The sequence below is a fragment of the Lygodium microphyllum genome, chromosome 2, assembly GCF_053477565.2.
Source record: "Lygodium microphyllum isolate KBCC chromosome 2, Lygodium_microphyllum_v1.1.10, whole genome shotgun sequence".
Classification (NCBI taxonomy): domain Eukaryota; kingdom Viridiplantae; phylum Streptophyta; class Polypodiopsida; order Schizaeales; family Lygodiaceae; genus Lygodium; species Lygodium microphyllum.
Window position 1 is genome coordinate 149,103,394 of NC_141136.1, and position 72,089 is coordinate 149,175,482.

The following is a 72,089-nucleotide window of genomic DNA, read 5'->3' on the forward strand; positions in this document are numbered from 1 at the left end:
TGATTGAATAATGCAACCTAAATGGTGGTTAGTTAGCATAGATTTTTTCCTGATACTCCTCCCTTTTCAATGAAGTCGATTTACGTTTTTAAGAGCTTCCATCAAGGTAGGATTTATGGGACGCACCTAGTTACCAAGCATCATGGTTCCTTAATCGGTAGCTCTATTGATTGAAGCAGGCTTCATGCTTGATTGGACCTTAGTTTGCTTGGGAGGCATCGTATAACTCAACTTTTTCTTTGTAGCTATGCACCTAGGTTACAAAAGAGATGACTCCTTGTTGAAGGAATTCGTCTGTGAGAACCCTCTCAAGGAGGGGAAAAAGAAAGGGGAAGTTTGGAAGCCTTCAAGGGGAATCTCTCACACACACACACACACACACACACACACTCTCTCTCTCTCTCTCTCTCTCTCTCTCTCTCTCTCTCTCTCTCTCTCTCTCTTTTCTCTTACTCTCTCCCCCTCTCTTTTCTCTCTCACACACACTCTCTCCCTTTTCTCTTACTCTCTCACCAGTTGGACAGCAAGGAAGAGTAGCGATCTTCCTACTCCTCCTTCTTACGCCTAAGGGCCCTTTTATAGTGTATTGGGGGGGGATCGGTATGATATGGAGCCCCCCCTTATTCCCATTAGGGCGGCCAAGTGGATGGCTGCCGCCATGCATAGTATGAGGGAGGGGAAGTGGAGTAATCGTTACCTCCTTGCCCACATGATCCTATCCTCCACCAGTTGGAGCTCCTCCCCATGCCTGCTCATCATCAGATAGTCCCCAAGCAATGATGCGTAGAGCCCTGTTGTTCATTTTTTTCCACTCCTTTGTCTTGAGCTCGCATCTTCTTCAACAAACCCGTCTTTATCATCTTCCTTCTTGCTATCTCTGCATCATCCTCAAATAGGTCCCACAAGTCCTTCCACATAAGGTGATGCATGGTCTTCTCCTTCCATGCATGAAAGCCTTCTCCATTGAACTTGGCTATTTACTCAAGCTTTGCCATGTTGATAAGCTTCAAATAGTTGAGACAATATCGAAAGGTAAGTTGCCCAAGAACACAAGTAGATTAGTGCCAAATAACACTAGTTGAGTATCACTAGATACTATGCTTGAAGATTTGAAGATCTTTATGTTGGTGATTTCCCCCCTTCTTTTTAATTTGATGGGAAAGAACTTGCTGAAAACTAAGTGAATCACCAAATCAGAGTTGTAGAAACTTCCTTGATCTAAGATGAAGTGAAAAGAAGGCTTGAGGTGAAATGGGTATGGAGTCTTGATCTTCTCTTGAATATTTGTGGATGAATTCTAAGCTTACTTGGGCACTTCCAAATCTGGAGTGAGCTCTAGAGAGTATAGCTCAATTATTAAAATCACTGTTGATAGCTTTAGTGAGAAGAAACAACGAAAAATATAAAGCTTTGAAGCTTTGGCTATGGCTGCCCTTTAGGGCTTGCAAACAGGGGCTTGTTTTTTTTCTAATTGTAGCTCGTAGAGGTGATCATTTGGGGAACCCTTTGAGTGGGAGAAATATTAGGTATGGCTCTTTGAAATCCCTATAGTTTTGTGGGGAAAATTGCCTGTGCAAGAGGCAAATCATTGTATGGATTGAAATCGACACAGTTCTAAACATCAAGCTTAAATTTTGACAATGCTGGGCTCTGACTGGGGCAATGTTGGTGTTTGATGTGCCATAGAGAAGATTTAGAAGTCAGGAAACACTTTCCCAAAAGGAAGCACTGGAAGATATGGCCTATAGAGAGAGAGAGAGAGAGATCTAGCTACTCAAAGCAGGGTAGGTACTGTTTTGGCTATGGCAGAAACAAGGTGAAGATAAAGGTGAAGTTGAAAATGGAGTCATGAATTGTGACCTAGAAAGAGATGACTAGAGGTGAAGAGAGACTAGAGAGGCAGTGTATGGAGCTGTGACATGCTCAACTCTGATACCATGTTAAAATGCATGGATCTAGAGCATGGCTATGGTGGATGGAACACAAAGACAATGTTCATGATGACATGGATTAGACAAACCAACTATTACTCAAGTGAATTAGGTTCCAAGATGGAATCTTGGACTCATAAACACAATCTTGATATGACAATGACTATTATTGAACAGACAAAGTACAGTTGTATTTCATCATTGAATGATAAGAAGGTACATCACTTTATAGGCTCATGATGGTTCCCTTTTTCTACACAATGCATATAGGATTTAGAACATCTCTTCCTAGAGCATATATCATTTATCATTTCTCAACAATAAAGGTATAATCTATTGGAAAGAAGCTCATGAGCATATCACATCATTAGAGGTTTCACTGAAATGTGTTTAGTCTATTCGATTACAAGATTCTCAATAGTTGTGTAAGACCTTTTGCGAAATGGATGCAAGTTTATCTAGCATTTTCTATTGCACTTAGCACTCATATTAATTCTCATGTCTATTATGTGACAACACACCATGTGCGATGGTCAACTCACTACTATTGAAGTTGGCCGTGATGGCATCAAAGATCTTTGTGGCAACTCTTTGTCTATTTCTTTTGAAGAATTGTTGAATGATATCATTGGGCCATTGTGGCTGGGCATGCACATGATGGATTAGATCACCAACTATTGGTTTGTGGTAAGAAATAGTGTGAGTTGGAGCTATGTGATGTGGAGCATAACAAGGTCGAGGTGGGTATACATACATTAATGCAAAATTCCTCTTAGGGACCTCTTTTTGGATAATAGGAGGTTAATGATACTTTTAGATTATCTTTTCAATGTGTGTACACTTCCAATTTCCACTTTAAAGGAATTTCCTAGGCTTTTAATGATATAGATATCTATGTTTACATCTTCACTTGTGTTTATTGTGCAACCATGAATTGAGGGGGTCCAAGCACATGCTTTTTTAACATTGAAACATATGGTAATTGTAAAAGCATAATTTATTGCCTCATGAGATTGGTGGAGTTTTACACAACATTATCTAGGAATGTACAATTTGTCATGTGCGAAGTGGGCTTGTGTTTTCTTTTGTGAGCAAAGTAAAGAAATCATTTGCCATTACTTACCTTTTCTCACAAAAATGTGAAGTGAGTGAGGTATAGCCTCACAAGCTTCGCAAGTTCACTAACCGCACAATCCATGGTTAATAGGCTCCAACTAGTTGTTCTATGTCAATATTACTATTCTATTAAATCTAGGGGTAGTGCTAGCCTAATAAAACAAAATAACAATTTTCATTTTTTAAATTAAAACTTAATTAAGTTTGGATTCACCTTACCCCTCTTTATTCCTCTCTGGTTGAATGTAGGGGCAGTGACAACCATCCCAATTTTGAAACAAAATAATAATTTTTAACTTTTCACAATAGAGATAGAAAAACCATAACTAGGTTTGGAGTCACCCTATGATTGCCATGTAGGATAGAATGTAGGTTTGGTATTTCTTTTAATGCTAAAGTAGTATAGATATTGATAGTATTCAAAGAGTCTATGCCCTATAAATTTATGTTTTCAAACATACCACATCGCAATTTCTATGTTTTCAGAGTACCAAATCACAATTTCTATGACAAGAAACATTAATAAACTTGTATAATCTTGTCAATAGGCTTTATTAATAGTTAATCATTGGATAAAGTTAATCACATGCATAATATTTCTCTCTCATAATTGCCTTATAAGGAGTAATGCATGATGCAATCAAGAAGATAAGGAGGGTATATAATTCAAGTGCATGATCACTTTTAAGATAGATAATAGTTAGTGATAACAACTAGGATGCACTTTTAAGATAGATAATAGTTAGTGATAACAAGTAGGGTGCATTCATTGTTTAGTTTCTTCAATAGAATACTAGTATTGACCTATGACAATAATATTCAAAGAGTGTGGTGCTTCAAATATAGGCAATCTCAAGACTCACATTCATGTGAATGACGATAATGGAAGTGCTAATTTAGACTCAAATACTAATTCATTAGTACAATAATAATGAAGTAATTCAAGTAGCATGTATATCACCATAGAGGATTACATGACAATGGAGGGTGGGCATATATAAAGATGAGTCTATTGGACAACAAAGGGTGGGGGTACGCAACAACAAAAGGTAAGGGTATATAAAAGATGGGTCTATTGGGCAAGCCCTTGATAGAAGCTTAGATGGATTGTCAAAATTTGATTACTCGAATGGTGTGATATAATGGAACCACTAATCATATGAGAGAGAGAAAGAGAGAGAGGAGGGGGGAACTTGAAGAAATAACTCTTCTTCTTCTTCTTTTTCTTCTTCTTTATGTAGCTATTAATATGCATACATCACATTTGTTGCATCTTCAATATTAATGGCCTCTCTGTCTCAAACATGTTTCGAACAATATTGACACCACTTGAACAATGATTTTCCCACTATTGTAAGCTAACACTCACAATAGCTCCTCAATATGCCATTTAAGTTAATACATTGTATTAAGCAGTAGTACATTGATGTCTTAGTGGCCCTTAGGGTAAAGACATCAATAAAGTGTTATCTAATGGTTTTTATAGTAGAATTGTATACATCATATGGCACTCAAATAAAAAATTTGTGGCATTTGGATATTCTTATCAACTAGGCCCAATTATAAATAAAGTCTTCATAAAAGAGTAACAATGAGGAGCCAATAAGAATAACACTCAATGATGCAATATGTTAAAGTTTTACAAAATAAAAAATATAACAAGATTTTTAAGGCTTAATTGTTTGCTCACATTATGCTTATATGTCACATATTAAAAACTTGTATCAAAGCTTCAAGTGGACAAAAGGGATGCATATGTTGTACAAGATTGTCAAAAAATTGGGTGAGGTGAATTTGCTTTTCGGGGCATCACTTTAATGGTGATAGGACCTAAAATGGGCCGGCATTGGCTATGGCACTAGCTGGACCTCATGCATATGACAGACAACCCCACCACATGGCCTCGCAGGCCAGGAGCGTCTAAAACTCACATTGCACTAAATGCTTATGACAATTTTGCATTTGTATCCAATATGTAGTCCAAGTTTACATTCCCTTCTCCTCAAAGGGAGATCCCATAACATATAGGCATAATGCCTCGTAATACAGACATAGGGAAGCACCTCTCGGTTGATTGCCATGGCTCCATTGCGACTCTCCTACACCTCGAGGATTAGCCCCAAGATGCATCACTAACACATATAACATTCACACAAACTCCACTCTTTCATAATTCAGCATTCCATGAGATTTTAATTTGCCTCACAAAACTTTCCCCAACGGAAGAACCCATCTAGACCTACAGCTTAGGTTTTCTGTCCTCTCGGCGTTAGTCAAAGTTTATCAATCAATTGCAATGCATTCCAGGAGATACCACATGGCATGCTTGATGCAAGGTGTATGACAATTTTGCACAACCATTTTATGATTAAAAAACTAGTCACATGAGGTACGGAAAAGATCTCTTTCATGAATTTTAAGTAAGCGTTACGTGCTGCGCTGCTTTAGGGACTAGCACCGGAACTTCCGTGCTACTAGTCGCCTATATGTAATTATGAAACGAAGCCTAAATGCTATGCAAAAAGAGGGAAATCAGAATTTGCATCTTTTCGGCAATTAGATCATTGCACAAACTTCATTCCCCCCCTCACCGTTTAGGTGTTGCTGCTGTGCATAGGTGTAAATGGTTGTTTTGTATCATTTTTGTATGTAAAAAGCAATAAACATATACTATAACACAAAGGACACAGCGAAACTGAGGCTTAACCTCATGCTTTAACCTCGCCAAACATTCACGCACATAAATCTTATTTTTTCATATTTTTTGAGTGCGAAAATCTCAATTTCTTTTAATTTTTATATTTTTTATTTATTATTCATGGAAAATAGATATTTTATGATTGATTTGTATTGACTTATTATTTTACTGAAACTTAACATTTTCTCTGATTTTATCCCATTTTCACCTCTTTTCTCCAACTCAAAATTAAAAAAAACACTAATTTTCATTAAAAATGACATTTTGTGGGTTTTAAAGAATTAATAACGGCTCTAAATCATTATGGGTTCTACATTTTTGTAGTTAGAGCCCTCAAACATGATGCAAACAAGGTTCAAACAAAAATTCATCACATATGAACAACATTTGGACCATGAAATAACAAAAAAAGCAAATTTCTTTATAAAATTGGAGCATATCGTGTGTCTTGTGTGTTGTGGGTTTTTTAATAATTATTCTGAGCAGCCCATAGACAGACCAGCAACCATTCTCAATGCTTAACCTCTTTCCTCAGCCTCCTCTTCATCAATTCGATCACAGCCGAACAAGCATTCTTTAGCCCCTCTTCTTCTTGATTTCTTGCACATGAATAGCCTCTAATAGGAGAGAGAGGGAGGAGAGAGAAAGACTGGTTTTTGATCTCCACAACTAGGTAGCCAATTGAGGAGCGGTTTGGAGCGATGGAGAGCGAAGATTGAATGTACATCAAGCATGTAATTAGTTGGGGGGTTGTTCACAGGCCGCATCTTCCATCTCTCCTTCATTTCGTGGATATGGTGCCCTCTTTATTAACACGCAAAAAAAATGCAACCCCCCCCCTCCCCCCCCCCCCCCCCCCCATGTTTTTCCAATTTTTGGGCTCTCGAAGGGAGCCCCAAAGGGTCACACCCTTTGGGCTCTCCTAAAGTCCATTTCCACCCTTGGCATTTTGAGCTTGGCCTCCCGAGCACTCCCTTTTTCACGTCCAGTGTACGATTCTTGGTCTGAAAATCCTGGGTGTCCGTCTGGAAGTCTTCCATTGTTGGGCATCTCCCAATGTTTTGTCTCACATGTCAAAAAGTTATGAAAATTCACCGACCACCGTCTAGTGAGTCTTTAAAGCATTTCTGGGGCATTGCCGCTTAAAATTGTACTGATTGCCACGGCCGCCTTTGACGAAGTCTATTTTTCCCTGGATATTCGTAATTTTTGGCTATTTTTAAGCACTTCTCGGCATCAAAAATCATCTGTCATTAGCAACCACGGGGGGATAGGGCGACTCAGCCCGTCGAATTCCACGAATAGATCTGCACATAAACAACAAAAAGTAGCATCAAGCTGACACAAAAAATACACAACACAACACATCATAGCTCATACCCTAGCTCCTGACAAAACCAAGGCATGAAATCCACGAGGAGTAGGCCTAGCAGAATCTGACAGCAAGTCCGAAGCTAGACACTAACCAACTGCTGCAACACAACCAAGCTAAAAAGAAATATTAAAGAGGTCATCCTAAGTGGTGGTCTGTACTACCTACCTAACTAAGGACAACTCGACCAGGAGTTCCTCCTAGGCAAGGACTCCTATAGCCTCATCAAAAAATATTTTATTTTAGCACAATTCTTCTTCTTTTAGGCTTTTATTTTTCCATACTTGAGCGTGTAAAAAAGACGGAGCTGAGCATAGTGACCCAAGGAGAACAGGGCATCGGCCTCAGGTCCTGTCTCGGTACCCAAGAACCTACCAAGCCCTCACAACGTGACACTTAATCCTTTTCTAATGCTCACTTTTATTTTCGCTCCAAACTTCTTTTACTTTCTTCTTTTATGGCAAGATGTCACCCCAAGGAAGACAAGGCATCGGCCCTGGGTCTGACTCGTCCCCAGGAACTTACCAGGCCTTTGCAAGGCGATGAACAATAGCTCAAGGATTTTTCTTTCTTTCCTTTTCTATTTTTATAGGGGTCAAACCCCTTTTTACACACCTTCGTATATTCATATATTGTCTTTCAGATCTTTAGGGTTTTGTCTCTTTCCATCATTATTTCTTTTCTGGCAGGCTTCTCCTACTGCCTCACAACTAAGCAAGAACTCCTAGAACGGCCGCCTAGCGGGCTGGCAGAACAAGGTCACTAGAACTCCCATCTAAGACAGGTCTTTCAATGCCTGGCAAAGTCTTGCAAGAGGCAAGGACTACTCAAACCTCCCTCAAACATACCTAACCTAAACTTGGGACTTCATACCTCGATTGCCAGTCCCCAACAAACAAAAGAAAGTAACCCTTACACACACATATATCATTAATTGCTTAAGGGAAAAAACTAGAAAAGGGAACAAAACCACCTGGAATGGCCACAAGAAGCTTCTTCGCAGCAAAGGCTCCCTCTAGTGACTTTGTCAACCTGTATGGTGCAATCACTAAAACAACAAAGCATTAAACGTACCTGCACCAAATAGAGATAGGGCCCTCTTGGCCTAAAGAAATAGCACATTTCACTGCAAACTAACTGGCCCTCTTGGCCTAAAGAGATAGATTATTAAAACCTGAAAACAAAGGGCCCTCTTGGCCTAAAGAAATAGATTATTAAAACCACTTAAAGCTACTGTCCCTCTTGGCCTAATGGAATCAAACAAAACGCTCATAGAGATCCCTCCTTGGAAGAAGGCAGATATATGCAAATAAGCTCCATTCCAAGGGGAAAAATAAGGCTCTCAGTCTCCTAAACTAAATGCATCAAATTATGGCCCATACCTCCTGCATATGTAGCAAGAGGCGTACGCATAATATGTCGTCGGATCAACCTATGGGTCCAAGAGAATAATGGTAGATGGGTCTCGGCTACTCTTTGCATTAGCCATATCAACCATTGCCTGCCATATAGTCTGATAACATCCCCCACAAGTGACCAGGTCCTGTCTCAGCATCAATAACAACATCTGGATTAGGACCACAGTTAAAAAAGAGGTCCTCTTCATAAGAAAAATTAGCTAAGGAATCCGCAAACTGATTCCAATAACGTGGAATCGGCTGAAGAGATATGCTCTCAAATTCATCAAGTAGGGTTATAGTAATTCGATGATACATACGAAGGAGAGGATTCTGGACTATATATGTCCCATTGAGTTGATTTAAGATCAATTGGGAATCCCCTTTTATTAACAACCGCTTAATGCCACCTTTCTTAGCAATATTCAATCCCATAATCAGGGCTTTATACTCCGCCATGTTGTTAGTGAATCCTACCCCGAGGTAAGCAGCTAATTTCATTATAACTCTTCGTCGGGGATTGCGGATAACTACTCCAACACTTCCTTTTCTATTAGGACCCTTGGACGCTCCATCAAATTATAATGTATACGTCCATAATGGGTTTACACAGCCAACCATCCAGAACTCCCCTATTCGTAATTATGATAGTCAAACTTTAACATATTTAGAGGATGAACTAACGGCTCCATCGCACCTTCTTCATTAAACTCAACAGGGATGCTTGTCAAGATTTGTAAGCAGTGATAGTAGAAAACTTTAATTTACCACACAAAGGTACCGTCTTCTTGCTAAATCACTTTATATTCCTTGCTCCACCAGATAAGCCTCCCCTGATGATATCTTTGCTTGAGATACGGGTGCTCCAAATAAGGAATTAAATGCCCCATCGACCAATGTAAGCTCTCCTATAGGTCTCTAATCAGCCCTAGCATGGACCTGCAATGCATTTTTCCGTGTTAGCAGACTTAGAAATAATAAGGTTTAATCTTATTAAGATTAACCTTATATGTAAATTCCACCCCTTGTAGATCAGCCATTAGAACTGTGGACTTATCTTTACCTATTCGAACTATCTTGTAAGGGCCATCCCATCGAGGTTCCAACTTCCCTGGAAATAGCTCCCTACATGCATCGTAATATAGAACTAACTACCCCCTTTTAAAAGTATATTTCTTTGCTTTCAAATCATGCAACCATTTCATCCGACGTTTAGCTACCTCTTGGTGCAACAAACTCTGTAATTTGAGCTCGTCTAAGTGGGCTATAGTCGTAAACTGCTCAAATAGGGCATCTTCATTGCCCAGAGAATGATTGATTGTGAATCTAATGGTCGGCAACTCAATTTCTAAGGGAAATACACACTCCTCCCCATAAACTAATTTGAATGGGGTGTGGCTAGTGGCTCGTTTAAACGTCGTATTATATGCCCAAACTGCCACATATAATTTTGTATCCTAGTCCTGCTTCTTTTCGGAGACTATCTTGGATAGGATATCTACAAGCTGCTTATTGGTACTTTCAACTTGTCCATTTTCTTGTGGATTATAGGAGGTCGTCTTGTTATGCTTGATTTTCCAAGCTTCAGTTAGACTTTTAATCACTTTATTTAAAAAATGGGTTCCACGTTCCGATACTATTTCCTTTGGTGGACCAAAACGGCAAATGATTTGCTCAAGTAGGAAACTAGTAGTCTCTTTTGCATTGTCCTGTCTCGTCACTTGTGCTTCTGACCACTTTGTAAAGTAATTAGTTGCTACTATAATGTACCTCTTGTGAGTAGTAGATAACGGGGTGATAGGACCCACAAAGTCAATACCCCACTTCTCAAATGGAAGGACAGCCATAATCGGCGTAAGTTGATGCTTCCTATTCTCTTTGCTGTCATGCCTTTGACAGGTATTGCATCTCTTAACGTACTCAAAAGAATCTTGGAAGATGGACGGCCACCAATATCCAGCTCATAAAGCCTTCTGTGCCGTTAACCGCCTAGTGAAGTGCCCTCCACAAGCGGAGTCATGGCACTCTTCCAAAACAAAGGAACCTCATCAGGCATCACACATCGGCGATAGATATCATCAACACCCTACTGATATAATGTGCCTACGATCAAGGAAAATTTTAATGCCTGCTGTTTAATTTTCCTCTTCTCCGATTTTGATAAAGTAGCTCCAGTCTCTCCCATAGAAAGATAGTGTGTTATAGCAGCATACTAGGAGGGAATATACCTTGTATCAAGCTTGAACAAAGTCTCCATGTCACTTCCTTCAGCCACGACCTCTTTTGGTTCTCCGAAATCCACAAGACACTCTACAATGCCCTGAAGCTTCAGTGGCTTGCTCTTAATCTCATAATCAAATTCCTACAAAATGATTAACCACTTTGCTAAATGGTCAGGCGGCTGTAACTTATTCAACAACAATCGAAGCCCTTCTGCCTTCGTATAAAAAACCCCACTTCTCAAATGGAAGGACATCCATAATCGGTGTAAGTGGATGCTTCCTATTCTCTCTGCTGTCATGCCTTTGACAGGTATCGCATCTCTTAACGTACTCAAAAGAATCTTGGAAGATGGACGGCCACCAATATCCAGCTCATAAAGCCTTCTGTGCCGCCAACCGCCTAGTGAAGTGCCCTCCACAAGCGGAGTCATGGCACTCTTCCAAAACAAAGGAACCTCATCAGGCATCACACATCGGAGATAGATATCATCAACACCCTACTGATATAATGTGCCTACGATCAAGGAAAATTTTAATGCTTGCTGTTTAATTTTCCTCTTCTCTGATTTTGATAAAGTAGCTCCAGTCTCTCCCATAGAAAGATAGTGTGTTATAGCAGCATACTAGGAGGGAATAGACCCCGTATCAACCTTGAACAAAGTCTCCATGTCACTTCCTTCAGCCACGACCTCTTTTGGTTCTCCGAAATCCACAAGACACTCTACAATTCCCTGAAGCTTCGGTGGCTTGCTCTTAATCTCACAATCAAATTCCTACAAAATGATTAACCACTTTGCTAAACGGTCAGGCGGCTGTAACTTATTCAACAACAATCGAAGCCCTTCCGCCTTCGTATAAAAACCCACCCTCTCATAAAGAATGTAGTGCCTGAACTTTTTGGTCGCAAATACCATCACAAGGCACAACTTCTCCATATAGGTGTAGTTAATTTTCGATATGCTCAACTTTCGACTGGAAAAAGCTATCGGATGGTACCACTTTTCCTCCCAAATTTGGGCTAAACAACAACTGATACTATGCATATTTGTTGCTGAAAATATATAGAACATTTCACCCCTTTTTGGTGCTTTTAAAACAGGTGCTTTGGCAAGCTCTTACTTCACATCCTCAAAAGATACTTTGCAAGCATCACTCCATGTAAACTAACAGTTAAAGGACAATAGGTTTGTTAGTGGAAACGTTCTTTTTGCCAAGGCATTGATAAACCTCCGATAATACCCTATTGATGACAGAAAGCTATGCACTTCCTTTGGAGTACGTGGCGGACTCATAGCGACTATGACCTTGATCTTCTCAGGATCAGTCGCAATCCCTACAGATCTGACCACATGGCCTAACAGGAGCCCATAAGGGACTTCGAAGATGCACTTCCGTGGGTTAAGAGCTATGAAATTGTCTGCAATGCTCAAAACACTTGTGCAAAATGATCAACTGTCTATCCCTTACGGTGGTTGCCCCCAGATTGTCAATGAATACTTTTAGCTCCTCTGGGGAGATGTCACCAAAGGTCTTGTCGGCTATTCTTTGCCATGAACCAGGTGCATTACACAACCCAAATGCCATCACATGGTACGCAAAGGTATTGAAGACTGTAATAAATGTCGTTTTTCGCTTGTCTTGCTCAGCAATCGCCATTTGGTTATACCCTGCAAAGTAGTCCATAAATGAATAGTTTTCCCTACCTGCTAGTTGATCCAAACTTTGGTCAATAAACGGTAACGGGTAGTAATCTTTAACAGTCTGCTTATTCAGCTCTCTAAAGTCTACACAAAGACGGATTTGATTATTCTTCTTCTTCCTGATCACTACTGGTGAACACCATTCTGTATGCTGAACAGGGAAGATCAAACCCGCTTTTTGCAACTTCTGGAGTTCCTCGTACAACCCGTCCCTTAATTCAAAAGGCATACGCCTTACTTTTTGACGTACAGGGTGGGTACCTTCCTTTATAGGAATAGTATGCACAGCTAGACCAGGAGGAATACCTCGAAGTTCGTCATAGCTCCAAGCAAAGATATCGCGGAACTCTCGAATTAAGGCCACATAATCCTCTCTTTCTTCCGAACTGAGCATGGATCCTAATTTAATTGGCCGCAAATCATTTAGCGTACCAAGATCCAGCTCAATAACGTCCGTGTCTCTTATTTGATCATGAGGCTCTATTGGCTCATTCAAGGTTATCTGATAGATATCCTCTGTAGTGGACCCTTCCTTAGATCCATCACTCGATGACATCTGACTACCAGATGGATCATCTATTGTTTCTAGTTCAGTGGAGGATAGTGGAGCTCTCTCACTCTAAGGAGACTCAGGGTAAGCATCCACTATTACACGATGGGCACCTTGGCCTAGAATCACTTGACCAGTGGGTATATCGACTTGACAGTCTGTCCGTAGAATCCATGGCCTACCTAGCAAGACACGATAGCTAGGACATCCTGCAAACCTTATCACCCTAAAGTCCAGATGGCATTCCACGCTTGCAACTCTAACGTGGACCTTAGTAATGCAACTTTCTGGTTGTCTTAGACTATCATCAACCATCCTAAGAAGTGTGGATCCGTCTTTTTGGATCTCTAGACCTAACCTCTCCATCAAATCTGAACTTATGATATTGATGGAGGATCCAGTGTCCACGATAGCGTGCTCCACTAATATTCCATCCACATATGCTGGAACCCTAGGGCAATGCTTTTCAACATGATCAAACTAATCTCCCCCCACTCTAGCTATACCCAAAAGTTCTACTATATACCCTATACGTAGGATTTTCTTTAATTCCTTGCATACTTGTGGAGAAAGTTTAATCAATTGCAGGAGATTCACGTTTGGTTTGACTTCGCAAAGGGAACTTGCTAGATCAAAGTCATGGTAATTAGCCAAAGTTCTCTTGTCGCACCAAACCATTCTCTCCTTTGGTCTTTCAATCGGCTTTGGTGCCTCTTTTTTAGCCTTTACCTTATTTCTTAGCAATTCTTTATCCTCCTCGAGATTGACTTTACTACCAACAGGTCTTAACGGTCCACCTTCCTTATCAGGATTTAGGACTCACTTTTCCCTACCATCTTGCTTAGGGCTTCCCTTGACAGGTTTTACAATTCCTTTGTCACCCTCTTTAATCTTTTGACCTCTTGTTACGGCTCGTAGATTAGAAGTTTCAGTATAATTGACATGTACAGCCTCAATAAGGCTGACTCCACTGCCATGAGGTAACTCCTCTATAACATCCTTTCCTCTTTGCAGTATTTGCCTTGGTACATCGTCTTGCTAGAGATTATTCCCTTGTATGCGATGGTTAACTGGACCTAGTTGTTTATTCCCTTGTTGGAGAGAATTGATCTTACTCCAACAAATAGCAGCTAAGTGGCCAAACTTCCTGCAAATATCGCATTTGACATTTGGGCAATTCCTAGGGAAATGTTGGCCCCCACACCATTTACAACTGAATCTTGAGGGGCCACCCTCTTTAGGGCATCGACTCCCTATCAAATTCTGTTGCTTCTTAAGAAAATTCACATCCACAGCTATTTGTCTCAATATTGTTCAGAGATCATATCGGTGTAGTGCTTCATCATGTCCTTAACTTCACCCAGGACATTAGAAGCACTCGACTCATAGTTGCGATTGTCAGTATGTCACCCCATGGGCCTAACCACTTGATTAGGAATTAGCCGTTGACCAACTGGGACAACATTAGGATTCATTGTTTGATTTCCACCACTATTTAGTGAGGCCGCCTAACTAGCCATAGGCATAGTCATGGTAAGAGGAGTTGGTAACATAGGCAGATTCAACATAATACTCCCTTTGCCACTTGTATTTAATATGGGGTTCCCTTGACTCCCATTGGTCAAGGCCAAATTATTACCATTCCAATTTATCCTTGCTGCATAAGCCACTTGCAAGTGCGACTCTACTCCTTCTGTTTGGGTAATGGCAGTGTCAATATGGGCCAAAGCAACACTACTTAGCTGCACTTGGATATTAAAATCCAATCCATGTAGGAAATATTGCAACTGTGCAACCGCTAGAATGGGAATATAAGCGTTAAGTTTGCGAAGAACTTGCTTTAGTTTCTTGGCATATGCATGGACATTCTCATTTTGCTCTTGGCGTGTTACATTCTGAACATGCAACCAATATTTTCCACCCTTCTCAGGGGCAAACTCCCTACGAAAAGCCGTAAAGAATTGGGCACTGCTAGCTATGGTTCCATCTTCTAGACCGTGATACCACAGTGCCACTCTTCCTTTTAATGTCATGTTGAAGAACATCATTAGGTGTCCTTCATCTTGGATTTGATAGTTGAAGATGAGCGTTTGAAACTCCTTAATGTGGAGTTCTCCATCTTCTTCTACTAACCCATGGAAAATGGGCAACGGTGCTCCTAATGCTAGTAAATCTGGTGTACCTGCTGGAATTGCGATAGGTTGTGCCATGGCTACAACCGGACTGACAATAGGAGTTTGTGTAGGCAACACTACATCCCCACTTGTTGTGGGTTGATTAACTGGAAATAGGGAAGTACCAAGACTTCCACTTACACTCAAAGAGCTACTCGTAACACCTAGGTTACTAGAACCACTACCACTTATTTGTAACGGGCTGCTCCTTTGAGGAGAATAGTGTCTTACAATCTCCAACCGTTGTCTATCCCTCTCAACATGTTTTACTTTTTGTATTTTGGCTTGACGGTCCTTGTCAGAGGACATAAACCAACTATTTGGTCCCTAAAAACCCTAGATTTGAGAACCACCACTTGTTGGCGGCTCCCGGCAGACGCACCACTGATGGGACGTAAAATGGGCCGGCACTAGCTATGGCACTAGCCGGACCTACAGCTTAGGTTTCCTGTCCTCTCGGCGTTGATCAAAGTTTATCAATCAATTGCAATGCATTCCAGGAGATACCACATGGCATGCTTGATGCAAGGTGTATGACAATTGTGCACAACCATTTTATGATTAAAAAATAGCCATGTGAGGTGTGAAAAACAACCCTTTCATGAATTTTAACTAAGCATTACGTGCTGCACTGCTTTAGGGATTAGCACTGCAACTTCCGTGCTACTAGTCGCCTATATTTAATTATAGAACGATCCCTAAATGCTATGCAAAAAGAGGGAAATTAGAATTTGTGTCTTTTCAGCAATTAGATCATCGCACAAACTTCATTCCCCCCCCCCACCGTTTAGGTGTTGCTGCGGTGCATAGGTGTAAATGGTTGTTTTGTATTATTTTTGTATGCAAAAAGCAATAAACACGTACTATAATAGAAAGGACAAGTCCAAACTGAGGCTTAACCTCGCCAAACATTCATGCACTTAAATCTTATTTTTAAATATTTTTTGAGTGCGGAAAGAGGCTATCAGTCTTTCAATGGGTTGGGAAATGTCACGCTTCGAAGGCTCAGGAAATGGATATTACAGTGATGATTGTGCCCTAGCCTCGTTGTTAGAGAAGCGGTTATTGAGATGGGGAGATACACTTGAGATATTGCAAACCTCTTTGCGACATGCGATGGTGGTACAATTGAGGTAACAACTGCCGTGAGCCAACTATAGAGCTTGACCCAGAAAGAGAGTGTAGCCCATGACTATGCTTTGGATCATGCGATGTGGGCACTCGTAAGGTGTTAGGCTACTTATGCATCCATGACCTTCCGAGCCTACGGATCCCATAGGTGATAGCCCATCTAATCTTCATCCCCATAACCAAGAAAGATGCATTTCATTAACTTAGGATCCAACTTATTGTATTTATCATCATTGGGTACATGGCAAAAAGCCTCAGGTAAGTTACTCATGAAAATATGTGTGCATCACATGGGTTCAAAATAAGGTATTTTTAAGTACCATTTGTATACAATTTTTACATACAAAAGGGTGTAATATAAAAGGGGTTATTTACAAATTGAATAGAAAAGGGTTATGTTTTATTCAGAAAAAAATTCATAGATAAGAAAATTTGTAAATAGGCCTTGAATGCACATGATGTAGAGGATATACATATAGTAACTTCCTCAAGCAAAAAGCCTCACATCCAAAGACTTAAGATATGCATATGAGGGAGTCTGTCTAGACCATACATCCTCTACAACTTGACAACCAATATCAATGCATGGGAATCTATTTATTAAATGTATGACAATAGTAACTATCTCAATCCAAAAATGTTTGTGTAAGCCTGCCTAACTAAGCATATTGTGGACTATTTCTTAAATGGTCCTATTCATACACTCGAGAGCACCATTTTGGGTGAAGTGTGGAGGTAGTCAACTAATGCTTAATACCCCTCTCATCAAAGCTACTCAAAAGCTTTAGAGTCATAATCACCCCCATAATCAAACCATAGGTATTTTAAGTGATACCCAGACTAATTCTCAACAAGAGCAAGCCAACACTAAAAGATAGATAAAACATTCAATTTTTGCTTAATGGGATATGCCTAGATCTTATGAGAATAATCATCAATGAAAGTAACAAAGTACTTCATGATACCCAATGACTGACAGGGGCATGGAACTTTGAGAAATATGCAACAGAAAGGAATGAAAACATAGAGACAAAGGAATAGTGAGAGACTGCAAGTGAAGAAGAATGAAATATTCACTGAATAAGAAAGAATGATGAAACAAATGGAAAAGTGAAAGGAGACTGATCACTCCCTACATGTACCCCACAACGTCACAATGAGGGCACTAGATCAGGAGCACCAGAGATAGAGAAAGATGATAGAGTTGGAGTATGCACCTACGAGGGAAGGAGGAAGGTGAATGAATGATGGGAGAGACATACTATATATAAACAAAAATGCACAAATATGGCCAATGTGCATCAAGGGAGGCCATGAATGGTGTCTGACTAGCAATGAAATGCTAGTCAATGAAGAATAAAATGCCAAAATTTTTGGGGAGACCTTCGAAAAATCCCAGATGACAATGATAATGTCTGGTAGGTGTGGGCAAACATGAAAGCAATATTTGCCCAAGAAATGCACACAAAATATTGACTAAGGAGAAAATACACTAAAAGGAAATAAACTAAGTGCTCTAGAATGAACTACATCCTTCGTCAAAACAAGTGACAAATAGGTCAAAGCTCCTAAATTCCTCATTTAACTCAGACTTAGGTTCACAGGTAGGCGATGACAATGCATGATAAACATGACTGCTAATACCCCCTCTTAGATCCCAGATGTGGTGGAAGGCCAAGGAAGAAATAGATCCTTGTGTGGCAAGAGGAATGCCAATGTTGATGAAGTTTGTTGATATAGATCACCAATGAAGAAGCTCCTCATGATGTTAGGAAACCCCCTCTGAACACTAGGGCCCAAGGCATCCATAGCCACATCACTGAGATCATCCCCCTTTAAAAGGGATGGGGGTACCAGGGAAGCACCAAAGGAGATGGTGGGAGATGGGATGGAGCCTATGGAATAGGTGCTACACAAGCGAGAACAAGTGTAGCAATAGACAATTGTATTGAAGGACCTTGAATAAGAGAAGGGGAATGGAGCTTGTAAAGCCCACTCTCCTATCAACTTATCATGAAAATAGCCCCTATAGAAGAATCCTCAATACAAATGGCCTGCTGCTCAATGAAGATAACCTAGGTACCAAGCCTAATAAGGCCATAAATTGAGAGGAGTGGAAAGACCAAGTCTGAAACATAAAGGGTAGGAAAGGGAGCACAAAGCACGATCAATAAACAAAGGAAACATGCTAAAACCACAAATAGGCATTGATACAATGTCACCAGTAGTGATGACTGTACCCTTAAAAGAGCATAGATCCTACAAAAAATCACCTCATGGAGTCATACAACTAGAAGCTCCATTATCAACTAGTCAAGGCCTCTCAAAAGATTAGGCAACCACTAAAGAAGGCTCCTCCAACTCAACAATATGAAGGAACACTAACTCATGGGTAACCAGTGGAGTAGAGGTAGAAGGCTCAGATGTCTTAGCTCCATCCTTTGCTCTTGTACAAAGGTGAGGGTACTTCTTTCAACATTTCTCATTTGGATATGTCCCCTCCCCATAGTATGGGCATTTAGGCTTCTCTAAATTAGAGTCAAAGTCTCAAGAACTCTCCTATCTTGTTGCCTTTGATCTCCCTTTCTTCTTTTTCCCCACTCCCAAATCAACAACAAAAGCTTTATTGGAGATGGACCCACTAGCAACCTCTTTGGCACACTCATCATGCTCCAAAACAAGTAAGGCAAGCTCCTCCCAAATAAGCCTCTCACAGGCCCCTCGATGTAAGAAGGCTGATATAGAAGATATCAAACTGGGGAGATGGCAATATTAATTGAGTCAAAAGAATCATAGCCATATCCTCTAAAGAGATCATCCTACCAAGGGATGCAAGCTCATCCCTTATATTCTCCAGTGTATTAATATGATCCTTCACGGAAGAAGAATCATCAATAGCAAGCATCCATAATTTCTTCTCTAGAGTAATCTGGTGGGAAAATGTCTTCTGATGGTACAAAGAAGTAAGCTTTGTCCACACTTCCACTTATTTTCACAACCTACACACATGCATTAGGACCTCAATTAGGAAAAAATCCTATAATCTCATAAAGAGGAAGGATCGGGCTCTAGTGTTGAGTTAATCCCATAAGGCTACACCATCCATCAATAATCCAATGGTGGATCCTCCATTGTGGACAAGGAACAAGGTGGGTAACAAACTCCTAAAGATCAAAGGTATCAAGGATACACTCTATCTTACATGACCAAAGCAAGTAGTTTGAACCATCAAACAAGTCATCTTTGGGTAAAGAAGGGAGTAAGAGCACTTGTATAGAGGGTGTTATGGCAAGAGCTGCATTTTCAGCAAAATGCATATGCGGATGGCCTCCTCTATAAGAATAAATCATTATCTATCTCTCTCAAACAATGATACCATGCTTTCATACCATGTGAGAGTGCACAATGGAAAGGAATGGAAACATAGAGACAAAGGAACAAAGAGAGACTGCAAGGAAAGAAGAATAAAATCTACACTGAATAAGAAAGAATGTTGATACAAGCAGGAAAGTGGAGGGAGACTAATCAATTTCTACATGTAGTTCACAATGTCAATGAAGGCACCAAATCAAACTAATGATGATGGTAGCACTATAGATAGAGAAAGATGACAAAGTTGGAGTATGCACCTACCAAGTAGTAAGGAGGAAGATGAATGAATGATGGGAGAGACATGCTATATATATAACCAAAAATGCCCAAATATGGCGACCTGCATCAGGGGAGGCCATAAATGATGGTCAATTAGCAATAAATGCTAGTCAATGATGAATAAAATACCAAAAAATAGAGATGAACCTGGAAAATTCCCAAATGATAATAACATTAATGGTCTAGCATGTGTAGGCAGACTATGGAAAGTAGTAATGCCCGAGACATACACACAAAATCCCAACTAGAGAAGAAAATGCACTGAAAGGCAATAAACTAAGTGCTCTAGAATGAGCTACCTCCTCCATCAAAACAAGTGAAAAACATGTCAGAGCTCAAAAATTACTTATCTAACTCAGACTGAGACTCACAGGTAGGAGATGACAAAGTATGACAAACATGATTGCTAATAGGAACCACATACACAGTATGCACAAAAGCTAGAGGCTCACCCATGCACATAATTCCAAAGTTCTTATGAAAACTACATGTCTTCCTACCATAAATATAATGGTCACAAGAATCAAAAAGTTTGTAATCAAGAGGTGGAAGATACTGCAAATGAGTAAGCATTTTCATTCCCTTTAAAGACATGTACCGAAGGTGACGATGCCATAAAGATGCACGTGGTATGTCAGGGACACCCAAAACATGGTCAAGAGATTCAAACACCAATAAAGGGTAGAGGTTGCAATCCTTGGAACCTCAAGAAAAGAAAAGATTCCCACAAGTAATCTTCCATGCAAAATCACCAAAATATACATAACAACCTACATCATCCAACTGTCCAATACATAGAAGGCTTTTTTTCAAAGCCAGCACATGATAGATAACATACATTATGCAAGGTAAAAGATTTTCCTAAGGGAACTACAATCATACATGCCCAATATCAATAATATCCACACAAAACCTATCATGCTATAATAGGACTAAAACCAGTCCCTATGCACGATAACATGAAAAGAAGTAGCTACATCAAGTAGCCAACACTAAGAATATATAGAGAAGCATTAGTCAATTGAGAAGCATCAAGAGAGGAAGCTATTAAGATGTACTCATTATCTTACTCTAGCTGTACTACATGTATCTTCTTAATCTTTACACTAGGGATAATGTTGTGATTATTAGACTTTTCTTGCGCTTTGCCCTTGCCCTTTTCTTTGTGCTTATTATTGTGCACCTTATGGCACTACAATTGAATATGAGTATGCTTCCCACAATAATTCCATGTTAAAGAGGACTTACGACCATTGGTCTTACAGTGAAACTGCCCACAAGACTAAAACCTATATGAATCTCTACCACAATAGTCATTACCTCTCTTACCATCATGTCTACCCCTACTAGTCAATGTATGAGAAGTATAAGCTACATGTATATTCTTTTTGTTTATCTCCTCTATGAGTAAAGAACCCTCAACATCTTGGAGTTTCAAGTCATCCTCAGGCATATTAGCACACATGGCTATGCAAAAAGTGTCCCATGACTCAGGAAGTGTCACAACCAAGAACAAGGAAGGTAGATTATTTTTGAACTCAATGCTTTGAGAAGTCAAATAGCTAAAAATCAAATAAAACTCATTCAAGTGAGTGACACAAAATTCCCTTCCTTCATGTGAAGGTCCATAAGCTATTTCAACCAATACATTTATGATTTAGGAATTTTCCTATCATAAAGATTGCATATCTTTTCTCATAACTAGCATGCATTTATCCTCACCTGCAACAACATTGAAACAAACCTATTTAGACAATGACAATATAAGGGTGGATTTACATAGCTTACCCAACTCATACCAATCATCTTGATCCATGTCTTCATACTTTAGACTCTTGGTTTTTAACAATCTAACTTTCTTCTTTTGGACCATTACCTATCATGTCTACATCTTTCAATAGGTTAAATTTGTGCCATCAAGCTTTTCAATATTAAACATATCACTATCATTCAAAGAACTAGTCATAATGAGAGTATACCAATGCCAAATCTAAGAGAATGGGTTGTTGTAAGTGATTACAAATCAATGACAAAGCAAGGGAAAAATAGGGGCAATACCAAAGTATAGGGCTATTCACCAACTACGAGCAATAGATTGTCAAAGTACAATGTCTAATCTCCAAGACAATGCTGAAAGCTATAATTATAGCACTACTGTATTAAATGCACCAGTATGACCAAATCTATTGTGGAAAAATAATCAAGAAATACCAAGCTCCAATTTCTAGGAATATTTGGGTAACAATTGGGATATGTATAAGCAACTAGTAGTGATGAACATGCATACAATTGGTAGTAAAGTCTATCAAGGGAGTCAATAGCCAATACATCCCATAGGCATAGACATCATGTATATAAGAGATCTTAGGATCAAGTGTAGGTATCCATCAAATATATAACTGATTGAGTGAAGAGTAACAAAATTCAATACATGGCCAAGAAGCATGTATACATCATTGAATCCTAATGATAGAGGTAATTGCCGATGTCGAAAGCATGTAGATCAAATCAACCCATTAGTAGGTGTATCCAAAAGAGCATGTACATAAGGTGAGAGTCCCATTGTTTCAATAAACCAAGCTCAACTACATAGAAAATACAAAGTTCTAATGCAATGTATCCTAATAAATACAAATGTCTCAAAAAATGCATCCATTGAAGCATATCCAAAGTGTAAAAGAGCAATGCAAGTCTCAATACATCAAGTATATGACATCTAGGTGCCTAAAGACTGAAAGGTGAGAAGGATTGAAGCTTCCTTAGAAGAGCTACGGCGGGAGAGCAAGAGCAAGAAAGAGAGAGAGACCAAATGGAAACTCCAACAGTCACAATGTGTGACCAGGCCTTTCTGTTGAGTGTGAAATATGTTGGTTTTTGAGCTGATTTTTTGTTGTTTTTTTATGATAAATGGTTGTTTATTTTGAAGTGTTTGGAAAGGTTTGGATAAGTTTGAAGGGTTTTTTATGAGGATATTTGGTTTTATAAGGTCTGATTTTCTTCTGTTTTGTTCTGTTTTGGTAGTAGAGATGGTTGAATGAATGTTTTGAGAGATGATTGAAGTTGTGTGAAGAGGTTTATGAAAGATTGAATTGGTTTTGTTTTGGTTTTTATGATTTTTATGGGTTCTGTTGATCTTTTGTGAAGTTCTGTAAGCTTCTGTATCTCTGTTGTTCTGTACTTCTGTTGCTCTGTGGTTCTATTCTGTTGTTTCTGTTGAGTGTTATGATGGATGTGTGGATATTTTGGGAAGTGTTTTTGTCTTAGGAAAGGATGAATGGAAGCTCTATTCAAGATAATTGAAGTGAAGAAGTAACTACTGAAGATTTACAGAATATTTACAGAAGGTTACAGAAGACAGTGACAGTAGATAGATATCACTGGACACTATGAAGTCTCTGGTGACCTTTCATACCAGACATACCTTTTGGAAGGTGTATCCACGACCTAAGAAGGATTATTGAGAGTGATTATTGAGTATTGTAGTGAGGATATGATATACTATTGATGGAGAGAGAGAGAGAGAGAGAGAGAGCCAGAGATAGTCAATTTTATGAAAACAGTGTAATTGTACATGAGAGATTGAGAGAAAGAACTATGAAGACATTGAAGATGAATAATATGTGATGTATTTCCATTCAAAGATGGTGTATTCCTTTGTGTTCTTTGTTCTTTTGATGGAGATTATGAAGATTATGAAGAATATGGTTGATTTTATCAAATCCGTGGGAGATCTACATGATGCTGCATGAAGATTTATTGTGCCTGGTGTTCTCTTCTTCATTGTGATAATATAAAACCTAATAAAAAAGCTTTTTGATGATGACAAGATAGATTTTCTTGCAGTAGAAACCCTATTTCCTGGGTGTCTCTCTTGGGGCTCCATGTTTTTGGTGCGCAGCCGGGGAAAATTGCCATCAACAAGCACAAACAAAGGCTGAAAATGGAAGAAGTGGCACTGTGGAAAAAGAAGTAAATCAATGGATAGTAGAGTTCTTGCCACTATTGAAGAATTGCAAGCCTTCATTGCCAAGGCAACATTCTACAAAAGATTCATTCCCCAATGGAGAAAGCACAATGCCATTTTGATGAAGTCCCTCTATGACGGTCTGTTTTCACTATCCTCTGAAGCTGTAGAAAGTTGCATCACAGTTGCAAAGTTCCTCCCACAAAACTAAAGAGTAGAACAGAGAGAATGAGTATCAATGGAGGATTTGGCCTTCATTGAAGAATTTCCAAACATCATCAAGTGGGAAATAGTCAAGAAGCTTCAGGAGTCGTGGTCTATGGAGGTTCACAAAAATAAGAAGGAACAGAGCTGGGACTTGTTCGTAGACGCTCAACAGCAAGATACGTGGGAGGCTTGGTGTTCTAACAATCTTTTGTTTGTCCAATTAGCAACCCACTGGAAGTTGGTAGACAGAGTGTTCTTTACAACATACACTGCTGAAACCATCAGAAGCTAGCATTACTATGATGATGGCACTACCACAATGCTTAGACATATGCATTTTGACACCTTCAGAATCGAATACCTTCCTCTGTGAAGTGGCATGAAAGCAAAATTCAAAGACGTTGAAAAGGAAGAAGTAGAAGAAATGTTGGCAAGAGAATCCTCCAGAGACTGAAGCCTTCTGTTATCCCTCTGTGGAGCACTAACAACATAGTGGAGCCAACCCCCTAATGAATGACACAATAAAGAGGCAAGCATTAGAACGAGTCCAGAGGTACGTGATAAGAGAGAAAGAAAGAATCAAAGCCGAGAACGAGCTAGCAGGAGAAGCCTCCTTTGACGCCCTTGCAGAACTCTTTACAGAAGTCCCAATGGCACATCAAGCCCTTCCTCCTCCTGCTGGAGGTCCACTTTTGAGCCAGATCCGTCCTGGAAATATTGATGACAGGCCAGCGAATGTAGTCCCGTTGCCAATTTTTAAGGGAGTACAATGAAGACCCCGATCTTCATGTAGCAGAGTTTATGGTAGCATGTGTGGCTAACAATGCCAGAACCCCTGAGCATTGGTTAGCAATATTCCCCGCCACTTTCAAGGGCGTGGCGTTTCAGTAGTATGAGAGACAAGCAGTAGGAACTTTTGGCACATTTGGCCTTTCTCACTAAATTCAGGCATGAAGGTTTTGAAGAGCAGATGTGAGAGGAGTTCATGAATTTAAGTCAGTCCTATGGAGAAAGAGTAGAAGCTTATGTCTCACGAATGGAATCCATCCTGAAGAGATGGACCCACCATAATCTAGATGATGGCATTCAAAAGGGAGTGTTTCTCAGAGAATTACAACCAGAAGTCCATAAGTTTGTGGAGCTTCAAAGACCAGTCACACTACAAGCTGTAACAGAAGATGCAAGACTGTACGATGAAGTGGAAGCTAGATTGGCGATGAATCCAAGAAGAGGAGTCCTACCTCCTCTGATGCCAAGAATGATGTACCCATCAAATGCAATCCTAGGGACTGTCCCCTACCCCTACCAACAGATGCCCCTAGTATCATAGTACAGTGCTCCAAATCCACAGTGGCCACAATCAATGCCTCAAATGATGGTTCAACCACAACAACAATGGTCCCAAAAAATTCCCCCAATGCCAAATCAGCAGCAACAGTGGAACCCTACCAACTGGAGCCAACAGCCAATAGTTCAAACAGGAGCTCTGAATCAGAATCAGAACAAAGACCCCTCTGCACCAGCCCAACCTATTTATGCAGTGATTACAGAGACTCCTCAAAACCCTACTACCAGTGCCTCCGGAGGAGAAAATTTGAAGGATTATTTATCCAACTCAATTGCAAATATCAAAAAAGAGCTTCTGGATATGATTACAGAGCAGTTGCAAACACTGAAAGTGAATACCGCTAGCATATCCAACGTTGCAGGAGCAAGAAGAGATGTGATGCGGTCAAATACTTAGTGTGGTAAGTGTCATCAAGCAAGCCATTTAGCCACTGAATGCACACGAAAGCCAACAGTCCCTGGAGCTTTCTGCTACTACTGTCTTAGGAAGAATCATACAGAGGATATTTGCTCTCTGAAGGAGATGCATGTTAGGAGAAGGAAGGAAGAAGACGCAAGATTCAACTTGCTATAATCCAAAATGACAACACAGGATATTGGACCCAAGCCTAGAGAGTTTGGTCCTAATTTCGGTCCAAGGAGATTTCCCTCTCAAAGTTACAGAGGAAGACAGTCTGCCAGTGGTCAGAGATCGAAAGTGGAGTGTTACAGATGTGGAGAAAAGGGACACATTTCACCAAATTGTCCAAATCCCAGAAGTTCAGTGGATTACAAGCCCTTATGCAGTCGATGCAAAGGAGAAGGCCACACTGCAAAAGACTATCCAAGCCCAGCCCCAGTGAAAAACAATGCTACTGATAATCCATCCAAGGCCCAAGAGCCTACCTCCAATTTAGTGGAATTGGAAGTTGCTGCCATCACGCGTGCAAAGAAGAAGGAACCACTTTCCAGAAAGAAAATAATCCTCCTACCAAAACAATGAAGTTCAATCTTCCAACAGAAGAACAGAACAGAACAGAGCCTGACAGTGCCGTATAGAGCACTACAGTGCCACAGAGAGTCACAGAGACAGTTCCAGAGACAAGACCAGAGGTCCAAGAGATAGAAGAGGAGGAAGTGCCACAAGTGGTAGAAGAAGGCCCCATGATGCCCCTGTTGGAAGAAATAAGGAAAATGAAATGGGTGTTTCCCCATTCCCTAACCGGTTAGAGAAGCTAGTGGGTCCTATCAAGGAATATGATCTAGTCAGAGATCTAGATACCTTTAAACCAAACCTCACATTCCGACAATTATTGATATTGTCTCCCAGTTGCCGAAAAAGATTCAAAAGTATATTGACAAGAAGATGTGGCTTAAGGATTTCTCCCTCAATAGCAACAAAGTCCAACAAAGCTCCAGAGCCAGTAAAAGTAGTGGATGTGGTCAACGCCTTCCTAGATCCTGGTACCCCAGAGACTGGCATGTGGATAGAAGGTTGCTTTATTGCAAATGCACAGATTGATGGTGGCTCATCAGTGAACATTATGACAGATGTGACAATGAAGGATCTAGGCCTACGAGGTATGCAACCAACCCAATGGCTCATCAGACTGGCGGATCAGAGTAGAATCAAGCCTTTGGGCATTCTCCCATATGTGAAGACTACAGTGGCTTGAAAAGATTATTGGCTAATCTATCTGGTGGTGAAGCCAAACTCTTATGGTACATCCTACCCCCTGTTACTGGGTAGACCATGGCTTTTTGAAGGCAGAGCAAGGACAGATTGGTTCAAAGGAACCTTGACCTTGGATATAGGACCCAATAAAGTGGTGTTGAAGCTATATGGTGCTCAAAAAGGACATGGATCCACCTCCTTGGAATTATCTTCTGACTCCCCCAATGAGGCTACAAATGGAACATCAGCAGAAGAAGATGATGTCAAACAGATCCTTCCCAAGAAAACAGAGGCACGTTTCTTAACAGTGGGTACTGTAAGCCAACTCCCAAAAGATGCAAAGCCATTATCAATGGGTGAATACTTCTTACCTAAACCAGGAACGATTTCCGAAATCACTTCTGACAGGGAGATAGAAGCATGGATGTACTGCTCTCCCTATTACATGGCCATAGTAGGGCCAGAGACAGAGGCAAAAGGTGAAGCAGAGGACCTGTTCTTCTCTTGCAGAGCACCTACAGAGTTAGAGCCGGAGTCTGAAGAGGATGATGATGAATCTGAAGAAGGAGACTTTGAAAACAAGACAGACGAAACCACTCCACCCACAGAAGGCATAGATGAGGAGGGAGTTCTAGAAGCTTCAGAAGCAGAAGACTCCATGCTGTGGGACAGAATGGCAATGGTACCCTTTGGATTGGTAAATGGATCTTTCCATAGGCAAAGCCTATATAAGAAGTGGATCAAGAAAAATAAGCCGTCTTTTATCAGTGGTTCTTATCGCATCCATTCACACTTGTCAAGAAAGGATGATGATGATGCTCCTTGTCAACAAGTACCAGTCCCAAGGCCACAACAGAATTCCGAGAGCCCCTGTTATGTAACATTCCTAGATGCATCCTCTGAAGAGGAGTCCTCAAGCTCTAAGGTAATTAACATTCAAACCAAAATCGAGACAGCCCTGATCCCATTTCAGCACTTCAAGGAGCAACCTAAGTCCTTACTGCAAGAAGACGTTGGGTCTAGTGGGACATCAGATGAGGATACCACCCCCTTGAAGGAGTTGGATCTGTACCTAGAAGCAGTCCGTGGGATCTTCATCTGTGAAGTAGAAGGTGAAAGGCAGTTAACCTTTGTGGATACAGATGGCACTGAATGCCACTTGAAGGTGGGTAGCAGCCTACCAGAAGAGGAGTTGTCAACTTTGTACAACTTGTTGAAAGATAATTTGGACGTGCTTGCATGGTCCTACAAAGACCTAAAGGGAATTGATCCCACAATATGTCAACATCATATTGACTTGGAGCCTGATGCCAAGCTAGTACGGCAACGACAGAGGCGAATGAACCCGAATTATTCCACATTGGTGAAAGCAGATCCAACAGTGGCCAACAGTGAATGGGTCTCACCCATCATGGTTGTACCTAAGAAGAATGGCAAGCTTCGTATATGTGTGGATTTTTGCAAGTTGAATTCCAAGACAAAGAAGGATCACTTTCCTATCCCTTTTAGAGACCAGCTGTTGGACACAGTGGCAGGCCATGAGCTTTACTCCTTGTTAGATGGCTTCAATGGATATAAACAAGTGCAGATAGCAGAAGAAGATCAGTCCAAAACAACCTTCACCATAGAATGGGGGACCTACGCTTACCGAGTGATGCCGTTTGGTCTCTATGATGCCCCTACTACCTTCCAACGAGTCATGATGGCCGCATTCCAAAATCATCTGCATGACTTTATTGAGGTATATTTGGATTACTTCTGTGTCTATAGTTTGATCCGTGAACACTGGGGACATTTGGAACAATGCTTTGATGCCGGGAGTATGGGATCTCCCTCGCAAGACCTAACACAAACAGGCATATGCTCAAGGAGTGCAAAGCCCAAATCAGCCCAAGTACATCTATGAGAACCACGACATATCAACCATGCAACATCCAAGTAAAGATCCCAGTCTCAAGTATCCAAATGCTCAAGTAGCATAAACCACCTACTCAATGTCTGCCAAGTGTATCAAGACGCTCCCATTGGCAGACATTGACCTCGATCATTGTTCTGAAGGACAAGTAGTACATAATTTCCCACCTAAATTAATGATGTAGAGTAAGCAAGTGAACATCTTTTTTTTAAATATGGTTGGAAAGAAAATTGATCATAAAATTGCATAATCTTCATAACATCACCCCAAATCTCAATACTATGCAAGCCCAATAGAATAAATTTCTTTTAAGCAATACAAGCCATTAGAGTTTGATGGTAAAGGAAGGGACATTCCAATTAAAGCAAAAACATGGATAGAATCTATGGAAGACTATTTTACTGTTGCAGGGACTGCATTGTCAAATCAAGCCATGATCACCAAACTAAAACTCATAGGAGATGCCCACCTTTGGTGGAAACAATGGTGCAAGGACCAAACAATGCCTGAAGGTGCTATCACTTGGGACAAAATTAAGGATGCAGTACATGGGAGATATCTTCCGCCCACATATCAAGCCCAAAAGATGAACGAGTTCTTTGATCTAAAGCATCTAAGCCTAAGTCTATGAGCCTACTACTCTAAATTCGTAACACTGCTAAAATATGCACTAATAATAGATGCTTCATAACAAGTAACCAAATTTTTCAATGGTCTAAATACACCCCTGAATACGCGTCTTGAATCAATGAGACCATCGGATTTACAAGATGCACTGATTTGAGCATCTCCAATAGTTCAGGAGATTGAACAAAGGCCAAGAAATGCAAAAATTTGGAACAGAAACAGTCAGAATAAGGGCAACTTCCAAGGTTATGAAAAAAGAGCCCAAGGACAATACCAACCAAACAAGACAAAGAAGGCCAAATCAAATGCAGTGGGAAACTTTATACCCATAAGAAGGAGCAATAAGACTCAAAGGTGTTTCTATTGCAATGAACCAGGATATTTCAAGAGGCAATGCTCGAAGCTTGGCCAGTTTGGCCAAGAGGTAGTGCCTGAAGCTTGGCCAAGGCCAAGGTCAGTTTTGCAGGCAAAGCCAAGATGCCAGGGGAAAGGTTGCTAGAATAAACCTACAGGAGGATAGTAATGATAAAGATCCCACAATGGAATCCGATATGGAAAGAGCCAGAGTACATGCTACTCTCAATAAGAAGGGTCCAAATCACCAATTCTTAGTAATTCAAACACCAGCAGATTATCAAGGTAAACCCTTTCAAATTTTAATCGATTGTGGAAGTAACCACTCTTTTGTATCACCAAAATATGGAATAAGGCTAGGCGTAAGCACTATTCTTGCACCTAGAATGCTTGTGGAATTAGCAAATGGCAAAGAAATTCTATCAACACAACAAACTAGCAAGGTAAAATTTAGCTTGGGTGGTAATTCTTCCAAAATGAACTTTTGAATTATGAACCTTGGGGCTTATGAGTGTTTGCTAGGAATGGATTGGTTAATTCCAAACAATGCCCACATCCATTGCGGAAAGGGCCAAATTGCATTCCAAAACTCAAAGGGAGAACAAGTAACCACTTAGGGAGAAGCAGAAAACCGCAAGGTTCAACGGCTGGCTAAAGCCTGCTGAATAATAAAGGGATTGAAGAAAGGATTACCCGTCTATCTAATTAAACTCAACAAGGCTAAGCAGGATAGTGAAGCCAAGGATCAACCAACTTGACTAAAAGAATATGCATATCTTTTTCCAGAAGACCTGACAGAGATCCCACCCGCAAGGGAAGTAGATCATGAAATTCAACTCATTCCAGGCGCTGCCCCCGTCACCAAATGACCTTATCAAATGTCAATTCCTAAATCCATTGAGCTGAAAGAACAAAATGTGCTTTCTTCAAGAAGGATATTGAATATCTAGGATTCATAGCATCAACAAATGGCATTTCAATGGATCCTGCCCCAAGGTCCAAGATGTACAAGACTAGCCACCTCCAACAACGGTCAAGGAAGTGCGAAGCTTTCTAGGGCTAACGGGTTGGTATAGAGTCTTCATTAAAGACTATGCCTCAATTGCTGCACCTCTTATTGACCTTCTCAAAAATCAGGCCTCCATTACATAGGCGTCCATTGAACAATCTAGCTTTGAGAAGCTTAAGCAAAGTTTAGTAACTGCCCCTATCCTAAGGCTACCTAACCTCAGCAAAGAATTTGAAGTTATAAGTGATGCAAGTTCTCTTGCTTTGGGCTGTGTGCTTTTGCAAGAAGGAAATCCAATAGCCTATGCTTCAAGAAAATTAAAGATCCACAAAAGAAACTATGCCACACATGATTTAGAATTACTTGTTGTAATTCATGCCTTTAAACTATGGAGACATTACCTACTTGGTAATAGGTTTTCTCTAGTCACTCATCATAAGAGCCTAAAGTGGATTTTTACTTAGTCAGATCACAATATGAGACAATGCCAATTGATTGAGACCTTGCAAGAATTTGACTTTGAAATCAAGTATATACAAGGCAAGGAGAATGTGATTGCAAATGCCCTAAGCTGTAAATCATTCCTTAATGCTCTAATCCTAGAAGAACCCTCTAGAGCTAGAACCCTTGCCACAATGATTTCAATGCCCAGTAACCCTCTTCTAGAAATGGCTAAAGAAGAGGCAACAAAGGATCCAAGCTATCAGGATTTTTTAAGAGAAATTTCCATCAAGGATTCAAATCCAAAACTCAAGACTAAGTATCAAGATTTTCCATAAACAAGGAGCTTGCCTATTATAAGACAAGACTATGTATTCCTACAAGTCAAGAACTCAAAAGGAAAATACTCTGGGAATCTCACGATTTTCCATTTTCAGGTCATCTTAGTTTGCTAAGACTCTTAATATAGTCAGAAAAAGCTTCTATTGGGAAAGACTCAAGGATGATGTACTCAAGTATGTCATTGAATGCTTAAATTGCCAATGAATTAAGGCCGAGCGTGTCAAGATGCCAGGAAAGCTCTAGCCACTTGACATCCCTCAAATGAAATGGGAGTATATTAGCATGGACTTCATAGTTGGATTACCCTCGATACAAGGAGGATATAACTCCATAATGGTAGTCATTCATATACTGACAAAATTTACACACCTTATTCCTGTAAAAACCAATTACAAAGCTTCTAATATTGCTAGGATTTTCATTAAGCCTAAATTTTAGGTTACATGGATTACCCCAAAGAATCATCAGCGACCGCGATTCTCTGTTCACCTCAAAATTTTGGAAGAGTTTGTTTGAAGCTCGAGGAACCCAGCTCTACTTTAGTACTGCTTACCATTCCCAAATCGATGGCCAAATAGAGCAGGTCAACCAAGTTATTGAGGACATACTGAGGGCGTATTGTAATAAGGAACCCAAATGGTGGATCCAATACTACCCTTAGTTGTCTTTTCCTACAATGCATCATACCATCAAAGTATTCAAATGACTCATTTTCAAGCACTATATGCGCAATATTGTTACCCCATTAAATTTGTCCAATCCTGAAAGCTATAAGGCAAGATATTCAAGCTATCAAGGATCGACAGAAGGCATATGCCAATCAACGAAGGCAAGACCACATCTTCAAAGAAGGTGACATGATTTTCCTACGAGTTTTCCCAAAGAAAAGTTCCTTATCTTTGGGGGAATTCAAGAAGCTAAGTCCCATGTATTGTGGGCCATATAAGGTGCTAAAGTGTAAAGTACCAAATGCCTACAAGCTATAACTCCCTAACAACTTGAAAGTACATAATGTATTTCATATCAGTCCATTGAAAGCATATGTCCCTAACCCAAACCATGTACTTAATGACCAAGAGATTGTAATGCCAAGTCAGGGAGTCTCGAACTTCAACCAAAAAAGATACTTGACATGCGAGAGAAGACTCTAAGAAGCAAAACCATTAGAGAATATCTCGTCCACTAGAAAGACTACCTTGAAGAGGATGCCACTTGGATTGATCATGAATCACTATGTAACCAATATCCACAGTTTCATTCAAGATGAGGACATCTTGATTCCTCTAAGAGGGAGAGAATGTGATATCCCGTTTAATTTAAAAAAAATTAACTTTTTGCAAAATGGACTTTAAAATCATTAAATAAATAAGATCTCAAGCAGAAAGACTCGATGATCGTAACCTGACATTTTCTAGATTGACAAGGATTGTAGCCACCCATCACAGAATTTACCATGTGAATGAGATTTATGAGCCATATTAGTCATTAGTGTCAATGTGTATAGTATGGATAGTCCAAAAATATTAGATTTTTGGACAAGGCTAGCATATTTTAGATATTATTTATTGTAAATATCCTAAAAAGATATGAAATTTTCTAGAACAGGATGTCATGTAAAAATTTTTATAAAAAACAAGTGGTTTTTTTTTCTAGCCAAATTTGGAGATTTAATGCAAAAAAAGGATTGACGAAATTGTGCGCATCGCGACTGCAGTTTATAGCTAGCAAACGACATTCGAATAGTGAGAAGAAGAAGGAGCGATCTAGAAGATTTCTAACGAAGTGTCTTGCTGTTTTACCCCCCCTTTCGGAGCCAACGAAACCGTCAGATTTGTGATCTGAGCATCAGAATTGCTAATTTTGCCAATATCCCCTCCATAAAGAACTCTTTCTCTTAGCCATAACACTTATTCTCTAATTTAGCTATAAATAAGAGGTATGGGGAGCTATTGAGAGTAGTCCAAGCAAGAGGGGAGAGACTATAGAACAAGAGGGAGTGAGGCTAGAGAAGCGTGAGCACTGGAATTTCTCGTCAAGAAGACAAGGAGGATACTCCGCAAGCTCTCAAATTCAATTCCTCCATCCCTTCCATCCTATTCCTTCCTATGGAATCAAGACTCTTCTCGATTTCTCAAAATCTTTGGTGATTACTTCCCCCCCTGTCAAGAAAAATTCCATCAATCTAATTACCCCTAAGCTCCTTCGCCGAATTTCCCTTTTTTGTGGTCTTGCAATTAAAGACCATGGCCCCAAAGAAGAAAGCTACGAAGGTTGCGGAGGCAAGAGCTACCAATAATGCTATGGACACAAGTACTACAAACGAAATGGCCAGTACAGGGATTACAAACAAAGCCACAAATACCATCAACTAAGTACCCAAACTATTAAGAAGGAATTGCTTTATTATGCTTCTGTGTCATAAATTAAAGGCATGTAACGAATTTTATCAGGAGATAACTCAAGCTAATTTTATATGTTGAACTTAAAGTGGATAGGTAATTAAATAACTAAAACTACTCACTCAAGGGAGGTAAGAGGATGGGACCGGAGCTAGACCTATGGCTGGGTGGTCTCGGTAAGCCGAGGGCTTTCTGAAGAAGGAATCAAAATTGCACTTGATGGATCATTAGAAACCAGAAAGACTGACTCACATCACTTTAGAATCTGCTAATATTAATTAGCCACTAGTAATAGATTTGACCGTAAAAACTCAAGTCGATCCTCGTGGGAGCAGCCTAAACTTCCATTGCAGGGTAGACTCAAGTGAGCTTAGTTAGTAAACTATGAGGATTTTATCAAAATCCCGGGCGGTGCTTCTTAGGACATCTCTTGATGGGCTACTAAGAACATACCACACCAAGGAATGGAATAGCTCAGGCAACACGTTATATTACCCATTTGCAGTGTCTTCAGCCCCTTCATTATAAGTGTTCTGATTCTTGTGATCATTGCCTTTATATAGGTATACTTGTAATTCACATAAAAAATCTGATACTGTGCTCATGGGTGAGTCTATTGCTCTTATTCATTCTGATGTTTGTGGACCTATGCCCTATAAGTCATTAGGTGGCATGAAGTATCTTGTTACCCTCATTGATGATTACTCATATAAGGTCTAGGCATATCCCAAAAGAAAAAATAGAAATTCTTGGCTATATTTCAATGTTAGCTTACTTTTGTTGAGAATCAATTGTCTGGGTATAGGCTGAAATGTATACATCCTAGCAACAAGGGTGAGTATGTATCTAAAGCTTGTGAGGAGTTTTATGATGAGAGGGCTATTAAGCATCTCTTGACCTCCCAGTACACCCCATCCTAGAATGTTATGGTGGATGAGTGCATGAATAGGACAATCGAGGAGCGAGTTCATAGTGTGCTTGGCAAGGCAGGCTTACCACAACACTTTTGGGCTAAGATAGTTACTACTATTTTACATTTGATTAATCAATTCCTATGCACTGCTCTTGACTATTAGTTTGCAGAGGATGTATGGTTTGGAAAGCCTCCATCATATACTCATTTATCTTTGGTTGTGAGGCTTTCTACCATGTTCCCAAGGACAAGTGCAATAAGCTAGATCCTAAGTCTATGAAATGCAACTTCTTGGTTATGGGGATGCAAGTGATGTGGGCTATCGTCTATGGGATTCATAGACTAGTTGGAAGGTCATTCACAAAGAGATGATGTTGTTTTTCATGATGAGAAAATACATTAGAAACCTGAGCAAGTTGTTGAGGTATGCAGGGTGATATTTCTCAAGGAGCCTTATGTTACTATACAACTAGCTAGAGAGAGCCTACAATAATTGATGCTCTACTAGACTGGGATGATGATGCTAGATAGGATACCATAGCCAATTTTGCGATTGTCTACTAATGGAGATAGATGTCAACTTGATTGGTTTATGTCATCTATGGATTATGTTATGGTGACAGATGTTGGTGAGCATCTTATCTATGATGAGACCATATGTAGAGGTAATAGCCACTCTTGGGAGAGGACCATGAAGTCAGAGTATAACTCATTGCAAAAAAATCATATGTGTGATTTGGTTCCTTTGCTTAGTGAAAAATATGATTTGCCATGCAAGTGGGTGTACAGGTTGAGAAGTATCCTTGGACACTCCAAGCAAGCCTATAAGGCCAACTTGGTTGCTAAGGATTTTAAGTAGGAGCATGGTATTGACTTTGATGAAGTCTTCTCTCATGTAGTCAAGATGACTACCTTATACTTGGTATTGGCTTTGGTTGTACAACTAGATCTAAACCTCTATCAAATGGATGTCAAGATGGCTTTCTTACATGGGGACTTGCATGATGAGATTTATATGTAATAGCCTAAGGTCTTTTAGGAAAAAGGCAAGAAATGCCTAGTGTGCAAGTTGAGAAAGAGTCTTTATGGCCTTAAGTAAGCATCTAGGGACTGGTACCACAAGTTTGATGCTTTCATGCATTCAACAAGGATATATCCATAGTGATATGGATCCATGCTTATACAAAAGAAGACCCATGATGGTAGCCTTATGATTTTGGTAGTCTATGTGGATGATATATTGATTATTGGGAGTGCTCATGAGGTGGATGTCTTGAAAGGTCAGCTTAAGAATAGCTTTGAGATAAAGAACATGGAGCATACTTCACATATTCTTAATATGCTCATCATGCACGTGATCACTCTAAGGGACTTCTTTACTTGTCATAGTAGGAGTACATCCATAAGGTCTTTGAGCCGATTTACACGCAGGATATTAAGCCTATTGGATGTCTTGTACCTTCTTATGTGAAGGTTAGTCATGCCAATTGTTTGCAATTTGATGAGTAGAAGGCTGAGATAGCCAAAATCCCTTATGCATCCATAGTAGTGGATAGTTTGATATATGCTATGATAGCCACTCATCCCGACATAGCATTTGTAGTAGGAGTTGTGGCATGCTATATGGCTACACTTGGCAGGTGGAATTGGGATGTCGTGAAGGGTATCATGAGGTACCCTAAGGGTGGCATTGTAGATATGTGTATATGTTATGGTGGCTAGGATGTAGAAGTTGTAGGATCCACTAACTTTGATTATATAGGACATACAGACAATAGGAAGTCCACCTCTAGCTATGTCTTCACCTTTGCTAGAGGTGTTTTTCCTTGGATGTCTAGGATGCAGACATGCATGGCCCTATCTACTACACAAGTAGAGTATATTATAACTGCCAAGGCTTACAAGGAGGCTCTTTGGTTAGGCTCTTTGGTCGTAGACCTTAGTATTACTAATGTGGTCCCTACATTACATTTGGATTCTATGAGTGCTATTTAATTAGTCAAGAATATGATCTTCCATGTGAAGATAAAGCACATTGAGATATGTAACCACTTTATCCGAGAGGTCGTTAAAGAGAACTCCATTGAGCTTGTCAGGATCTCAACTAACTAAAATCATGTAGATCTGCTCACTAAAAGTCTCTCAATAGAACACTTTGCCTTCCTTAGGAAGTTAATGGGCATTGGATGAGATGGTGTATTTTCTCATCTTGTTGTACTTTATGTATATTTGTACTTTATCACATTTTTTCCATGTTATCTCCTTATTAGGGGTACATTTTCCTTTAAGTGGGAGGTTGTTGGGGGTAAAGACACCTGTGCCTAACCACCAGTGTATTCATGATACCGATAGTACCCGCATACATTTACACCGCAGGTAGCGAACGCCCATAATTGTCACTTCATTCTTTATTCTTTCAGTGACATTTGAATAAAGGAAGGCTGATTACACATTATGACTATTGGAGTTTCCACATCCTATGTATCTTGCTCTTACTCTCTTGCCTCTTCCATCATAGCTCGTGCTTCCATTTAGGGCCTTTTCCTTCAGTCTTGAGGGTCTTCTATAATTTGCTAACACGTCCTACTTTGGCCATTGATGGTTAGTATGGGTAATGAGTCGGGTAGCAATAATCACCTTTCAATAATTTCATGGATGCATCGGATCATTCAATGCCATATTTATTGGATACTCTTGCTATTTATGCAGGGTGTTCGTCAACGTTTTGATGCATCTAGTGTAGGGCATGAGTGGCCCATCCCTTGGTCTAGACTTTGTGCTTTAGTTGAGTTTCTATCAGGATAAATGGTTTAGATCAACATGGGTTTTTTGAGCTTGGTATTTTCTTGTTATATTTCATTAGGCCAAGAGGGAAAGCTAATCCCTTTCTTGATGCAGGTGCTTTTAACTTGTGAGTTTTTAGTTAGCATTATTTTTCAAGCTAGTTCATTTGCAATCAGCAAAGGTGTTTTGCATGACAACATGGATCCTTCTTCAATGCCAAGTGTCTTTGTCGCCTTGTCTCTTGTTGGTTATTGCTTTATGTTTTGAGAGGGAGGGGTAGGGATCACTTATATATTATTTTCCATGGATTTAAGGAGTCTAGGAGTTGGGATAGGGATTAAGTGTCCTTACTGAGTGCGATACCTTGGTTGCTTGTTGCTTGCTTGAAGGTGATCACAAGATGATTTCTAGTCATAATAAAGTTTCCTAGTAAGTGAGGGTTTGAGATTTGAGTGTAACCTATGGGTTGAAATTTGTCACAAGTCCCATCATTGGGGGGGGGGGGGGGGGATGGATGGAAAAAACTACTAGAAGATACTTGCCACCTTGTGAAGGCTTGGTAGGTTCCTAGGTTTGAGATAGACCCCAAGCTGATACGCTATCCCGCTTGGGATAAGGCCTAGCTATGGTGTTAGATGAAAACAAAATAAAAATCAGATATGATTTGTGTGTCACCTTGTGATATTTTGGAAGGATCTTGGGTTGAGGCATGCTTGAGGTTGCTGCCTTGATCTCCTTGGGGCACTACAATCAAAGAAATGGGCAATGATCCATCCCCACCAAGAAAAGAGGAAAAAAAAGGAAAAATCTACATGATGATGGATTGGTGAACAAATTCAAAAAAGGGATATTGAGCTTAGCATTTTTATCTTTTGTCATTAGTGAGTCCTAAATGGTAGGGGGTCAAATTGGGCCTCTTTCTAGGGCTTGTGTGCCTTACATGAGGTTGGATTGTCTCTATATCTGTGGTTGGGGCTAGGATGTCATTTAGGTCACCTCATGAGCATTTGATAGGAGGGATAGTTATTAAGGATCGTTTCCTTGGGGAGATCCTCATTTCTTGGTCCTAGTCTTGGCCATTCAATCATGGTTTATGCGGCTGAATGTTCAATCTTTTCTTTGTTCTATAGTTGTCTCTTTTCCTGTCATGTGTGCTTTCATGTTTTGTGTTGTGTTGGTAGGTTTTGCTCCTAGATTTGACAGGCTAGGTTGTCCTATCCCATAGTCACCAATAAGAGGTGGATTTGAAGGTGTACTTTATGAGATCTTAGAGCTTTGGGTAAATGTACAAGGAATGCTTTGATGGAATACAAATATTTAAACCTTAAAAGTGGTTAGTAGTGTAGAGTGGTTGAGGTGCAAGGTTTGGGGTATTTTAGCTACAGGCTCAATGTAGTACATAAGCAAAATTTGAAGTCGTGAAGAAGTGTCCAAGCATCATTTATTCATTAATTTTATTTATTTAATGTGGAATTTAATGTTAGGACATCTTATTTGTGAGGAGAATGATTGTGGGTAGCCAAAGAGGTCTAAAAAATGGCCAAGATTTCAAAAGATGAACCAATTTTAAGGGGGTGCATCGACAAAGGGAAAGGGCACATTAAAAAAAACATTCATAATCATGAAGAAAGAGAGAGGAAGAAAAAAACGTTTTGCAACATGGTGCTATCGTGCCCCTCTTATGGTGATCTTCTTCTCCTTAAAGTACATCATATGGCAATTTTGATCACATATTCAGAGCCTACTCCCAATGGGCTTCGAGATGATACCAATTGTATCTGCTAATTTGATGAAATATGAATGTTGAAAATTCTCATACACACACACACACACACACACACTCTCTCTCTCTCTCTCTCTCTCTCTCTCTCTCTCTCTCTCTCTCCCCCCTTGCAGAAATCCAATATTTCTCTATCCTCCTCTACATACAAAGTGCTTATTCTAATGAGAGAGGGGGAAGGGGAGTGTCAGTGTGAGAGATGAATGGGTTGTAATAAAGAGTGGTCAGGATGTGTTCCTAAAACCTTGGGAGTTTCCAAGAGCATTAGCAGCTTGTATGAGCATCAAAAACCTTGGTTTTTGCACGAGGCAACACACGGCCTCTCCCCTAGCCTTAATGGCCTATTGTCATGTCCATCCGCATTTTCCTCATTGTCTGCCTCAAATGAATTGACCATGGCCATCTGATTCCTTCCAGTAAATATATTGTCACCTGGATACCCCCTAGTTGTGTGTAAGAGGTGGCACATCTCACAGTGTAGAAGCAATCTACAAGTAAGTGTCTTAATTATTATAGTAAATGTTAGTGAAATAAAAAACTATTTTTGAGGAAGAAAAAAAAGTTAACACTTAATTGTTAGCATTTCAAAATTTTAGTTTTTAAATTTTTGAAAATTTTATGAAATAAATGGATTAAAAATAAAAAAATCACTAATAAGTAAAAGATATTTAAAACATCATAAAGTTTTAGAAAATAGAAAAATATTCCATATATAACTTCAATTCACAAGAACTAAGGTATTTATGCTCAAAAGAGGCATTTTGGTAGCTTGGGGGGGTTGATAATCTAAATGAAGTAATGAGTCACAAATCCGATAAATCTTGCTAAAAAAGTACTGATTTTTTTCTATTACAGCATCAAAATAGATTTTGCACTGATATAGCAATGGAAAATCATGATACCTTTCATGGGAAATCAAGTTGGTGACGTAGATGCTGCTAAATTCACATGTTTCCTCATAGAGCACAAAAATTGCCTCATAGAGCATTACACAGAATAGTTCATAACTTTCTAACAAGATCTCCAATTGCCAAGCTTCAAAAATGAAATTTGTATCTCTCTTGTATACAACAGTGAAATGCTTGTAGCCGTTGAATTGGCATGAAAACTTACCATATAAAGCTTTGGTTACCTTTGTATTTGGATTGTATTTATATGTGCTCTGAGAAAGAAGAACAGAAAGGATCTACAATTGGTTTTACAGTGATTGGGGCAACCATCATTTGTGGGGCAGTTCACTGTGTGGAGTTGCCATCCCTAAAAAATAGGAGTTGTGTGAATTTGAAAGCTCGTGTTGTCAAAGTCTCAGCCATGGATGTTTCAATGTCAAATTCTCTCTAAAAGTGGTAAAATTTGAGCTTGAAGGTTTGAACTGTTTAAGTGTTGAGTTGAAGTCTCAATGAGGAGTGAGTGATCAGGAATTTTTTATCATGTGTTCAGTGGTGTTGTTTCGTGGGTTTTGTTGAGGGAAGATCATCTGTCTTTAACTCATGGTGTTTTCCTAGGGGTTGTTAGAGGCCAACTACCCAATTACCTACCATAGATTGATGCCCCCACTAATGATCTCCTATGTTGAAGATCTCTTGTTGATCTTATCAGTTGGGAAGTGTAAGGTTTGGAAACCAACATGTACACAAACTTAAGCATGGCAGCTTTTGGGTATGAACCCTTCTTTGGTACTACTGAAAATGAGGATGCTAATCAATTTATCAAGAGATTGGAGTGGAGGGCTTACCAAGATTGAAGGGACACTTATGTAGATAAGCTTAAAATGATCAGCATGCTACTTGAAGGCTGTACAAGATTGTGGTGGAATTTACTAAATGAAGAGACAAGGACAAATTGGAATGAAGTAAAAAATGAGTTCCTTGCAAGGTTTGCAACTAAGAAAACTCCTAAGAGTTTATGAAAATATTTGGAAAAGATGTTTCAGGGAGAAAATGAGGAAATGTCTAAATTTACTATGAGATTTGAAGAAAAATGGATAGAAATTGCACAGAGTATAGAGCAACCTCCCATGATGTTCTTAAAAAAGGACAAGTTTGTTTCATTGCTCAAACCTGAAATTAGAGAAAAGATTCTGATCAAAGACCCTAACACATATGAAGGTGCAGCCAAAATAGCCTTTTCTCCAAAGAAAAGCAAAGGAAAATACAATTGAGGTCGGATCAATCAAGAGGTATTGCTGTACATGCATTTTTACGACCTAATCAAGTTGAAAATGTTGCAGGAAATGCAAGACAACAAGATGTGAATCTTTATGGGACATTTGAAAGAGTGGAGAATGGAACTCAACAAGGCCATAGGAAATCTAATGATGACATGATTAGTAAACTGCAGGAACAGTTGGCAAATTTGAATTTGAATATGAGCATATTGCAAGCAAGGTAGCCTCAAATGCAACCTAGATTTAGAGGACCTCCAAGAAATAGATGGGAAAACTTTGAATGCTTTAATTGCAAGGAGAGAGGTCATATTGCTCCTGATTGCCCTTATCCAAGAAGAACAAGAGGGGAAATGTATCTTGTCCCACAAGGGAATGCTAGGCAAGATGCTAGACCTCAACAGGAACAAAGGCCACTTGAACTAGCTAGGCAACAGTTGGAGAGAAGACCTAATGAAGGCAGATTGGGTATAAATTTGATCAAAACTCGCATGTTTGATGATGGGGAAAATGCAGATGTTTTTGTTAAACAAGAGAGTCAGAGAGAGGGATATTAAAATTGATACTCAAAGGGAAGCAAGGATTAAAAAAGGAAAATAGGTTGTAGACGATCCAGAAACCAACAACAAAGCTAAACAACGAAGGAAGATTCAAATGGGGGACTTTGCTTTGGGAGTCAATCAAGTTCCCTACAACCTACTTGAGGATTTAAAAGGTAAAAAAGCTAATGTTACATATGGTCAGCTTCTGTAGATGAACTTATCTCTGAGGAGGCAATGACATGGTTTAGTTAGCATTAGAAAAGGAAAAACCCAAGCTGGGCATGTTGGAGTGGTATACCTATTAGGTGTGAAAGACATTATATCTGTCATGGACGCATGGATACATAGAAGGAAAATTGATCAAGTTTATGTTGATGATGGTGCACAAGTTTGTGTAATCACTAAAGAAGCAATGTTGAAATGCATCTCTCTTAAAATGGTAGGGAAGTCATTGTTTAAGGTTAAAATGGCAAATAGCTCAAAAGTGAAATGTTTGGGAGCCATTGAGAACTTGGAGATCAACATTGGGGGCCAAAGAGCATGTTTGGATTTCCATGTTATGCTTGCAAAACTTTGGGCATATCCTCTCATTTTGGGATGACCGTGGTTGATTGGTATGAGATCTAGACAAGACTGGTATAGAGGTCAATTGGAACTCTATCTAGAAAAGCCAGTTTATAAGAGGGTGATCTTTGACATGAAAACAGGGTCTGTCATTCAAAATGGACATGAAAGTGATGTTGGATGTGATGAAAGTAGTGATTCAGAAAATTGCAGCCTTGATGAGGAAGGTAGAGAATGGGAAGCTAGCCTAACTCTCTACGGATGTTAACCTCTTTGGGTTGTCAATCCAGGGTTCAAAAAGAGAGGAAAAAGTGGTAAATATTGCTGCAGGGAGTACAAACTTCATGCAAGAAACATGTGATCAGCAACCTAAAATGAATGTTGGAAGCCTAAGCTTATGAATATGCTTGGAAATGACTTGACTAATGATGAAAGAGATGAATATTCAGCTATTTTTAGAAATACCCAAAATTGTTTGCTACAAAATATCACCAATTGAGGGGTAGTAACATCATTGCACACCATATAAAATTGAAAGAAGGGTATAAACTAGTGGCTCAAAAACTTAGGAGATTGGGTATAATTTAGGAAAATGTACTTAAAGTTGAAATTCAGAAATTGCTTCATGTTGAATTTACTTATCTTGTTGATGATGCAGAGTGGATGCCTCCTATTGTAATCAGACCAAAGAAGAATGGAAAGTGGAGAGTATGTGTTGATTTCAAGCCTCTTAATGCAGCTACTAAGAGGGACTACTATCCTCTTCTGTTTCAGGATGAGATATTGGATCAAGTGGCTAGTCATTAATTTTACAGTGTGTGTGATGGATACTCTGGATATTTCCAAATTAGAATAACGAAAGAAGATAAGAAGAAAACAATGTTCATTACCCCATGGGGATGCTTCTGTTATAGAGTAATGCCTTTTGGTCTGATGAATGCATACGCCAGCTTTTCAAGATGGGTTAGTTGTGTATTTTCCCCTTTCATTGGGAAATCTTTGCGGGCATTTATGGATGACTTTTGTGTGTACAACTCAAGGGCATTACACTCTAAAAAACTTGATGAAGTTTTCTGTAGACTTGATGAGGATGGTGGTTAGCTAAACCCTAATAAATGTAAAATAGCAAGAACTAGAGTGATACTCTTGGTCCATGAAGTATCTGCTAATGGTATTTCACCTAAGCCTAGTAAAGTTGAGGCTTTACTTCTTATGGATTCTCCAAAAACTGTAAAATAACTGATGAGCTTTGTTCAAAAGTTGATGTATCTATCAAGGTCATTCCATATGCTGACTGAATATGTATATCATTTACAGAAAGCAACTCAAAGGGATCCTTTAGTTTGTATGCAAGTTGAAGAGGATGCATTTTTTCATATTAAAGAAAAATTAAGCACTTTTCCAATTCTTATGCCTCAAAAATGGGATGAACCTTTCTTCATTAGTATCAGTGTTGGGAAAAATGCAGTGTGAGACATTTTAATGTAGAAGGGAAAGGGGATGTCTTATATGAGGCCAACATTTTATATAAGCAGATCCATTGGAGGGACTAAAAAATCTTGGATGGAAGAAGATTTTTTGGTATGGGGGCTGGTATATGCAGTTAAAAGATGGAAATCATACTTGATTCAAAAACCATTTGTAGTACTTACTGGTTCTCAGTTGCTTCCATAGGTTTTGTGATCTGCTAAAAATGCTCCAAGAGTTACTAAGTAGCTATTGGCTTTGTAGGAATTTGAATTTACATGTTTGAAGGAGGATACTGTAAGAGCTAGCTTAGCTAGTATCTTGGCTTATAAAGAACTTGTTGAAAGTGCAGCCGTTATAAGACGAAAACTGATTCCGCATCCACAAATTCATGAGGAGACGAAGGATAAAGATGCTACCTTGTTTTTTGATGGCAGTTACAGAAGAGTGTAGAAAAAGGGAGGACTGGGTTTTGTTATTATGGATTCTAAAAATCAAGAAGTCTTTTCTGGAAGTCAAGAAAGTAAAGAGATACAAAGTAATAATGAAGCTGAATATGTGAGTTTACATGCTGGTCTAAAACAGTGTATTCAGCTGGGATACAAGAAGATAGTTGCAAAAGGAGATGCTATGTTGGTGGTTAGACAAGTTCAAAATGTTTGGAAAACCAATAAAGATATTTTGAAGGACTTGCTGTTTAAGATAAAAGGCCTCATGAGGCAGCTGCAAAAATTTGAAATTTGTCATATTGGCAAGGAGAACAATCGTAGAACTCGTGAATTGGTTGAAAATGCACTTTCCCAGTATGTTGTTGCCATGAGGGTGGATAATCCTATATATGAGGATAGGGAAAGCCTTCACTTGATTGAAGAGTTTCTAAAAAATCAGGAGCTAAAGTCATTGACTGATAAATACAAAAGGTATGCCATTATCAAAAAGGCCAGGGTATATGTGCTCATAAATGATCAGTTGTACATGAAGGGGATTGATAATGTATTAAGAAGGGTGCTGGATAGTTTTGAGATTCCTACTTTTTTATCTTCCTGTCATGAGGAAGCATGTGGTGATCATTTTGGTTTTGAGCTTACCAGAAGGAAAATTTTGCTACTAGTAGGACTTACTTGGCCTAGTCTAAGTGTTGATGTTGCTCATTGGTGTAAAAGTTGTCATGCTTTCCAGTCATATGCAAAAAGGGTACTAATTTTGGAACCTCTAAATCCATTGTTGTTACCTATGGATCATTTGAGAAGTGGGGTTTGGATTTTGTTGGACCTTTTCCTGGTACAAAAATAGGAAAGTCTTACATCATTACAATAGTTGATTATATGACAAAATGGCATGAAGCTAAGCCTACAAGAAATTGCAAGAAAAAGGATGTAACTTAGTTCCTCATGGAGGACATATGCTACAAATTTGGATGTAATATTTCTACTGAAAATATTACGAGGCCGTATGAAGTCCTGGGCAAATGATAATGCCAACATTTTGGTCACAGACGATGCGAACTTTAACACGATGTGTCATGATCTCCATTGGCAGAATCGAGACTATGGTTTAATGAAACCGTATATTTTCATGAGAACCTCCTCTTGGGAGGAGGTCAAGAGGATAATATTGGAGTTAATGCAAAATTTTTTAATCCTCTTCCCCCCAACCAAAGCGTGGCTGAGGGAAGAGGATGGTGCTACAATGGGAGAGTGTAGAGGTGGAGGGGAGGGACTACATGCATGCACCATGTGGGGGGGAGGGGAGGCCTTACCCCCTTCCTATAAATACCCCTCTAAGGGGTGAGAAGGGGAGAGTGTGGAGACGCAAAGGGTGTCATGAGGCTACCATAGACCATCGTGGAGGGAGGAGGAAGTGTAACTCTTCCAGTCGAGTGAGAGGGAGAAGGCTTGAAAGAAAGGAAGGAGGGGAGTTAAGAGCGTGACGCCGCCATTCTGAGGGGAGTCGAGAAGGAGCAAGTCGCTGCCTGAAGCCTTAAGTGCGCCATGAGGGAGGGAAGATTGCCACTGAGGAACCGCTGCTGCCATTATTTCAACCCTACCCGTCACAAGCCGCCCTTATAAATCATCTTCTCTCCTCCCACATGGAAAAAAATCACGCCTATAGAAGCTTTCCCAGAAGCTTCCTGGAAGCTTCTTGGGAAGCTTCCAAGGACCCTTAGGAAGCCCCCCTTCCTGTGGGCTTTCCTAAGCCCTTCTTTAAGTGGGTTTTATAACCCCCCACCAGGATTTAAGCACCCATTCCCTCACAATTTCCACGTAAGTCCCCTTCTTCTTGCAATTTCTACCCAAGTCCCCTTAAAGTTTGACATATCTTGAGAATTAAACCCTTTCCTTTCCCCCTTTTAGCCTTTCACAAATACCATTTAAAACTACCTTCCTTGGGCTTTCATAGGCCTTATCAGGCGGGTCTTATTACCCCCGGTTTTTTTAAGTACCCTTTTTCCCCTTGCATTCCCTTTTACATCCCATCATAGCCCGGTTCTTTTCTTTTAAAAACCCTTCCCACACAAGCCTTTTTAAAACCATTATATCCTTTTTCATGAAACCTTATTATATCCGGGATTTCCAATTCCCCTTTCCCTTACATTTCCCAAAGTCATTTTTGACGATTGTAAAGTCCTAATCGTGAAATCTCTACTTTGAGGAGGAAACCTATAAAACCTTCTAAATCACGATTTCGAAAGCCGGTGCAATCCGTCAAGGAAGCCGAATCTAAAAAGGAATTGCGCATGCGAGGGAGACAGGCCAAGATCATAAGTCTGCGGCCAAGGCAAGAAGGTCGAATTCGCGATGGCCCCTAAAAAGCCACAAGGTGCAACCGTGGGAGGTTCTTCTCCTAACATTCACATGGATATCTCCCTGAGTTCACAAGTCCAGGTTTTTACTATTTTTTTGATTCGTCGCAAAAGTAAGGCATCATGCACGATAAATTCATGGACTAGGAAGCACCCACGCATGTCAAATTCACCTAGCCTAGTTAAATGCAATTGGAAATAGATTGACTATTTGAATAATTAGCTCATGACATGAAGTGATCATTGGTATTTCCAACATGATGAACAAAATAACGTAAAAAAATCTATGCATCTCACGACCTTATTAGTAGTTTCCCTTGCGTGCATGTCAAAGTGACGGCCTAGAACACCTATTGCCTATCCTTATAAGGTCAAAAATTATTAAAGTGCACCTTTGATTAGGCATGGAAAGATTAATCCCATGTTGCATTTTTAGACAAATCTTCATTGAATGATTCATTAGGGAAAGTCATTAATCCCGTAGAAAATAGATGAGCCTAGAAATGATTCTATAAATTTGCGTGTGGCATGGATTGTAAACTAGAATAAGTCAACTATAGTTTTTTTGGCATAAATCTCAATCAATTACATAAGTAGTTACGAAAGTTGGGTAATGCTCATTTAACCTACGAATAATTCATTCAGAAATAAAATTAGGAAAAGGCTGCATGGTCCATTTTAACATAAACCCCAAAAGCCTAGCAGCATAAATCATGAAATGCATGTTCTAGAAGGGTCAATGAAAATTATGCCGTAACTTAACCTACGCTTTGATCTTAACCAGGAAAGTTAGGGTTGGTAAATCTAATCATATGTAGGCAATGAATCATGTGATTATGAGAATGGTATCGTAAATATCTTCAAGAATAGACAAGTAAATTGGTTTACCCTAAACACCTAAACCGCGAGGGACTCGCTTAGGAATGGTTAAATCAAAGCAACATATCCCAAGTGCTAACTAGGATTTAGAACATTGAGGACGTAACCTAGTTGTTCTTATTGCCAAGTTGAAACTCTCATACCCTAAAGACCTGCCACATTCATGGAATGTAGTGAAAATAGGACATACTTGCGAGAAACGATCTAGGGTTTGTTACCCTAAGGGTCGCTCGCTAAAAGGATGAAACTCGGTTTGAATTGGAACCCTAGGACCGACAAGGTTGGCCTAGTGCAATCAAAAATGGATTGGATATGAGGACACCCTAACCCTATTTCCTATTAATCATGATTTCGTGATTAGAAGATGACATTCGATGGGAAAAATAGTCCCATAGATTAGATGCGACACTTGTGCAACAAATTACAGAGTTGCATGACCTTGTGGGTTGACCACAAGGGAGTGGCCGATTCCTCGAAATGAGATTGGCAGATTCTTGCACAAGTTTATCTTGAAAAAGGATGAGTGGTCATCCTGATATAACACCTTTCTTGGGAAAGGTGACCAAGATAAGTGGATTAGATAAATGCTTGGAAGCAAAAGACCAATCAGTAAATTGAAATAACATATTTACTGCCAATAGAACTTAAGGTATTCGTTAAGCTGGGTTAATAGGGTACGACCCTAACCCAAGGACATAAGGGGTTAACAAACAAACCCTTGGGGATCTTGCCAAGTCGCAATTGATCCCGGATCGAGTGCTGGATGCATTCGGAGAGAAGGATTCACTCCTTAGCAATTGGCCAAATAAACGACCACTGGAAATGATTGTGCCTGTAACAGTTTAGAAAGCACTGTTTGCATTGTTTACTCAAGGAATTAAAGGATGAAAAGATATCTAATGCTTCAGGTTTAAGGCCTGAAGGGAGAGGCAGCTTCAGTTACCCCCGACTACCTGCCTGACCCTAACCAAGGGGGTTGTTGACCGCGCCGGGAATGTGGACCGAACCCACCGCGAGAGGTCTCTCTGTTGAGCTCTACTTGGAGCAGGAGGACGCTTGGGTCCCAGGGGGGCTCTGGTCGTAAATCTCTCGCCTTCCGGGTCCTGCACAAGAGGCTAACGTGACTCGGGATTGGATCTCGAGGCCCGCATACTAGTTTACGGGTGGAAGCTTGGAATAGTGATCCCTATGGATTACTGGATAGCCTTCGGGCGGATTATGGACAAGCCTATGGGCGAAACTCCTTGTATTCAAAGATAAAATGATGAAATGTTAAAAAAGAACTTGCTTGATATTGTTTTTCTATGTCACATGATAAGATTACGTGACGGAACCAGTGCTTAACAGGATTAATTAAAGAAGTTGATTGTTATATGTCAAATTAATGTGTTAGATAATTACATAACTAAAACAAACCGAGGAAAGTGCGGAGGATGGACCATGGGTCCGTCCTACGGTTGGGTGGTCCCGGTTAGCCGGGAACTTTTCTCAAAAATCTCAAAGAACAGCGGGATGATCATCAAAACGAATAACGAGAGCGATGACCTAGAGTTACGTCTTACCCGATTTACGCTGTTTTAGGGGAACAAAATGGGACTATGCCTTATGGCAGAGAGGTTGAGCCTTGCATCCCTCTCGTTTCCCATTCTCCTTGAACCAAGTGCAGCATGAATCCGGTTTGGACCTGGCATTTCTGCGTAAAGTAGTTCGCTCGGGTCTGACGCTAGTTGCTGTTAGCTAATGACCAATCATGAAAACCCTAATTCCGGTCGATCCTAAGTGGGAACGGCCAGGATACTTCCTCTACATGGCAGACGCGGGAAGACCTAGATCGCAAAACCGGTAACATTCCATGGGAGTGCCGGGCGGAGTTTTCTAGACATCCTTTCCGATGGATTGCTAAGACGTGTCCTGGATGATACTAGTGGACACGTTACATTGGAATACCATTAGAAATAGTGACAGATCAAGGTCCTAGCTTCAGAAATAAGCTATTGAGAGAATTAATAGGAAAACTAGACTTGAAACACAGATCTGCTACTCCTTATTACCCTCAGTGCAACAGATTGGTGGAAGCATTCAATGGAACATTACAGAAGATTCTCTTTAAGATGGTGGAAGATCATCCTAAAGATTGGGACAATTATCTACATCAAGGTTTGTGGGCTTGTAGAACAATGAATAAGACAAGTACATGATTCACCCCTTTTCACTTAGTATATGGTCAAGATGCTTTATTATCTATGAATGTCATGTTTCCTACAATGGAGTTTGTAAGACAGCATCAATTAGATCAAACAGAATTGGGAATTAACATAGGACTGAATTTGCATACCCTACAACTGGATAGGCAACAAGCAATGAATCGTTATGAAAAATATATTTTGAAGAGAAGGGGATGGTTTAATACATAGTTGAGGAAGAAGAATCTTGCAAAGGGAATGCTAGATATGAGATATCACAATAGCTTGGACTCTACTTTTCAAACCAAGTTTTGAGTTAGATGGGAAGGACCTTTCCTCATCAAGAAGAAGTTTGAAAATGGCACTTACTTGCTACAAGATTTAGATGAGACTATTCACAACAGTAGAATCAATGGATTCTGTCTAAAGAAATATATATGTAGAATCCTGTAAATAAAGGGGATGTAGGTAATGTACATGCTATACATAAAGTAGGTTGCTTCTAGTTTACTGTTTGGGGCAAATTTAGTTTTCTAAAATCTGGTGTTAATCAGATGATTGTAAATGATGGACAACGTATTTAAAGTGTGATTTGATACCTATTAAAGGTCTCTGTCAAGTTTGTATTGATTAGAGCAAGAATGTGAAAGTTATGGTCTCTTGGAGGTCGACGTTTGAAGTGGACTGCATGCAAGAATCTAGGATTGCAGACTGTGTAGAGCTGTTTCAGGACAACAAATCAAAGAATTTGGCTCTGAGTTGTTCTAGAAAGTGCTAGATTGAAAATAGAGCTATAACTTTCATTTTTGAAGCTTGGTGATCCGAGATCTGGTTAGAAAGTTATGAGTTGTTCTTTGCAATGCTCTATGAGGCAGATTTTTAGGAAAAGGAGTTTGTCTTTATCAGATGTTTTCAAAGCTTTTAATAAAGGTTTGTTCACACTTTGTGTTCCAAACTAGGGGATGACTAATCCTGGTGAGTGAAAATGAGCAACCAAGGCATGATGCTGCGTGAAGCCAAGTGGGGTAACACATGTAAATATCATTTTTTTGTCTTTCTAACAATTACTCGTAGCAGGAGTTGGATTGATAAATGGAAATCCTAAGTGGTACGATGCATGTTCGACACATAGATGTGAAATTTCAGTTTTGAGACACGCTCTTCATGCAAGAAGAGAAGAAAATGTGTTCTCGCTTCTGATTTTGAGTCCCCAAGTGGAATTTTGCGTGGTAAGGGGCATGTTTGCCATCTAGCAACTAGGGAGAAGCAAAGGGTAGCTTAGTAAAATATGGAAAAAAGAAAAAACATGAGGAGTTTTTAAGAAAAAAGATAAGAGAGGATTTAACACAAGAGAACAAGCTTGAGAGAGAGAGAGAGAGAGGGAAAGAAGAATCTTGCAGCGTGAAGAGAAGGGAGAAATCTAAAGAAAAATGTCATGAAGCTGAAGTTATTGGAGCTGTGGGGCATGACCGCAGGGCTGCTGAAGTCAATGGGCTAATGTGAGTTCTCAGTTTTCAGATGATGGTAATAAGAGTCTTCTTTTTGTCTTGTTTTATTCTATTGCTACATGGGGTAGAGGGTTTGTAGATCAGTTCTGATATATGGATATGAGTGAAAGATAGTAGAAGGTTGCTCTTCATCATGTTGAGCGATGTATGTTAGTTGTTGTGTGAGGCTTCCCATCAGCAAAGAAGAATGGAAGTAAAGGATCTCTACATTTGAAATTGAATATATGAGTGGGAATATGTGTTATGGGTAGATGTTGAATGCATTGGTTCGAGTTGGTGGAAATCGGAAAGGATTTGTAGCCAAGAAAATAATGGATGAGAGTTTATAAAGTTCAAAGCTCCTGCAACTCTTCATCAATGCAAGATATGTTGAGATGTATCTATCAGTATGCTAAAATGACAATCTGAAGTGAAAGGATGTGTTTTCCCATTTGCAAGTTTGTGCTTTTGGAATAGAGTAGTTATGTTTGCTCTATAGAGCATGCAAGAATTTAGGACTGCACACTGTGCATAGCTGTTTCAGGGAAACAGGTCAAGGAATTTTACTCTGAGTTTTTTTGAAGAGTTATAGATTGGAAGGAGAGCTACAGCTTTCATTTTTGAAGCTTGGCGATCCAAGATGTTGTTAGAAAGTTATGAATGGTTCTCTGTAATGCTCTATGAGGCAATTTCTGTGCTCCATGAGGAAACATGTGAATTTAGCATCATCTACGTCACCAACTTGGTTTCCCATGATAGTCATTATGATTTTCCATTGCTATATCAGTGCAAAATCTATTTTGATGTAGTAATAGAATGTCCACAATAGTGAAATGCTTGTAGCCATTGAATTGGCATGAAAAGTTTCCGTATAAAAGTTTGGTTACTTGTGTATTTGGATTGTATTTATGTGTGCTCTAAGAAAACAAAAACAAAAAGGATCTACCATTGGTTTTACAATGATTGGGGCAACCATGCTTTGTGGGGTAGTTTGCTATGCGTGGAGTTGCCATCCCTAAAAAATAGGATTTGTGTGAATGTGAAAGCTCATGTTATCAAAGTCTCAGCCATGGTTGTCTCAGTGTCAGATTCTCTCTAAAAGCGGTAAAATTTGATCTTGAAGGTTTGAACTATTTAAGTGTTGAGTTGAAGTCTCAGTGAGGAGTGAGTGATCATGAATTTTTGATCATGTGTTCAATGGTGTTGTTTCATAGGTTTTGTTGAGGGAAAATCCTCGATCTTTATCTTGTGGTGTTGTCTTGGGGGTTGTTAGAGGCCAAATACCCAATTCACCTACCAACATGTGCACACAAGTTGTCTATAGGTTTTCGTACGATCTTTAATATAGGCTTGTCTATGACATTGAATGGAAATAATCATCAATATAGGCATTGTTTGTGTAGTACATTGCACATCAACATTTGTAATTCACATAATGGATGTCATCATGTATTTCACATTGTTTATATGGATTGCATCCAATTTTGTGTTATAATCATTGATATATTTTCACACGCTTTTGATCCAACAACAAGAGTTAGTAGTAAGCACTATATAATTAACAAAATGTTTGCAATGATGAGTGCATGCAACACACACACACACACACACACACACACACACACACACACACACACACACACACACAATGTGTGCATGTGGTATGCCACGAATGCATGTGGATGTGCATGTTGTGTGTATGTGGGCATGTGCTATTGCACCCATGCTTTTCCTAGCTTCTAACATGAAGTGCTAGCACAATAAATTACAAATACATATCTCCCACTAATTCTTTCCCAAACCTATTTGATAAATAGTACTAACTCTCAAGCCTATTTTTTTACCTTTTTACAAAAATGAAAGAATGCATGAGCACACACATCCACACACATGCACACACACACACACACACACACACACTCTCTCTCTCTCTCTCTCTCTCTCTCTTACTTATATATCTATATCTATATTCATAATACATCTATATCTATACTTCATTATAATTGAGAAACGCCATATTGAAGATTTTGGGAATTTTCCAAGTCCCACTTTTAATGAATGTCTTACTTTTGTGAATGAAAGAGAGCACCATGTTTATGCTTAACTTTAAAGGACACTTTTTATGTTACAAATATGAGATCACACATGTTGAGAGCTTAAGTGATGAAGTGTAAGCTATGTGGCTATTAGGAGATTAGGATTTCACCTCTATCTTTTGTAGCATACTAACAAAATACGATGTTGTATGGTGGTTGAAACATCAAGGAGGCTTAGCTAGGATATACCTGAGAAATTTTCAAGTTCAATGTAAGAATACAAAGGTTTGAAGGAGTGTAGAGAGAATTAAAAATATAATAGCCTTAAACATTATATGAAGATATGTTATCATGGCCAAAATTTATAATGTTATGGATTTGAAGATATTATAATATGAGTTTCTTCTTTTACATATAGCATCATTAAAAGTGACATGTATAAGTTTCATGAACTAGGACCTTAAAAGAGTCACCACTAACTAGGTGTGATTTAATAACTTGATCTAATACCATATAGTAATAAGTTTGGATAACCTATGATGTGATGGTTCTTTTTTTGTGTAAACTAATAGACACAAGTATGTTAAATAATTGCTCACTCCATTGATATTTTTTGTATGTACATGTATGATATATAAATGTATTTTGTTCAAAATTTCTATCTATATTAACAATATATGGACAAGATGGATATTGGCTTTGGCCAAAATCAACTAGCTTAACACTTTGAATTGATAAATGAATTTTCATATCATAAAATGAAGATTTATACACCAAGCTAAAAGTTTATGATTTTTCTAAGACCAAAGATTTGACCAATGGGTTGTGTTTCCAAAACAATAGATATAAATTTTATTATTAATTAATACTTATTTTTAAACTAAGATATAAAGTACAAAAGTGGACATAAAATACTTTATAAAAGATTTCAATACAATTAACAAATATTATTGAAAGAATAAAAAGTATTAAGTAAATTCTCTCTTTGATATTGATGGTGTTTAAAAACACCAAGGTAGCTACATACAACACTTTAAATTTCTAAAAAGCATATATTTCATAGCCATGCAAAAGCCCTTAATATAAGGGATATATTTATTATGGAAGTTAAAATTAGTCTATATAGAGTCACGTTGTCAAGTATTTTTGTGGAAACTGAAAAGCCCTAGTCAAATTGTAGTTAGGTTTGATTTTTGCAAGTTTAGTTATTTGCGTGACAGTTTTTTTTGTTATTTCGTAGTTGGATTTCTTGTACTTGTTTAGCCTAGGATTTGCTTCTGTCATTTTGTTTGATTTGTTGAGTGTGAAACTTGATAGCCTTGGTCGAGCTTGGTATTTTTTTGAATAGGATGAAGCTTGTGTTTGTCAATAGCTACTGAACATTGAGGAACAAGGTATGTTTTTTTATCAAGACTTTTGCACATCGCGGGGATAATGGGTTTACGAGCACTTCAAGTTGCACTTGTTGATGCACTACACTCGGGGTTCGTTTCCTATTCTTATCAAATACTTCCATGCCATGGGTTGGGATTATGCACATTTTGCACCATCATTGAGCACTAGCACGGCATGAGGTCCGCTGCAGCTATATGTAGTAAATTTTAGATGCACGCACACATGAGAGAGCACCTGCCATTGAGCACGCACATTTCTTACACACACCATTTGGGATGTTTATCACAAAGTTAGGAACCTCTGGTTGAGAGTGTTGTAACGTGTCCACTAGTATCATCCAGGACACGTCTTAGCAGTCCATCGGAAAGGATGTCTAGAAAACTCCGCCCGGCACTCCCATGGAATGTTACGGGTTTTGCGATCTAGGTCTTCCTGCATCTGCTACGTAGCGGAAGTATCCTGGCCGTTCCCACTTAGGATCGACCGGAATTAGGGTTTTCATGATTGGTCATTAGCTAACAGCAACTAGCGTCAGACCCGAGCGAACTACTTTACTCAGAAATGCCAGGTCCAAACCGGATTTAGCTGGACTTGGTTCAAGGAGAATGGGAAACGAGAGGGATGCAAGGCTCAAGCTCTCTGCCATAAGGCATAGTCCCATTCTGTTCCCCTAAAACAGCGTAAATTGGGTAAGACGTAACTCTAGGTCATCGCTCTCGTTATTCGTTTTGATGATCATCCCGCTGTTCTTTGAGATTTTTGAGAAAAGTTCCCGGCTAACCAGGACCACCCAACTGTAGGACGGACCCATGGTCCATCCTCCGCACTTTCCTCGGTTTGTTTTAGTTATATAATTATCTAACACATTAATTTGACATATAACAATCAGCTTCTTTAATTAATCCTGTTAAGCACTGGTTCCTTCACGTAATCTTATCACATGACATAGAAAAACAATATCAAGCAAGTTTTTTTAAAAAACATTTCATCATTTTATCTTTGAAATACAAGAAGTTCCGCCCGTAGGCTTGTCCATAATCCGCCCGAGGGCTATCCAGTAATCCCCAGGGATCACTATTCCAAGCTTCCGCCCGTAAACTAGTATGCGGGCCTCAAGATCCAATCCCGAGTCACGTTAGCCTCTTGTGCAGGACCCGGAAGGCGAGGGATTTACGGCCAGAGCCCCCCCTGGCACCCAAGCGTCCTCCTACTCCAAGTAGAGCTCAACGGAGAGACCTCTCGCGGTGGGTTTGGTCCACGTTCCCTGCGTGGTGAACAATCCCCTTGGTTAGGGTTAGGCAGGTAGTCGGGGGTAACTGAAACTGCCTCTTCCTTTAGCCTTTAACCTAAAGTATAGGTACTCATTTAATTTGTAATTCATAATTCAAACAGAGGCCTAAAATCTTTAGCAAGCACAAACATTTCCATTAATCAACCGTGTAGTTTGGCAAACTGTTAAGGAAGTGTTCTTCCCTTTTTGAGTGTATCAGCACTCGTTCCCAAGGTGTCTTGTAAATTGGAAAGATCCTTTACATTTCGGTGTAGGGCGTACCTTATTAACCCAACTTGGTCAACCCTAAAGTTCCTTAGATATGCTAGTTTCCGATTTACAACTTTCCTTACTTAGAAGGATATCCAAAAATACATCCTTTTGCAAGATAACTTGCGTAGGGATCTGCCATCCTTGTTGAGGGTTTTTACCCTTTCTCCTTGTGAATCAATCACAAGACTAAATGATTTCGTACTTGCTACGCAAGTCCTACGATGGAATAATCCGTTTTAGATCCTTTAAGCTGACGTAGGTCAAGCCTAGGGTTTCTTTTTAAGGATCTCGGGGACATCCCTAGTTCTTTATCTTTACGAATTTTTTTGACCCTACAATAAGAAAAGTAGTCAAGTGCTTAGGGTATGAATATTTCTATGTTTAGATTGGATTGGATATTATTTGGAAGGTAATATTAATCGTTTTGTCACAGTTTTGCTATCCTTGTGACAACTTACTTTTCAGTCAATACAGTTCAATTTAAATTTCCTTTTTCCTTGCAGATGAACTCATGCCAAATAACAAACATTTCCCTTGCTAAGATGTGCAATTAGCAATGATAACTTCCTAGTAATTTGAGCAACGAAAGAAACCTTTCATGAATTTAATCATTTACAATGATTCGTTGCAAAAGGAATAAGACTAATGGTACAAGATATAATTTCTATACCTTTAGGATTTAACTAAAATATACTACTATAGTAAATGGATAATCTTGCTCATAATTTATAATGCTTGATGCAATTCGAAGGAAACTAGGTTCTATACATTATCATTCATTCAAATAAGCTAAACTCCTTCATTACAAATAACTCGGACAAATATATCCTATCCCTAACAATTTCTCTTTGCATGATCGACTTAAAACCGAATTAAAGCCAAGAAGAAAAACCTGGTTTTGGGGTGAGATATCCACATAAATACCGGGAGATGACCCTCCCGTGGCTACGCCTTGGACTTTCTTAGGAGGCATTGCAATTGTAGGTTTTTGAACGTGGAAGCAGCTCTACAACTCCTAGGAATTCCACCGTTGCTTCCTTGCACCACTTGTCGATAGTAGTTTTTGGAAGGCTCCCTCCTCGGAAGTCAGGGAAATTCGAAAGGGTGTTTCAGAGTCTTCAATGATTAAGACCCATTGAAGCCATGGGGAAGGCTTAATGGTCTTTTAATGACTCGCTCAAACAAGGAACGAAAAAGGATGGAAGAGACACAAGGTGCGGGAGAGAACTCTAAGGGAATATAGTAACCATAAAGGTTATAAGTAAAGACGAAGGACCCTTAGGTCAACTTGGAGGAAAGGGTTCTCAATATGCCACAAGGGGAGGGGCTAGGGAAGGTTTAAACGCGGAGGAAAGAGGGGTGGCTCCAAAGAAAAGGGATAGGGGTTTAAGGGATTAACACGGGGGGTGTGGTTTCAGGATGTCCAAGGAAAGGGTTTAAGGGTTAATACACGGGGGGTGTGGTTCCAAGGAAAAAGGGGGGGCTTGAGGATTTATAAAATATGAAAAAAAAGGGCTTAAGGAAAGGGGCTAGGTGACTTTTAAAAGCACGAGGGGGGGGGATGGTGCTTTTGAGGCCAAGGGAATGGGGGCTAAGGGGATTTTAAAACCGGGGGGGAAAGGGGCCTAAGGGGGCCCTTAGGAGAAGATATCAGGGGGCGAAGAAGGGTAGCCTTAAAGGCTATGGGAAAGGGGGCTTCTAAGAACCTTAGAAGCTTCCTCCCAAGAAGCTTCTAAAGCTTTTGGACCATGTGGGAGGAAGCGGACACTGATTCAGCGGCGTGCTAACGGGATGGGACACGGACTGCGACGGCAAATGAGGATGATGTCCTGGCTCACGGTGACAATCAGTGCCTCCACTCCTCCTCTCCCTCTCATGGCCAGACTCTTCACTCCCTTGTATCTGAGGCACCGACGACCACCTCTCTCTTCCTTACTCAGAGTCGGGGTACTTTCTTTCAGAGCATCAGCACAGGTGGCGGTCCCTTAAGGTCTTCACGGCAGCGCCCTCTCCCCTCGTCCTCACGTATCTCCTTTTCTCCCCCGATGGCAATGTCTCCCCCTTTTTAAATAGGGAAGGGAGGGGGATCCTCCCTCTCCTCGTGTCGGCGTGCATGGAGAGGGCCAGCGAGGAGCTTGCTGGCCCCCCCCTCTCGATCACTTAATGGCCTGGCGTCACGGATCAAATCGCGCGCCGCCATGAGAGGCGAAATAAAAAAATAAATTATTTCTCTTTTAATATATTACATTCTCTCCCCCTTAGAAGAATCGAGATGTCCTCATCTCGAGATAAACTGGGGATACTGATGGATGAGAGTGCCTTCATCTACCCAGGTGGCATCCTCTTCGGAATAATCTTTCCACTGGACGAGGCATTCTCTTAAGGTTCTAGATCTTAACTATTTCTCCCTAATATCTAAGATCCTATCCAGCCTTAGTTCAAGGACTCCTTGACTAGGCATTACAATTTGTTGGTCATCAAGTACATGATTAGGGTTGGGTACATATTTTTTCAATAGGTTGATATGGAATACATTGTGAACCTTTAGGTTCTCAGGGAGTTGTAATCTATAAGCATTGGGTCCTAGGCATTTGAGGATTTTGTACGGCCCACAATACCTTGGAATTAGCTTCTTGCATTCTCCTAGGGATAGAGAACTCTTTTTAGGGCGTACACGAATGAAGACCATGTCTCCTTCTTCGAAGACTCTTTCTTGACGTTTCAAATCTGCGTATGCCTTTTGTCTATCCTTGGCCGCTTGTATGTCTTGTCTTATTGACTTTATTTGATCATCCATGTCTTCCAACATCTGTCTTGACGCTTCAACTCTTAGGGTTGGATCAGAAAAGTTTAGGGGACTTCGACAATTATGACCATACAATGCCTGGAAAGGAGTCATCAGAATGCTCTGCTGATAAGAAGCATTGTAGGCAAATTCAACCAATGGCAAGTATTGAATCCACCTCTTCAGCTCTCGACAGCAGTATGCCCTAAGCATATCTTCGATGATTTGATTTACTCGCTCTATTTGGCCATCCGTTTGGGGATGGTAAGCGGTGCTAAAACAGAGTTGAGTCCCAATAGCTTCAAAGATAGCTCTCCAGAAGTGTGATGTGAAGAGAGAATCTCGATCACTAATGATTCTTCTAGGTAACCTATGTAGCTTGAATATCTCCTTGATAAACAATCTTGCAATGTCGGAGGCTTTATAGTTTGTCTTTACTGGTATCAGGTGTGCAACCTTGGTAAGCATGTCAACCACAACCATAATGGAATTGTATCCTCCTTGGACTTGGGGTAAGCCCACAACAAAATCCATACTGATGAATTCCCATTTCATTTGGGGAATGTCAAGGGGTTGCAGTTTCCCGGGCATCAAGACATGTTCAGCTTTGATACGTTGGCAAGATAAACACTCAGTGACATATTTGAGAATGTCACCTTTAAGCCTCTCCCAATGGTAGCTCTTCCTAACTGCATTAAGAGTCTTAGCACAGCCAGGATGTCCTGCGAAAGGAGAATCATGAGCTTCCCATAATATCTTCTGCTTAAGTGACTGGCTTGCTAGTATACACAGCCTTGTTCTGTAGTAGACAAGTCCATTATCAATGGAAAATTCCTGATACTTAGCTTGCAACTTCTGATTCTGCTCCTTGGTAGATATTTCCTTTATCATTGTTTGGTAGGCCAAATCATGGCATGCTTCCTCTCTAGCTAGTTCAAGTATAGGGTTGTTTGGCATAGATACTTTTGTAGCCAGAGATCTGGCCGTTGATGGATTCTGCAAGATTAGGGAATTTAGGAATGCCTTGCGACTGAGTTCATCGGCAACTACATTCTCCTTCCCTGGTTGGTACTTGATTTCAAAATCATATTCCTCCAATACTTCAATCCACCGACGTTGCCTCATGTTGAGCTCGTTCTGGGTAAAAATCCATTTGAGACTCTTATGATCGGTTACTAGAGTAAATTTGTTACCCAATAGGCAGTGTCTCCAAAGCTTTAGAGCATGGATGACAGCTAGTAATTCCAGATCATGCGTGGCATAATTCTTTTCATGAGTCTTCAATTTCCTTGAAGAGTATGCTACTGGATGACCTTCCTGCATAAGTACACACCCCAAGGCAAGAATACTAGCATCAGTTACTACCTCAAACTCCTTATTGAGGTCAGGAAGTTTTAGAATAGGTGCTGATACCAAACTTTGCTTCAATTTGTCGAAGCTATTTTGTTCGAAAGTTGACCATGTAATGGAAGTCTGCTTCTTTAGTAAGTCTGTAAGAGGTGCTGCAATCAAAGCATAGTTTTTGATGAAGACCCTATACCATCCTGTCAATCCGAGAAAGCTATCTCTTTGACGGATACTGGTATTGACCATTCAAGCACATCTCTGACCTTGGCTGGGTCTACTGATATTCCTTCTGATGATACTATGAATCCCAGATATTCAATCTGATGCTTGAAGAATGCACACTTCTTCATTTTTGCATACAGCTTATGAGACCTCATTGTCTTAAGGACAATCCGAAGTTGAGGTTCATGATCTTCTTCCTGTTTAGAATAGACTAACGTGTCATCGAAGAAGACAAGCACGAAATCATCAAGATATGGTCTAAAGATATCTTGCATTAATCTATTGAAGGTGGTAGGTGCATTTGTAAGCCCGAATGACATAACCAGGAACTCAAAGTGCCCATATCTTGTATTGAAGGCCATCTTTGGAATGTCATCTTCCTTGATCCTTATCTGATAGTAACCTGACCTGAGATCAATCTTGGAGAAGATCTTTGCACCTTGAAGACGATCAAGAAGCTCATCTATTCTAGGAATAGGATACTTGTTCTTGGCTGTTGATTGATTCAACCCTCGGTAATCAATACATAGTTGAAGTGTCCCATCTTTCTTTTTCTGGAATAGTACTGGAGCTCCCCACGGTGAGTTGCTAGGCCAGATGTAACCCTGATCTAACAGTTGCTTGAGTTGTTCCTTCAACTCAATTGCTTCCGGTATGGACATTCTATAAGGTCTTTTTGCAATTGGTGCAGCTCCAGGCACTAGCCTAATCTCATGATCTACTTCTCTTTGAGACGGAAGTTTAATCAATTCCTCAGGGAATACGTCAGCGTATTCCTTTAGCCAAGAAGGTCCTTCATGAGACTCTTGCTTTTGATCTAGCTTGTTGAGTTTGATCAAGTAAATGGGTAATCCTTTTTTGACTCCTTTTATGATGCGAGATACTTTGGCTAATTGGATTCTTGGCACTCCTGCCTCACCTTGAGTTGTGACAAATTCCCTTTCAGAGTTTCGAAAGGAAACTTGACCCTTTCCACAGTGGATGTGGGCGTCCTTGGGCTTAAGCCAATCCATCCCGAGTAGACACTCATGGATACCTAGATTCATGACTCTGAATTTGGCTGAAGTCTTCTTTCCTCCCAGAAAGAATTCCACCTTAGCAATTTGCCTGGTACAAGTTACCTCACGACCGTTTGCCAACTCCACAAGCAGGGTAGGTGCTTCTACTGTGGTTATTCCTAAACTTTTTGCACATACTGGTGAGATAAAGGAATGTGTACTGCCACAATCAATCAAGGTTTTGAAACCTTTACCTTGATAGTCCGACGGTGTCTGAATCACCGAGAACTGGCGATTCGGCCCTTTCTTGTGTAAAGCGGCATGGACTGTCGCTTTTTCGAATTCAGCTTCCATAGTCGGATCTTCCTCTTCTTCTTCTTCGCATCTTTGCCTATTGGCAATGCAAGCGGTTCTTCCTCTTCCACGGGTAACGGCTCCTTGACTGTGGCCTGCACCTTGGAAAGGCGTTTGACGATGTCCCCCGCTAAGCTTGGGACATTGCCTCTGGAAGTGACCGGGTTCATTGCAGTGGAAACAACGGAGGTTTTGGCCATTACTTTGAGTAGGAAAAAATTTGTTGACGTTATTTGTCCTTGCTTTTTTCCTTTGTCCCTGATTATGACCTTGAACTCTCTTCATTTGAGGTCTGAATGCTCCTCTGTTCGGGTCACTATAGGACCAAGTTTTGTTACCCCTTGGTCTAGCTTGCACCTCCTGAATTATAGGCGCCGCTCGAATGAGTGCATCCTGAAGATCTGATGGACGCATAGATTCGAGACGGGTATTTATGGGTGGATTTAAGCTCGCACAAAATTTCGACACCTGCTGCGTCATGTCCATCTATGGCGCATACTTTAAAAGTGAGACGAATTTAGAGTAGTATGCGTCAAGAGTGAGTCCTAGCTGTTTTAGCTCGTAGAACTCATTCATTTTCTGCGTACGATATGCAGGTGGTAAATATCTTCCCTGCACGGCTTTTTTCAACTTCTCCCAGGTAACAGACCCCTCTGAAATCCCTTGATCCCTGCACCATTGCTTCCACCAAAGTCTGGCTTCGCCGGTGAGCTTTAACTTGGCGAGCATGGCCTGATTGGTAGGTGCAATACCAGCTACTTCAAAGTAATCCTCCATGGATTCAATCCAAATTTCAGCATCAGCCTAGACGAATCTACCTCTTCCCGTCAAACTTGGGCAGCTTTATCTGCTTGAGGAGGAACTTCTTCTCCTGGGTCACAACAGTACTTGATGTAGGAGGCGAATTTGGAACCTGTACCTGGGGTTGTGCCTGGATAAAAGTTTTCTTAACGTTATTATATGATAATCGACGTTAGTTTATCTTTCATTTTTTGTTCAACTATCTCGTAAACAATGTAGCTACTTAACTTTTTAACAACTCTTATGCACAGCCAGATATTGATAAAAAGAAGTATTTATTTGTATTTACATGGGCATAGCCTTATACAACGTTTCGTGTGATAATAAGCCAATCATTACATTCAGTTTGGGGAGAACAACGTTGTATTGCATTTGTCTACAGGAACTGTGTAATAGTAGGGTTTTGGGTCATGGATTTTTAGGAATCGATAATTCATTGGAAGTTCAGGATACCCTTTCCATTGGAATCCATACTTCTCATGGTGGCCCAACACTTTAATCCTGTCGGCTGGGATTACACGGGTTACTTCCTCATATACATATGAGTTCATTTCAACCCTCCGACCTTGAATATGTAAAGTTGAATTTACGTGAGCTTCCACAAAAATGAACAGCTTCATGACTTTCAAGTCTTCCAACCACTTGATCCTCTTTAGGTTGGTTTGTAGATAAGCAAACTGGTGAGCAGCTATATAGTAGATTCTTGAAGACCCCGTCCATCTTTGTTCTATGTATAAAGGTGATGGATTATAAATCTGCTCCAGGATGTTCATCATCCCAATTCTTTGTCTATAAAGGGGAGAATGCATTGCAGTCATAAACATGACCCGAAATACCAAAAACTTGTTCCACGCTTCGTAATTCTATAAGACAGCGTTGAAGGTGAGAAAATGTTTGGACAGCAATAATTTCTTTACTTCATTTTATTGAGATCTCATAAAAACAATTTCGTTGTTGGTCAGCTCTGATACCAACTGTAACGTGTCCACTAGTATCATCCAAGACACGTCTTAGCAGTCCATCGGAAAGGATGTCTAGAAAACTCCGCCCGGCACTCCCATGGAATGTTACGGGTTTTGCGATCTAGGTCTTTCCGCGTCTGCCACGTAGCAGAAGTATCTTGGCCGTTCCCACTTAGGATCGACCAGAATTAGGGTTTTCATGATTGGTCATTAGCTAACAGCAACTAGCGTTAGACCCGAGTGAACTACTTTACGCAGAAACGCCAGGTCCGAAGCGGATTCACATTGCACTTGGTTCAAGGAGAATGGGAAATGAGAGGGATGCAAGGCTCAACCTCTCTGCCATAAGGCATAGTCCCATTCCATTCCCCTAAAACAGCGTAAATCGGGTAAGATGTAACTCTAAGTCATCACTCTCGTTATTCGCTTTGATGATCATCCCGCTGTTCTTTGAGATTTTTGAGAAAAGTTCCCGGCCGAACAATGGGATGATCATCAAAACAAATAACAAGAGCGATGACCTAGAGTTACGTCTTACCCGATTTACGCTGTTTTAGGGGAACAGAATGGGACTATGCCTTATGGCAGAGAGGTTGAGCCTTGCATCCCTCTCGTTTCCCATTCTCCTTGAACCAAGTGCAGCGTGAATCCGCTTTGGACCTGGTGTTTCTGCGTAAAGTAGTTTGCTCGGATCTGACGCTAGTTGCTGTTAGCTAATGACCAATCATGAAAACCGTAATTCCGGTCGATCCTAAGTGGGAACGGCCATGATATTTCCGCTACGTGGCAGACGTGGGAAGACCTAGATCGCAAAACCTGTAACATTCCATGGGAGTACTAGGTGGAGTTTTCTAGACATCCTTTCTGATGGACTGCTAAGACGTGTCCTGGATGATACTAGTGGACACGTTACAAGTGTAAGGTGGTTTGGTGAGTTAGAGGGTCGTGAAGGATGCCATCAATTGTGATAAGGGTTATTCATATTTGGTCAACATCTTGAGGACCATTATTTTCTAGAGTGTTGGTGAGATTATGGGCGGGTGGAGCGGAGTATATTATATCTTCTTATGAGAGTTGAGAGGTGAGGATAAGGAATTTTAAATTAATAAGAAATTTTGTTTGCATTTTGCATGACGCATGATCACATCTAGATAGGCTAGGCACAATTGTTTCAATGCATCCATATTTTTTGTGTGTAGTATCGATTGATTGGTTGCAAATCATGGATCCAACATTGCATATTTTTTCAAATCATGAATGATTGGGCACGTAGTTCATTTCAAAAAACCATATTCCTACTAGGGCACACTGCATAAAAAATAGGTTTATATCCAAAGAATATTTATTTTGAAGACTCAAGGATCAAAGGAAAAGATCATACGTTTTACGTCGTCAGCGAGTATTTCTTGAAGAAAAAGAGGACATATGTGCTGAAAGTGTATGCAATTACAAGAACAATAGGCCAAGGAAGGAAATAAGTCGTCCAAGATAAAAGATGGAGAAAAAATAATGCGATTTACAAAAATCAATATTTTTGGCTGATTTTGAAGGATTTTCATAATTCTGCCTGCGCTAGTTTGTTGACCAGATGTGTTCCAATTGTTTTGAGTACTCGAAAGACTATATTCGGAGTTCAAATGACGAAGTTATGATCCAAACAAGTTGAAAACAGGCATAAAGCAGAAAAAACGAAAATAGTGAAAAGCAGTAGAAAGGCAAAAGCTGAAAGCTGAAAGCAAAAAGCTTAATGCGTGAGAGTGTGGATAGAAAACTATATAAGGAGATGAGAATGAGAGTTAAGGGCCTTCCCCCTTGATTATAATTGTATTTTTTGAGAGAGGAGAGTGGAGGGTCGCATGTTAGAGTGAGCTCTTGTCATGCCAATTTGAAAGTTGGAGCGTTTGGATGTCGAAGCGCCGAGTGTCAGCTCAAGGTTGTTAAGGTACGATAATATATTCCTCTTGGTTTGCTTTCAAATTATTGGTGTTTCCATTGTGTGGTTGTGTAATGATCTACTCGCATACGGGCTTTAAATTTTTTGTGAGCTATAAGAGGCATTGTTTTTAGTCTTGTTTTGTGGTGTTTTATCGAATATCTGAATTTTTCAAATTGAGTTGTCCATTCGACAAAGTCAATTACCCCAACCGGCACTCCTTAACATCTCGTTATCGGGTTGTGAGTGAGGCTTGTTCTCGATCACCGCTCGTGTAACAACGTATATTGTTACATAATGTATATTGGGAAAATACAACTTTTGTAGATTTTGTATAAAACGTTTAGGTGCACTACCATTTATGAAATGTTTGTGATATCCCAACTCATGAGCAAGCTGCATTACTTCCATATCTTTCAAAGTAGAGACTAAAGGAGTCTACTTCAACTTGGATAATTGTGAGCTATTCAATGTAAGAGACAGATGACGTGAGGTATTTGTTGAGGATGTTTGTATAACATATGGTCTCTTGAAGCAAGAAGTAATTGAAGGTTGAATATATCTACTGTCTTTATCAATCATGGTCTTGTGCATTGCTGATGATGAAGATGAAATACCATCATTCTGTGTTCTAGTCCATTCATCGATGACAACCTTGAACTATGCATACAATTCATGTCCATATTAAACTGGCTCCTGTCCATATTGATCAAACTTGATGACTTCACATGCATCATGGTATTTGCTTAAGCAAGTCAAGTATGGTAGAAGTTATTTGATCAAGATAGAGTCCTCATGATCAATATTAAATGTTTTTGGATAAATACACTTCTCAATAGGATTTGGACATCCTTTGTAAGGAATATCATCTATGAGAATAGTCTTGGTATGCTGACAAACATCTCCATATTGATCCCATACATACTTCTTTAGAGGCTTGAACATTACTCCTACTCCCATCTTATCTAACCTATATATGATTTTAAGTCGATATCTATGACATTTTTCTTGGCCCCAAATCATAAAGAAATGATACTTCCTTTTTGCATGGATATCCAATCACTTAATAACTTCCATGACATTCTTATGTAAAGCTATTGACTAAACTTCCACTTGGAATCTTGCAAATAAAGCTTCAAGAAACTCCATACATCCCAGTCGAAGAACAAGCCATTGCTTTTCCATTTGAAAACTTTGAACTTTTTAGACTTAGCAAATCATCGTAGTAAAAGAAAACCATTGAGATCAATAATTACACATAATTGTGTTGCATTTCTTATCAAGGACACATCAATCACATCATCATACTCTACTCTTGTTTAATCTATTAGATATCCAACCATAGATACCTGAGTTGAAGTTACAAAGAAGAAAAAGAAGCACATTAGATTCATTTACTTCCTCATCATTCTACTTAATGTTTGAGCTATAAACTGGCATACAACACTAAAGCAATTTAACTTCATATTGACAAATACATGCATAGGTACTAGTTAATAAATGATGTCTTAAGAAAAGAGACATTTGACCATGTGGATAAATCTAACCAAGAGTAATATCATGAGGTGAATAAAATATATACGATGATTTCTTTTAGGTAAAATCTATTATAATACAATCATTTTTCCATACCTACTTTTTATCACTAATTATAAGTATACTTGGGATACTAACAATAGATTATTGTAATTAGTTACAAAAACTATATGATCATTATAATATTAAATATACTCAAATTCTAAAAAAGCCTCCAAAATGGCATGTACAAAGAATGTTTTTATTAGTCCTAATTATTAAAAGAAAATTTAAACATGATACTTTTGACCATGTGACCAAAACTACTGTCACATTTAAGCGACACATGACAATTTAATTTAGATAAGCTAACTCTATTTGGATAAGTCTTCTTACCTTTTTCTTAAGGACTAACCATTCTATTTTTGAACTAGTTACATCCCATAGATATTTAAACTCATGAATTGTAACAAGAATTTTACTTTAATATTCCATATACACATCTCAAAAGATACATTGGAGATGAAATATTTGTTGCCATATTTGCTAATGAGGTAAAACTCCTTTGGGAGGTGCAATGAAACTTTTTTGGGGTGTGTAATATATTGTTGGCTCTCTTATCCTAAGGTACATGCATAGACATACACTAGTGATGTAGTAAAAGAGGTTATAAGAGATAAGAGATTTGACCATGTGGACAAATCTAACCAAAACTAACATGACGAGATCATTACACAACACATATAAGAGTTTAATTGAAATAAGATCTAAAATAAACTTAAGTAAATTTTGCATAGCTAGTTCAAACCTTTCATTATGATAATTATTCTTACACACTAGATTACAATATCTCCTTTAAATAGCTATCCTTACAAAGGATGATAAATTTTAATGAGCTCTTTTAAAAATTAAAAAAAACTAAAGACATAGTTTCTTTAAGTAATATCACCAAAGAAACAAAATATCACAAATGCTAATGAAAGTAACTTCTCAAGAAAAAAATCAAAATTACATCAATGTGTCTTCCTTGATGAAAGGAGAAGGAATGAAGTTTAAACACCTGAAGTAGCCTTTAATTTCTCTTTCATAATTAGACTTGCTATATCTTGGCTTGATTCTTCTATGCCTTGGGTGGTACTACAAGAACTTGAACTTCAGTAGCAAGAACCTCTTGGGACTTTGAATTTTATTTGGCACCCTCATGGACTCTCCACAATTGTGCTTCAACCTTTCTTTGCTCTTGAGTGTTGCAAACCACTATAATAGTCTTCATGTGATTTACCAATGCCACTTTAAATGCAAGTCCACTTGCATATACATCAAATACAACCTCATCAGCATCATTGAATGCTTTGATTGTAGTTCCTAAAACTTTCATTTTCTTTCTCAAAACAGCCTTTGCAATCCTTTGGTCTTCTTCAAGGTCTTCATCATTGCACTCCTTGTCCAAGCCTTCAAAGTCCAAAATGGAAGGCTTGTTGACATTGTTTATATATCACTCAAAATTGATAAGGATTTTCTCCATGGTCACCAATGTCAAAACTGCAAAATAATCTATAGATCCAAAAGCAAAGGTTCTATTAGCCATTGGTAGGAAGTCAACACTATCAACTAGCATGTGATACTTTAAGAAATGCTTTCAAGAGCATATTCCAAACCTGCCATTTTCTTTTGATAAAGAAATGATGACAACATGAACTGTTTAGTTTCACATGTCATTTGTAGTAGAGTGGATACAATCTTTCCAAACTTTATAGAGTCCCATTTCATTCCCTCAACCCCATGTGTTGCATCTGGAACAACCACCCTAATAGTAATTGGATCTCTGTAAACATTATGTATAAGATCAAAGGTTTCTAGATTGCATATGACAACATATACACATCAAGGAAAACTAGTGGAGGATTGAAGAGGATTTTACTTTTTTCCAATTAGGAAGTTGACAATATATTTTACTCCATTTGGTAGGGACCCTACATCAGCTCCATGTGTGAGCTTCTTTGATACCCAATCATTGCAAATGCCTAAAATCTTTGTGTATAATTCATCATTATTGATATCATAGTCATCAACAAGCTCTTCCCAAGTCTTCATCACAATGTTACTTTCTAGAACTAAGGCATTGAAAAGAGTGACTAATTTCTCATTTAGGACCTTATCTTGCTTGATTTGCTTAGCCCTTGTTTTCGTGTCAATGATATCTTCCTTATCCCATTTGTTTAAAAGAAAAGGAAATGACCTTCATTGAGCTCCTCTTGTAGTGTAAGGATGTCTCCACCCTTTAGAACCATAAGGCAAAAAAAATCCAATAGGATAAGGTTTCATTCCCTTCTTTCTCGAACTCTCCTCTTGGGATATAATCTCACCTCTAGAGTATCTCTTCATGGTTTTGATCTGACTATCAAATATTTCACGGGAGCTAACAATCATATGGCAATCTCTAGATGCAAAACTTTCTCCAATGCATGCCACAAATCTTTGCAAAAAAAAGATCAAAATAGTGAGGATATAACAAAAAAAAGAGCATCGTATTAATCTTCACAAAAGATAAGGTAAGCTTATATGTGATTGCCTACCATGTTACTCTTTGAGAGCTTGTCTTAGAAAGCCCTTGTTGGGGTTTTGGTGGAGAGCCAAATGCTAGCCAACCACTAATCTCTTAAGTGTTAAAGCTGGTCAGCATAAGGGGAATTCTTCATAACATTATGTGATTCCATAATTATCATTTGTGAAAGCTCAATGCACATTTCGGTAGGACAATCAACTAATATTCTAGCATTTCTCATTGTGTATAAATGCTTGGTTGCTAGACAACGTGTAGTATTACTCTAAATATATATATTTTCTGCATGAATTGAGTGAAGCCTTGATATAATCCAATAACTATAACTGTCCAACTTATTCTCATCATGATACATGGGTCTCTTCTCATTGTTGTCTTGTACAAAAGGCATAAGATATGCTGATGTTGCTAGATTCATGGGATTCTTTATGAAAGATGTGATTAGCTTCTCCACATAATCCCAACATAGTGACCTATAAGCATATAAAGGAGGTGCCTCATAGCACCTATCAAAGAGAATAGGAAATTGTGTTGTTGGACCAAATGAAAAGAATTTTTCAAACATGTGAAATCCTAAATCTTCCTCCTTTCCCTTCTTCTTAACTATCTTAGACAAATCAAATGTTCTTGCTACCCCCTTGATCTCAAGAGAAATTATTGGCTTTGTAGGTGTCACTTCCAACATGGAAGGTAAAGTGGCATCATTCTCACTAGTGTTAGCAGCCATACTAACAACTAGAGCTTGTGACAAGGAAGGTGATTTTGACTTTGAGCTTGTGGGATTTGGTGAATTATATTCTTCTTGAGGAGCAGGTGAAGATCTCAAGTCTATTTGTTTATCTTGGAGCTTCATTCTTTTGTTGGGGTGATCACCTTTTCTTAATAGGGAAAGTAGCTCACTATTTTGGATAGCTTGAAATGTTGATATAATGTCTGATGTGCCCTTTCCTTGTCAAATAAGGTCCAACCCATTTTTTCAAAGAGTATTCTTCATCCTCTTTAATACGTGCAAAGTGAAATGACAAAGGATCAAGTTTCTATACTACATTTTTCCTGTTGATCTTAAAAAGATTACATGGTATTTCCTCTTTCCTAGCACATCCATCTATTATCTTCTCTATGATGCCATCTTGTTGAAAAAATGCAATATCGCTCTCTAAAGTAAATAAGAGAATATTGTTAGCCCTTTTTCCTTGACTATTGTAACATGTCCCCCTGTCCGCTTGTAGTACACGTCTTAGTAGCCCATCGAGAAGAGAGTCCAAAAAGTGTCGCCCGTCACTCCCAAGGAATGTCATGGGGTTTGCGATCTAGGTCTTCCCGATTCTGCCACAAAGCGGAAGCATTCCAGTCGTCCCCACTTAGGACCGATCTGAATCAGGGTTTCCCTAATGGTCAAGTTCCTAGGAGGTGGCTAGCATCAAGCCCCAGACAAACCACTTTACATAGAAACATTAGGGTCAAAGTGGATTTATACTGCACCTGGTTCAAGGAGAATGGGAAATGAGAGGGATGCGAAGCTCAACCTCTCTACCCGTAAGGCATAGTCCCATTCCGTTCCCATAAAACAGTATAAATTCAGACTCTGGCTCTCTAGATTCTAGGTCATTGCTACCTCGCTATCAATTCCTTTGAGAAAAGTTCCCGGCTAACCAGGACCACCCTTCCGTAGGACGGACCCAAGATCACATCCACTGCACTTTCCTCGGGTTGCTTTAGTTATCTAATTACCTACCACATTTAGTTTGACAAGCAAAAACAGCTTCTTTAATTAACCAATTAATCACTGGTTTCTTCACGTAACTTAGACACTAACATAGAAAAACAATGTGAAGAAAGTTCATTTTCAACATTTGATCTTTATTTAT